The 66,560-nt window shown below is 62.4% G+C and overlaps 18 protein-coding genes across 18 annotated transcripts; all 18 read right to left on the minus strand.

The window, feature by feature from the left end:
* Positions 1–981: 981 nt before the first annotated feature.
* Positions 982–1,884, minus strand: LMJF_04_0560 (putative tyrosine phosphatase; the record flags this gene model as incomplete). Its single annotated transcript, XM_883446.1, has 1 exon — positions 982–1,884. One exon carries the CDS (start codon positions 1,882–1,884, stop codon positions 982–984), a length of 903 nt encoding a protein of 300 aa, XP_888539.1.
* Positions 1,885–2,449: 565 nt separating this feature from the next.
* On the minus strand, positions 2,450–7,147 carry LMJF_04_0570 (conserved hypothetical protein; the record flags this gene model as incomplete). The annotated part of the gene is made up of 1 exon (XM_883448.1): positions 2,450–7,147. One exon carries the CDS (start codon positions 7,145–7,147, stop codon positions 2,450–2,452), a length of 4,698 nt encoding a protein of 1,565 aa, XP_888541.1.
* Positions 7,148–9,226: 2,079 nt separating this feature from the next.
* On the minus strand, positions 9,227–10,129 carry LMJF_04_0580 (spermidine synthase; the record flags this gene model as incomplete). The annotated part of the gene is made up of 1 exon (XM_883450.1): positions 9,227–10,129. The coding sequence occupies one exon, from the start codon at positions 10,127–10,129 to the stop codon at positions 9,227–9,229; it is 903 nt and encodes a 300-aa protein (XP_888543.1).
* A 1,617-nt stretch (positions 10,130–11,746) lies between these two features.
* LMJF_04_0590 (hypothetical protein) lies at positions 11,747–12,550 on the minus strand (the record flags this gene model as incomplete). The annotated part of the gene is made up of 1 exon (XM_883453.1): positions 11,747–12,550. One exon carries the CDS (start codon positions 12,548–12,550, stop codon positions 11,747–11,749), a length of 804 nt encoding a protein of 267 aa, XP_888546.1.
* Positions 12,551–13,337: 787 nt separating this feature from the next.
* On the minus strand, positions 13,338–22,529 carry LMJF_04_0600 (hypothetical protein; the record flags this gene model as incomplete). The annotated part of the gene is made up of 1 exon (XM_883455.1): positions 13,338–22,529. One exon carries the CDS (start codon positions 22,527–22,529, stop codon positions 13,338–13,340), a length of 9,192 nt encoding a protein of 3,063 aa, XP_888548.1.
* Positions 22,530–24,266: 1,737 nt separating this feature from the next.
* Positions 24,267–24,773, minus strand: LMJF_04_0610 (conserved hypothetical protein; the record flags this gene model as incomplete). Its single annotated transcript, XM_883457.1, has 1 exon — positions 24,267–24,773. One exon carries the CDS (start codon positions 24,771–24,773, stop codon positions 24,267–24,269), a length of 507 nt encoding a protein of 168 aa, XP_888550.1.
* An 825-nt stretch (positions 24,774–25,598) lies between these two features.
* On the minus strand, positions 25,599–29,339 carry LMJF_04_0620 (hypothetical protein; the record flags this gene model as incomplete). The annotated part of the gene is made up of 1 exon (XM_883459.1): positions 25,599–29,339. One exon carries the CDS (start codon positions 29,337–29,339, stop codon positions 25,599–25,601), a length of 3,741 nt encoding a protein of 1,246 aa, XP_888552.1.
* Positions 29,340–32,555: 3,216 nt separating this feature from the next.
* On the minus strand, positions 32,556–33,572 carry LMJF_04_0625 (hypothetical protein; the record flags this gene model as incomplete). Its single annotated transcript, XM_003723204.1, has 1 exon — positions 32,556–33,572. One exon carries the CDS (start codon positions 33,570–33,572, stop codon positions 32,556–32,558), a length of 1,017 nt encoding a protein of 338 aa, XP_003723252.1.
* A 677-nt stretch (positions 33,573–34,249) lies between these two features.
* On the minus strand, positions 34,250–34,852 carry LMJF_04_0630 (conserved hypothetical protein; the record flags this gene model as incomplete). Its single annotated transcript, XM_883461.1, has 1 exon — positions 34,250–34,852. The coding sequence occupies one exon, from the start codon at positions 34,850–34,852 to the stop codon at positions 34,250–34,252; it is 603 nt and encodes a 200-aa protein (XP_888554.1).
* A 1,548-nt stretch (positions 34,853–36,400) lies between these two features.
* On the minus strand, positions 36,401–37,390 carry LMJF_04_0640 (hypothetical protein; the record flags this gene model as incomplete). Its single annotated transcript, XM_883463.1, has 1 exon — positions 36,401–37,390. The coding sequence occupies one exon, from the start codon at positions 37,388–37,390 to the stop codon at positions 36,401–36,403; it is 990 nt and encodes a 329-aa protein (XP_888556.1).
* A 1,895-nt stretch (positions 37,391–39,285) lies between these two features.
* On the minus strand, positions 39,286–42,996 carry LMJF_04_0650 (serine-threonine protein kinase-like protein; the record flags this gene model as incomplete). The annotated part of the gene is made up of 1 exon (XM_883465.1): positions 39,286–42,996. The coding sequence occupies one exon, from the start codon at positions 42,994–42,996 to the stop codon at positions 39,286–39,288; it is 3,711 nt and encodes a 1,236-aa protein (XP_888558.1).
* A 688-nt stretch (positions 42,997–43,684) lies between these two features.
* LMJF_04_0660 (conserved hypothetical protein) lies at positions 43,685–44,134 on the minus strand (the record flags this gene model as incomplete). Its single annotated transcript, XM_883467.1, has 1 exon — positions 43,685–44,134. One exon carries the CDS (start codon positions 44,132–44,134, stop codon positions 43,685–43,687), a length of 450 nt encoding a protein of 149 aa, XP_888560.1.
* Positions 44,135–45,831: 1,697 nt separating this feature from the next.
* LMJF_04_0670 (conserved hypothetical protein) lies at positions 45,832–46,290 on the minus strand (the record flags this gene model as incomplete). Its single annotated transcript, XM_883469.1, has 1 exon — positions 45,832–46,290. The coding sequence occupies one exon, from the start codon at positions 46,288–46,290 to the stop codon at positions 45,832–45,834; it is 459 nt and encodes a 152-aa protein (XP_888562.1).
* Positions 46,291–47,620: 1,330 nt separating this feature from the next.
* On the minus strand, positions 47,621–48,067 carry LMJF_04_0680 (putative ubiquitin-conjugating enzyme e2; the record flags this gene model as incomplete). Its single annotated transcript, XM_883471.1, has 1 exon — positions 47,621–48,067. One exon carries the CDS (start codon positions 48,065–48,067, stop codon positions 47,621–47,623), a length of 447 nt encoding a protein of 148 aa, XP_888564.1.
* Positions 48,068–50,000: 1,933 nt separating this feature from the next.
* Positions 50,001–52,265, minus strand: LMJF_04_0690 (hypothetical protein; the record flags this gene model as incomplete). Its single annotated transcript, XM_883473.1, has 1 exon — positions 50,001–52,265. One exon carries the CDS (start codon positions 52,263–52,265, stop codon positions 50,001–50,003), a length of 2,265 nt encoding a protein of 754 aa, XP_888566.1.
* A 1,224-nt stretch (positions 52,266–53,489) lies between these two features.
* Positions 53,490–56,834, minus strand: LMJF_04_0700 (conserved hypothetical protein; the record flags this gene model as incomplete). Its single annotated transcript, XM_883474.1, has 1 exon — positions 53,490–56,834. One exon carries the CDS (start codon positions 56,832–56,834, stop codon positions 53,490–53,492), a length of 3,345 nt encoding a protein of 1,114 aa, XP_888567.1.
* A 989-nt stretch (positions 56,835–57,823) lies between these two features.
* Positions 57,824–60,208, minus strand: LMJF_04_0710 (conserved hypothetical protein; the record flags this gene model as incomplete). The annotated part of the gene is made up of 1 exon (XM_883476.1): positions 57,824–60,208. The coding sequence occupies one exon, from the start codon at positions 60,206–60,208 to the stop codon at positions 57,824–57,826; it is 2,385 nt and encodes a 794-aa protein (XP_888569.1).
* Positions 60,209–63,826: 3,618 nt separating this feature from the next.
* Positions 63,827–65,977, minus strand: LMJF_04_0720 (hypothetical protein; the record flags this gene model as incomplete). The annotated part of the gene is made up of 1 exon (XM_883478.1): positions 63,827–65,977. The coding sequence occupies one exon, from the start codon at positions 65,975–65,977 to the stop codon at positions 63,827–63,829; it is 2,151 nt and encodes a 716-aa protein (XP_888571.1).
* Between the last annotated feature and the right edge of the window lie 583 nt (positions 65,978–66,560).

Raw genomic sequence — 66,560 nt, forward strand, 5'->3', positions numbered from 1 at the left:
AGGCGGGGGGGGGCGACGGGCCGAGAGAGTGCCGCGCCAGCCAAGGCTTGAACTTGAAACGGAACTGAAAGCAGTCGCTCATGTGAATGGGTCCGATTGAAGGGCTAACTTCACTCGAGTGCTAAGGGATGTGTCGCATCATGCGCGTGGCCACCGGGCGTGGGATGGGTGTTCCGTGGCCTCCTCCACAGGGCGGTAAAACAGACGGAGATGGAGAGGCGGAGATCGGAAAGGTGTGGTGGGTGGCATGTGTGTGTGTGCGCTGGCGTGCGCGCGTGTGTAGGTCAGTCAAGAAGGACAGAAGTGTAAGAGGCAGAGGCGAATACAATGGTGGGGGAGGACTCAGGTAAAACGTGGTGGTGCCGACAGTGGCGCACGTGCACTTGCATCACCTCTTCCGGCACCGCGCACTTTATTTTTATCCAGGGCGGAGGAGGGGCGAAGCGCGAGGCTGTGGAGGGAGTTGGGGGCGGGGGGCAGGGGAGAGAGAGAGAAAGAACTCGCGGAGAGAAAGGGTGGCCGCTCAGGCATTTGGGCCATCTCGAACCCGTGTCGCGGCATCAAGCTGCGTGCGCCGATGCGGATAGACGCTGCTCGGCATCTAGGAGAGACCCCCTTTTTCTGCTCATGGCAGCCTTCGGATTCGGCGGCACCCGTTACTCTTTCACCTCCGCCCTGCCCCCTCTCTCTCTGTGTGCGTTTGTGTGCTACCACTGCTGCAGCACGACGATGGTCGTCCAAGGGATGCGGTCCTCGACCAGGATCCTCGGCGTAGTTTTCACACACATGGGCAGACTCGTGTAGTGGTTAAGGGACCGGATGCCCAACAGGGAAGAGAAGGAGGACAAGGCGCAGAGAAGTGTACGCGCACGGAATAGAATACACAGAGGTAACTAGCACCAACAACGGAACAGCGAAGAAGAAACAGGACAGCATGCCTCTACTGAGGCGGAGGAGGGGGTACGGGGGCTTCGGCCGTGCCTATCGGTCAGCCGCCGCTGGTGTTGCTGCCGTAGCCATAAGGGAGGGCGCTAGGGAGTGGCCGCTGTTGCTGGCGCTCGCCGAGGCCGCAGACGTGACGGGCTGTGACGGCTGCTGCTGCTGCATGGCTCCCGCAGCTGAAGGACCGGATGTGGATACTGCGACCGTCGGACCGCTACCCGCGGTAGCGGCGGCCGCAGCCGCTGGTGCCGCCGTGACAGAGGCGGCGCCGGACGCCGCAGCCGCTGTCGGTGCCGTTGATTTGTTCGTGCTGCTGCCATTCTTCATGAGGTGCTTGTCCGGTGCGAGGAGGCTGTACCCGAGCTGCATCGCCTCCGCCTCCATGAGTTCACGGTCGGACGTCACGAGCGTCACACGCGGCGTCACGGTTACCCACAACGCCACAAACGGCGGGGTCAGCTTCACGATGGGGTGGTAGAGCTCGACGTACTGCTGATCCCCGACTCGAGCCTTGTCGCTGGCAAACCGCTTGTACTCCTCGAAGATGGACACCAACGACCAGCCTTGCAGGTGACGCAAGCAGGCCACGACGGTGCCGGTGCGGTGCTTGCCCTTGTTGCAGTGGATGAGCAGGGGGAGGTTGCGAGTGTCGCAGATGGCGCTGAGAATGCGGTGCATCAGGGGCTCCGAGACATCACAGAAGGGCTCCTTGTTGCCCTCCGTCGGGAAGCGCAGGACATGAATGCCGTTCTCCTCGCAGAACTTGAGATTGCTCTCAGCGTAGTCCTCCGGGCAGAGGTATAAGATGCTGCGCAGCCGCAGCGCACAGAGAAAGGAGTAGTTCTTCTTGGTTGGGTAGCCGCTTCGGTACACGCCAGGGCACACCATAGAGAAGTTGATCGACGGCACGAGGGGCTCTCGTGACGCAGAGGCGGTAGGCATCCGATGGAGTTGCCTTTCCCAACAACGCCGCCGTGCCCTCTCGTGCAAATGTGTGGTGGTGGTGATGGTGGTAGGGAGAGAAGGCTGCTTGCAGGATGCGTGCGTGCTGTTGAAGCGCGTTGGAAAGCTGCTACCACGCTGTCGCGCGCCCGTCGAGCGTCCATCGGTGGTGAGGTAGGCAGGGAGGAGGAGGGGGTGGGGTGGGAGAGGAGGCGTGTACGCTCCCCGGCGAGAATGGCATGCGGTAAAAGAAAGTGAAAGACGACGCCCGGCCTGTCACACGCCTTGTGCATCGCTTGGATGGCTTTGCCGGGCATCCCGCGCCCACCAGGCACCCGTGCGCAACGCATGAAGGAGGTTGGTGGGTGGAGGTGGGGCGGGTGGGTGAGTGTGTGTGTGTGTGGGGGGGGGAAGCGACACAGATACAGATGATACACCGTTGAAGGACAAGTTAGAGACGCTCGCGCGTGGCCATGCAGGCAACCAGCATACACGGCCTCCATACCACATGAACCCCCTTCCGCACAAGGGCTGCTCATGTAGGCATACCCTTCTCCTTTCTCCGTTAGAAGAAGTTGTCAAGGGTATGCGGTCGAGAAGGCACCGGCGGCTGCTGCTGGCTGACATTCCCCGCTGCCGCTGCTGCTGCGTACCCCATCGAGTGCGTCGGCGTGTCGGCGAAGAGGTTGTCCATTACGCCGCGAGGTGCCGACGCCACGGCGGCAGCGGGAGTCGGCGAGCATGCGACGCTGATGCATGGTTGTGTTGTTTCCATCCCACCTAGCATCATTGGAGGCCCAAGTGGTGCGCCGGTACTCCACACGCCGCCCTCATTGCCACTGCCGCCGCTGTCGGCGACCTGTGTCTGTGGTCTCTCAGCTGCCGTCCCTTGCACTGGGGTTAGCTGCACGCTCACCATCGCCGATGGTGCCTGGAAGCCCCACGAGTCCCACACGTCGCGGTGGCACGACGTCAAGGCTGCCGTAGAGGCGTACATGGGCGGCGCTTGGTGTTGCTGCGCATCTCCACCAAGGCTTCGATCCGGCAGGAGAGAGCTTACAGAGGGATAGTCCTGCGGGGCGCCGCTGGTGAAGGCGCTCCACACCGACAGCAGCGGGGCTGCTGCCTGCGCTGGCGCGGAAAACGAATACCGAGAGTCTTGTGGGACCGATGTCTCTGCAGGCGTCTCGGCTCTCGATGGTGGCAGCAGTCGCGACTGCGCAGACGAGGCGGAAGACGACGCAGCAGACGCGGGTGGATTTGCTACTTGCGAGAGCGACTGCTCCGACACGGCGCGCATCGCACGAGCCTCAACCTCATGCCACACGTTCAGGCACGACGGGAACAGGAGCCCCACTAGCAAGTAGGCCGCCGCGGACCCGGCGTCCAGAGCGTCCTGACCGGCGCTTGCTGGGGAGGTTTCGGCGCCGCCTGATGCGACAGGGCGCAGCAGCGGCTCGTACGCATCGAACCTGTGCACCATGTCGAGCGGCAGGGCATGGCAGATGTAGAGAGACGCTTCCGACATCGCTTGCAGATCTCGATCACGCTGCTGTGCATCGGCGCTGATGCTGGTCTTATCCCGCCTGCCATTCGAGTCGGCGCCAGCGCGGGCGACGGGGTCGAACATCTCCGACTCGATCCCCAGCCCCCTCCCATACGCTCTTTCTCCGCTGTAGAAGCCGGTCTCAGGGACGCTGTGGTCGCCACTGCCAAGACCTGCCACTCGCACGACGCTGACACAGTCATGCAGCGTGAAGTCCGTGTCGAGTGCGATGTGCTGCTGCAGCTCCTGTTGCCGGGCATACTTGATCCGCTGCGGTGGTGGCATACAGGTCTTGAGGAAGGCTTGTGCGTTGCGGTGACGGTGGTGATGGTGGCCGCGACAGTCAGCAGCAGCACCACCTGCTTCTCCGCTGCTGCTCTCCATCGAGGTTTTCTCCAAGTGTGATGTGACGGCAAATAACTGTCGGGCCACTCGCAGCTCCGAAAAGAGCGGAACGCTAAAGGTGTGCCGGCAGGCGATGGCGGCGGGGAGGTAAGCCGTGTGCAGTCCACGCGCGCGTCCGTTGCCGCCGTAGCCATGCTTCATCGCCTTCGCGACCTTCGAAAAGAATCCACGCAAGCCACTACCGCCACCACCACCACTGCCGCCGCCACTGCCATCGCCATCGTTGCTGCTGCTGCCGTACACCCCAGAACCACTCCCACTGTAGGCGGCATGCTTTGCGGCGGCAACCGCACCTTCCACGGCGCCGTTGCAGCCGCCCGCGAGAAGTCGGATGGCACGCGGCACCCCCATCGACGACGAGGGACCCGGTCGGTCCGCGAACCACCGCGTGACCAGAGAGGTGTACACGAGCCCAACCGCGTCCACGGAGGCCAGGTCGGTGTACAGCTCCGCGTAGTGTAGACGCGCACGACTACACTGGAGGGCAAAGAGCGCCAGGTAGCGGACGTTGGCCAGGAGGGGATGACCTTCCTCGCCTCTGCCGTGATGCTGAGGTGCCTGCGCCTTGCCCACGCGCGCTGGAGCAGCGCCGGAGAAGACGCGACGCAGCCCCACCTGCTCCGCGGCCAAGACCGCGCACTCGAACTGCTTAAAAATGTGCGTGTGGGCGACGCGCTCTGCCAGTGCTTGGTGCTGGTCCATACCGGGCACCAAGAACAGAGGCCATTCAATGGCCGGGGCGCGACGCTGTCCACCTCCGCCAGCGCCGCCGCTGCCGAGGGTCGTCGTGGACAACCCTCGGCGGTACGCCCCTGTGAAACGACTCACCATGTAGTCGAACACACCACCTTGCACCTGCCAAACCTCATCGAGGGATAGCGACGGGAACTGCGGGACGGGGGCAGCAGCGAAGGACATCGTTAACGACGCAGGTCCACCAGCGAAAGACTTGGAGAAGGATCGTGCGAGGGCCTCCGCGATGGAGCGCAGCGACGCGGTGTCGTCACCGTCGTCATCGCCGGTGCGCATCGCTGTGAGTTCACCGTTGCCATCTTCGGTGTCGCTGTCGAGGCTACGGTTTGCCAAGGTGTTGCTGAACGTGCTCTCGAAGGACATGTTGCTGCCGGCGCCGGCGGTCATGATTGCCTGTCGCAGTCCTCGTGCCAGGCGCGCCGCCAGCGACTCAAGATCCTTCAGTCGGGCCTGCGTGTGCTGCGCCACCGCCTCCAGGCTGTGCCGGAAGAGACGGCGCTTATGAGCGCTCACCACGCGGCGCAGCTGGTCTCGCAGGTTGTCGCTGAAGGCAGGCAAGAGGTCCAGCACGGCTGCGTCCATAACGTTCGACTTCGCCATGGCCCGCAGGCTGCTGCGAACGGCGCCGTAAAGATTAGTGGCGCTGCGGCACCCGTCTCCCTGGCCGCTGTGCGACGCGATTCGGCGAAGATCCACGTGCGCGCGAGCCGCCCAAGCATTCACGGCGCTGCTGCTTACCGCCGCCGTTGCCACCGACCCGTCGGGCGGGTCGGTCGATGCCGGAGAATCGGCCCGCGAGAACCGCGCTACTGGCTCCTGCGGGCACACGCCAACGCAGCCGGTTCGAGCGTCGGCAATCCAGACCCGCAACGCGCGCTTGCCACTGCCGCCGTAGCCAGTGACGCTCACGCCCGCCTTGCCCGGTGAGGCAGACGAGAGGAGGATAAGATAGGGCTGGATGGCGGCGGTGCTGCCGACGAGAAAACCGCTGCTCTCTGTCCGTTGCGAGGGTGGCACCGCGGTAGACGACTTACCCGACGAAACTTGCTGCTGCTGCTGCTGCGCGAAGGGGGGTTTCAGTAGGGTCTGCAGCAGCCCAGTCACCGCGGCCAGGTGCGGCGGGAGGTATGGGACGAGCGGGGACACCCACGTGAGCGGGCTCATCAGCGCCAGCAAGCTGACGACACACGCGGACGCGTGCTGCGGAGTGGCGCCGAGCACCACAACCCGCTCCTCTTGCATCAGCAGCGACAGCAACACGCGCAAGGCGTCTTCGTTGAAGCTCAGCAAGAGGAGCGACAGCGGGACGTCGGCGTAGGGGTAGAGCAAGTCGAGGGGGCGGCAGAACGTCAGCGGATGTGAGGCTATGGCGCCACCACTGCTGCTTCTGAGTGCTAGCTGCACGGTGAAGGTGTCTCCGGGAAGCGTGCGACTGCTGGCAGAGCCAAAGTGGAGCAGCTCCTTTACCAGAGGCAGCACAACCTCCTTCTGTATCGCATCATCGAGGAGCGCTGTGTAGATGTCGGGGGAGAGTGCGGCGCTTGCTGAAGCCGACTCCGCAGATGCGACGCGCTCACGGTATAGCCGCTGAGCGACGTTGCTCATGGCCGCCACCGCCTCGTGCGTGAGGGCACGCATGAAGTTGAACACCGGCGCATCGCTCAGCACACACCATACAAGCACACTAGCCTCCTCGTCGCTGTCGCCACGCAACGCGGCGTCCGGGCGCTGACTGTCCATAGCAGCTTTAGCTGCCGCGGCTGCTGCATCGACCACCACGCTGCTGCCGCTGAAGACGTCACCCTCCAGAATGAACGCGTAGCCGTGTACGTAGCCACCGTCCTCACCGGCGCCTGCGTAGTGCACAATGTCGTTGTACCGCATCGGGCCACCGCGAGCGTCGGGCTCGACTGACAACGCGGTGCCGTCCCCTGCACAGCAGCGCGCTGCCTGCTGCTTGCACCACTGCACGAACTGCGATGATGGCAATGTCAAGTAGCAGCCCTCCGCAGAGACAGGCAGGAGGCACCACGGGTTCAGCTGCGGGCAGTGCGGCGTGACCGTGCTGCACCATGCCACGTCCTCGACGAAGTTCGCCGCTGCAGCCGCGACAACACCTTGCAGCTGGCTGCTATCCATGCCTCTGCTGCGGGATGCGGGAGCGACCTCGGCCGAGGAGGCCCGCTCTACTGCCCGCGTAAGCTTCACAGATGTCCGCACGACGTCGGTCTGCAGCCGGCGCAGCTTTACCCGCTGTGCAAGGCGGCCAGCGGCAAGACAGCGGAGCACGCCATGTAGCGAGGGATGCACCCCCAGAAAATGTGCCGCTTCTTTCGGGGTGGCTGTGGCTGGCCTCGGCGATGACGTCGACGTCAGCGGCGGCCCTTGTGCGTAGTGCGAGATGATCGACAGCTCTGGCAGCGCTGGAGCCGTCTCACCTGCCGAGGGCGCCGACGGCGACAGTTCGAAGCGCGCCGTGGCGCGGAGCAGGAGAAGGCGCGTGATGAGCGGAACGCCGTCGCCAGCGTCGCCACCACCGCCGACGCTCTTGCCAAACATTCTCACGCCGCGACCGCCACCAAACAGCAGGTGCGGATGCGTCGAGGAGATCACCGCAAGCGAAGAGGAAGAGGGCGAGGCGGGTGTATTCAAATATTTCTGTGTATGCGTGAGCGCATCGCGCGCGCGTGCAAGCCGGACGCAATGTGCGCTGACACAAGCAAAGTACTGCTGCTCCGGCCGCTGCCGCTGCTGCTGCTGCTGCTGGAGGGTCTTTGCCCGTCGTGAGCGCGTGTCTCTAGGCGGTGCGTGCGCGCGAAGGGGCGGAGAGAGGGGCGAGAGGTGGGGGTGGGGTGGGGTGGATGGAGCAGCAGCCGCTCGCGCCGACGCTCGGCGCGGGCAGAGGAGAAGAGACGCAACAACAACAAAACCAAAGAACAGAAGCAGAAAAGAAATGACGGCAGTCGGGCTGCAAGGACAGCGGAGCGAGGGAGGGAGGCGAGGTGCACACGCCCACACAGGCAGCAGAGCAGGTCGCGTGTGTGGTGGTGTGATGGTGATGGTGTGCGTCCGTCAGCAGGCGTGAGGGCCAGAGGAAAAAGATAAGTCAAGCAGCACACAACAACAATAACAACGAGAAGAAAAAGAATGCAAGTGTGTACGGTCACAAGCAAGCACAATCACATGGACACCGTGCGTTGATGGACGTGATCCAGACAGGGTACTCCGTCTCCCTCTCTCTGCTTGCTTGCGTGTGTGTGTGTGTGTGTGTGTGCACGTCGAAGCAGCCGCGAGGCGAACAGTGGGGAGGAGAAGGAGGGACCAATATCGCACACCGGTGAAGCTCAGTGCGAGAAAACGGGGCGCGTCGCCTAGAAACAGCGAAGAAACGAGGTTGAGGGAGGCGACGATGGTGGCTGCGGAGGACGCGATGAAATACCTTGTCTGGGTACTGGATGGGAAAGCACACAGACACAGACACACAGACGCAGGGCGGCGCCAGCGTACCTATGTTCACGCCACCGTGTCTTCGACACTGCCGTGCTAGAGAAGGGCGGGAAGGCGTGCTGCGACGCTGAATTTCGCTGATGCGAACACTCGGATTGCCCGTTGCCAAACTATCGCCACTGTTTCAACAACTTGCATCACGAACACGCCACAGGAAGAGAGACCAGAAAGAATGGTGATCACGACGCTCATGAGTAGCTTCGGGGGTGGGGGAGGGGGCGGCAGCAGAGGAGGAGGACGGTAAGGGCGGGAGGTTGACTAGGTTGAGGGATGGAGAGAGCAGCAGCAGCGGCAGGGTGCGATAGGTGGGGCTCGCAGCGTTCTCAAACATCTTCTGTTCGCGCGCTCGAGGCCGCACGGGCAGGTGGGCAGGCGCGCGACTCTTCAGGGTTGGATGCGCGTACACAGTCATACATACCCTTTCACACACGTGCGCTGGCGGTGATACTTGTTTCGCTTGATTTTACGATGCGATCAACGTCGTACAGTTCCTCTGCTATGAAGGGGACCGGGGCGAGAGCGGCAGTGGTCAATGTGCACCCACGCACGCATCGCCGCCTCCATCAGCGCACAACACACCGCAGGCGACAGGGCGAGCGATGCCGTGCGGGGTGCGACTGAAGCGAAACAGTAGAAAACAGGAAGCAGTTCCCCTCTCCTCAAAGAAAGGGGCGGGGTGTGTGCAGTGTAGGTGCGGTGTCGGTGTGTGGCTTCCTCCTCCTCCTTCCGCCCTCGGTTTTTCGCAGCCATGCACTCCCCCCGCATCCCGTGCAAGCAACGCACCCCATGCACGCACGCACGCACGCACACACACACACACACACAGAGGCAGGCCGATGAATGAACCGATACACGAACAGGAACGATTAAAACGACGAAAACCTAGCTAACGCGCGGAAAAGAAGAGATGACGTGGGAAGTCAAGGGAGAGGCAGGAAAGGGTGAGCGCGCTGCAGCTGGTGGTCGGAGTGATGGTGCGCGCAACGGAGGTGCAGAGAGCGACCTACAACTGCCGCGGTCGGCGGGCTAGCGCGCAGCGGACCAATACTGAGCCTCTTACCGCTTCATGTACGCCCGCGCATCCCTCTCCGAGCCTGAGGCTCCTCCCTTCTGGTTCTCCCCCCTCCTTCTCTACTCGTTCAGGTGAGCCGCGAAGCGCGGCAGCACGAAGGCCGCCTTGTGCATGTCGCTGCTGTAATACTTGAGCTGGTCGGCGAACCCGAGCGACTCCACCGGCCTCATGGGCACTGTCACGTCCGTGTCTGCCGACTTGGCGCAGACCAGCGTGCCGATGCTGCCGCATGGGTAGGTCGGGATGTAGATCATTGCGTACTTGACGGTGGCAAAGCCGATATCCTTCTTCAGGAACCCCATCATCTTCTCTATCAACGGGCGATGCAGCCAGACAGACTCGCCCTGGTTGCACACAACGCCGCCCGGCCGCAGAATGCGGAGCACATTCGTGTAGAAGTCCGCGCCGAACAACTCCGACGCCGGCCCCTTCGGGTCTGTTGTGTCGATGATGATGACATCGTACACGCTATCCGGCACGTTCCTTACGAAGGCGGCACCGTCGCCAACGGTCGCCGTCACGCACGGGTTCGCGAAGCCGCAGGCGACCTGTGGGAAGTGCTTCTTGCTCTGCTGCATCACGGCGCCATCAATGTCGACGAGCTCGACGGACTGTACAACGCCGTCTTTCTCGCTCTTGTGGCGCAGCACCTCGCGCACGACACCGCCGTCACCGCCGCCAATGACGAGCACGCGTTCCGGCTTGTGGTGGCACGCCAGCGACAGGTTCGCAAGCATCTCATGGTACACAAACTCGTCGTAGTCCGTGAGCTGGATGGCGCCGTCGAGGGTCATGACGGTGCCCCACGGTCCGCTCGGGTCGGACTCGAACACCGTCAAGTGCTGGAACTCGGTGGGTTGGTCATATAGGACCTTCTCCACCTTGAGCCCCTGTGCCTGGCCGGGCCACATGGTGCTCTCTTCACGGAACCAGCCATCAGGCAGAAGACCAGGGCCTGGCATCTTCACTTTTCTGCACACTCGAAATCTGATCGACAAGTCGCTTGCGGCTGAGCGCTACACCTGAAGAAGTGAATGATCGCTGTTTGGGCTGGTGTGTGCCTGTGCGAGCTGCTCGTGCGTGAGCGTGAGCAGAGACGTAGACGTAGAGGGGGAGGGGCAACAGGTTCATGCGCCGGTTGTGCGGGAGCGAGTCCATGCAGCGTCGTGTCATCCAGTTCAGCATCACTCGCGCAAAACCAGCGAAAAGTAGGTAAGGAGAGAGAGGCCGACCATGTCAGCGGCGCTGCTTGCGGAGGTGCCTGCGCCGCTGACGAAGAGAGGAGAAATGGGAAGGGCGATGGTGGTGGTGCACGCTCGAGAGAGAGAGAGAGAGCGAGAGCGAGTGACGGTATCCATCGACGGATGTGCACCTGTTTCGTTGCTGAGGCGTTCTTGCCACTGTGCTCGTACACCTCCGTGTCGCCACCACCGCCTTCCGTCTCCGCACACACACGCAGATGGAGATTTATCGTTTCGAGTTGTTGTGGGCAGTGACAGTGGCGAGGGGAGGTTCGTGTGTGTAGACGGTAGTCGGGTCTTCATGGAGGGTGCTTAAGGTCCAGAGACACTGGATTGACGCACAGACACACAGAAACGCCCACGCGCTGGCGTGGGCGCGTCTGCCCGCTTACCCATCACCCCGTCAGCGTCTCATCATCAGAGGCTGACGCTGCTGTCCCGCCTCGGCTACGCGTGCAGGAGGTAGTGGTAGTCACGCGCCGTCTAGCGACTCGCTCGCGCTCTCTCTCCGGCGTACTCGCACACATACCATCCCATTCACTTATCGTTCAAAACACGTTTTCCCGTCTGTAGCACTGCGGCTTCGAGCTCCCTACCATCAATACCACCGTGGGTTCTCGCCCGAGGGCCGCGGCCTGGTACAGCTGTGTGTGAATGTGAGGGACCCCCCTGGGCCTGGCAACGAAGGATGACTCTTTCCATGTCTACACCTGAAAGGTTCTGGAGACGGTGCGTCAGCTGGGTGCACGCTCGCCGTGTGCATCACGCGCACATCACCAGGGTAACCAAGCTGACGAAGTCCCTGTTCATCTTCCCGCGTAGCAAGCTTCTACCCCTGTGAGCATTAACTCATTATCGCCTCGCTGTGCTAGCCATCACCGAGCCACCCGACGAGGAGGGGGGGGGAGAGGGCTGCCAGGATCTTTCCCTCTCTTCTGCCCTTCATCTCTCAAGCCGTGCAAGACGACGCCTGCAGTTGCCTGCTGCCGGACTCGGTGCACCCGACATGCTCGACGGTCGTGGTCTCTGTTGGGGTGATGACTGGTGAAGCGATGAGCCGAAACACTCGTTCTGCTGAGTTGGCGTGTCGTCTGCATTGCAGCTGCCACGCTGTCCGAGCAGAGGAGAGGATAGGCCCAAGAGGCCATGCAGGTAAGGAGGGGGTTGGTGGGTGAGCCACTGTTGCTAGCATCACGGCTGTGCGTGTCTGCGCACCAGATACGTCAGCGCATCCTTGCACACACACACACACACACACACGCGGGTTCTTCCCCCCTCCCTCCCCCTTTCCCAAGGCATCGCGACTGCAGAGATTATGCAAGTACACTACCCAGGTGCTCACTCTGCCACCACACTCGCGCGAGCGGTCAACACCAGCAGCGAGAAGATGCAGAGCAAATTTACATAGTTGCAGTAGTGGCGCATGCTGCTGATGTAGCGGTCAAGCCCGCACACGATGAGACCGCCAATGAGCACCACTAACATCCCGACCATGCCGAGACCGCGGACTTGGTTTGGCGGCTGCATGAGGATAGAGTAGGCAGCCCCGAGGCTCACAGCGACTGAGACGATGACGATAATGTTCGTCATCACTTCATCGGCCATGACGTCGAGCTTCTTGATGCGCTCGCGGCGCACCGTCTGGCCAGCCTTGCGGCGCTCGTCGTTCTCCTGCCAGAACTTCACCTTTTCAGCGAGCTCCTGCGCATCTTTCGCGAGCCGCTCATGGCGTGTTTCCGGGTTCGAGACAGCCGCCAGCCACTCCGCCTCCGCCGCGTCCTCGACGCGACGTTGCTCCCCCGCCAGGACCCGGCTGCACGCGGCAAGGACGCTATTCGAGGCAAAGACGCACAACACTACGATCAGCATGTCGAAGCTGATCGCCAGCGGGGGGTCCGGTTGCAGCACCGACTCGCGACTCTGCATGCGGGCACGACTCTTTCGGCCAAACGCCTGCCAGAGACCCCCGGGGCCGTCTAGCGGCGTGCTCCCGGTGACGATCATGAGAAAGTAGCAGCTGACGCCCAACAGCAGCGCGCTGAGTACGGGCTCCGGAGACGTGAGGACAAACACAATGGATGGGCGACGCGGGTCGGGAATGTAGAGGGGCGTCGTTGGACGCTTGCGGTTGAGCCAGCTCATCGAGGCGTGTATGCTGCTAAGGTTTCGTGAGGATGCTGGTGATTCGGTTCGACACCGTGGCGGCGCTGCAGCTGCGCTTGCGAGTGAGGGGGCGGCGGAGGTGGTCGCACGGACACGGTGTGTATGCGTGTGTACACAAACACACACACAGACACAGACACAGACACAGAAACGTCTCCCCACGCAGGCAGACCCACGGCGTTCACAACGCACAACAAAGAAATGAGAGGGAGAAAGTGGTCGGCGTCAGTGCGGAGGTGGTCGTAATGGCTGATCAATGACGGCTGAAGGGAAAATAGATTCATAGAGGGGCGCATACGGGCAAGTGAACAGCTCAACACTGCACCCCAGCCCCTACCCCTTACCATACTCCTTCGGGGGTGTCGCTGATGCTGCACATGGTGTGCCAGTGCGGCGTGAAGGCAGCAGAGACTGTCGCGTGAGAAGCTCATCCATGCGAGTTGGAATTCGCTGCTGCTGGACCGCTTCGTGTCTCGCCATCTTGGGGGTGGGGGAGGGGTGAGGGAGAGGTAGGGGAGACCGCATGCCTAACAGTCTCATCAAGGGATTCGCCGTTGAATGCCTCTTGCATGCTTTCCTCTCTCTCTCTCTCTCTCTTTCTCTGCGTATGTGAGGGGCTTGCGTGCGTCAGTGCAGCGCACGGCGACAACGAGAAGCATAGGGCGAGCATAACCAAAAGAAAGTTGACATCCATCGTCCTTCCCATACGAGAACCGACTTGCCGACACCGGTGAGCACAGCTGATGGCTCGTTTCCTCGCACCCCGCTACAGGCTGCCCCCCGAGACGACGGAGGCGAGAAACAAGTAGCGCAGCGCTGTCCCTTCCATGGCCGCACGCATGATAGTTTCCGCCTTGGCCGGGTTGCGTACAACGTGCGTGATGAACACATCGTGCGGCTCCAGCAGCGTGTACTCTACAGCCGCGGCGGCGGCATTGGAAGATGGGGAGGAGGGCGGCACGGCCGCGCCACGCGCACCCTGCGTAGGCTCCGTGACTCCTGTGGAGCTCGCAGCTTCAGCGCCCACAGAAGTCGCAGCCGCTGGTGTGCGCATCGCGGCTGAGGTTTTAGGCGCTGAGGACGACGACGCGTTGGGCTGCCGTGGTGTTTCTTGGCCGACGTCTTGCTTGAAAGGCCTTCCCACCATCAAGTTCGCTGCCGCCGTCGCCTCGTCCTCGGTTTCATCCAGGCTCACGTCCGCATTGGGGCTGGTTCGCAGGCGCTGAGGAGGCGGGCGCAAGCAGGCGGCAAGGTCTTCGCCGTTGACGCTGCCGCTATCGTTGCCTGCGATCATGGACTGCAGCGTTCTGATCTCCTGGTGGATAAGGTGTGTCTGCAGTTGTGCGCCCAGCGCATCCCCGCCACCACCGCCGTCCTTCACGCCGCCCGTCATCATGGAGGCCTTCGCAAGTGGTTCCTTAGCGCTCAGGAAAGCATCGGGTGGGGCTGCCGTAGCGCGTGTCGCAACATCGGCGTCGCTGATGCCCAGTGCCGCCGTCAAGGTGGCGGCCATCGTTGTGGGCTGCTGTGAGGCGGCCGTCAAGCACGAGACGGGCACCATCACGGGTGATGTCGAGCGCAGTTGGGCGGTTGCCGGCGAATCTTCTCTTTCGGCAACAGTGGCGCTCATGACAGTGGTGGTCGGGGCAGCGGGCGACAACACCGCGTGAGGCGCAAGCGGCGACACGGAGCGCTGGGGATTGGTGCGTGCCGCATCCCTCGCTTCAGACACAGGCAGCGGGGAGGGAAGCTTCCGTTGCTGCCGCTCTGCCTCGCGGTCCTCTTGGGTCGGCATCCGGAGAAGATACTCCGCACTGCCTGCCTTGGCGGCCCGCCGCAGCGCCTCCTGCGTTGACGGTGTCAGCTGCGCGTAGTAGATCTTTCCCAAGGACGAAAGGGTGTCCGTGGACACGTTGATGGACGGTGACGACAGCTGCGCACGCGCGTAGGTCCATGCAGTCGGCAATGACGACGCCTGCGACATGGAGTCGGTGGGGGCCGTGGTGCTCTGCAGCTCCTCCTGGCTTGCAGCAGGCTGGGTGTCGGATGCGACTACGGTCACCATGTCGCAGCCATCAGTGTGGTGCTCAACGGCGGCCGCGGCAGCGATCACCTCTGCCGAGCGCCCCATTAAATGCGCCTCCGTCTGCTCCGATGCGAAGGCGAACGTCGCACCGTAGGCGCAGAGCAGGTACACCATGCTCGCGTTCTGGTTGGCGATAGCGTAGTGCAGCGGGGTCAGCCCGCGTGTGTCGACAGCGTTGAGTTCCGCACTCAGTGCGCGCAGAAGCCGCAGCGCGCTCTGCTGCCTGTGCTGCTTACGTCGGCGGGGCTTCTCCTCGTCACTCGCGGAAACCGAGGCACGTGCATCTGGCGCAGCCGGGGAAGACCCGCGCATTGTCGTCGCGGTAGTGGTCATGATTGAATGAAAGGAGCTGTAGTAGGACATCGCAGAGGGCGAGTCCGGAGAAGGGCAGGACGAAGATGAGCAGCGGCGGTGGTGGTGGTGGGCTGCTTCCATGACCCTGTCCCGCTGCCTGCTTCGACTGAGGCTGCTGATGAGCGACTCGCTCTTACCGGCGCTGACGCTGTCCCCGTTGCCGCCGACATTGCCCGTTGACACCTCCACGGTGGCCAAAGTGGTCGTGATTCTTGTCGACTCGTCATCACTCTCGGCGCGAGACGCCTGTCCATCGTCCTGGGCGGCCGCAGCCTCCATCGCTGCCGTCGCGGCTGCTGCGACACAGCTGAGTCCCGTGACGAGCTGCGCACGGCGGTGCTGATTCTGCAGGCGCCGAGCCACGATCAACAGCGCCTGCTGCAGGGCGCGACGGGAGCTGGCGGAGACCATCTGTGCGCAGGCCCGATCCACCGCTGTCTCCACCGCCGCGAGGTGGGTGAAGTCGATCGGGACGCCGGTGATGCAGTGGCGCAGCTTCGCCACCGCCGAAACGAAGGCGCTGGCGCGCTGCCGGCGAGGTCGTTCCGCCCCCTTAGTAGCTCGTCGGTACAGCTCTCGGGGTGCACCGGGAGCCTCAACAATGCGGCACTTCACATTTTCGTGGTTGCTGCTGCTGCTGCTGCTGCGCGAACTGGAGTCGTCAGCGTCCTTCTCGCTACCACATTCACCTCTCTTGCGGCGGCGAGGGGGGTGGCCCATGTTTGCGTAGCAGACGGCCATGTCCATGTGCAGCGCCGCAGCTGCGGAGATGGAGCCAAAGCAGGTCTTCGCCATCACGGTGTTGTCGTTGCTGCCGTCCCCGTCCTCGTCATCTCCTCCGTCCATGCGGAGTCGCTGCGATGACTGACGACGCGAGTGGACACGCCGGGGTGACGTCGTCTTCCGAGAGGCACTGCGGCCGAACACCGTCTTGCGCATTCGACGCCGCACCGCATCGACGCGAATGTTGGTCTGCAGTAGCGTGACAAGAGCGCGCACAAAGCCCTGCTGCTTGGCTCGCGTGCGTCGCTCTCGCAGCGGGGTTGTCGGCGCCGCTGCCATGCTGGCGGCCTCATTGGATTCAGCAGACCACCTCGCACTGCTCCACGTGTGGTTGAAAATGTCCGAGCTGGAGCTGGATGCAATGACGTCAGTGTCGCTCTTGAACGCCATCTCGGTGGTGCCTGTTCTGCTTCGGTTCGTCGAGGACGGACTCAGCGACCGTTGCAGTGCCGCCTCGATTCCTGCGACAACTTCACTCGTCGCGGCGGCAACGGGCAGTGAGGAGGGCGACCTGGAGACGTCGTCTAGTTCAACAATCTTTTCCAGCAGAGGTGCTGCTTCCGCAGCAGCCGCACCTCCACCGCTCGCCATCATGTGGCCTACCCCAGGTGCGCTTGCGCTGCTGCTGCTGCTGCTGCCCCCATCTGCAGGGAGGACGTACTCCTCCGCATTGGGCGGGTTCGGCTCGGTAGTCGCCGCCACCACGGCCAAGGACTCGGCCACCCCAGCGAGGTTGCAAGCAGCTTGGCTACTTTGATAGGCGCGTAACCGCCTCTGCTGTCGACGACGCTGATACGCGCCCTGCGTCGCCGTCGCTGACTCTCGCCGGACACTTTCACCGCGCTGCTCATTCTCGAAGACGTCGTCCAGCGCACACGGAACGTAGTCTGGCGCGCCACGCCAGCGCAGCACGTACGCGAGGCACTCTGTCGAATTGCCCACGGCCGCAAGGTGGAATAGGTTCAGGCGCAGCGGCCGCACCCAGAAGACGGCAGGGACGAGGGAGAGGGTCGCGGTGGGCGCTGCTGCTGCTTCGCCACTCACACTCGTATACCGCGAACACCCGTCCGCCTCCTCAGAGAGGGGGGCTGCGACGTGCGCCAGCACTGGCTGCTGCTGTTGCTGCTCCGCCGCTAACCCTTCCACATGGAAACTGATGTTCGCACCACTGGCGAGGTCCAGTGAGGTGCTATCTGTAACGTCGGGTGCCGCCGTGGCCTGAGAGGACAGCAACGACGGCACGGTCGTCCTTGTCGTTGCCAGTGCACCTTCTGGTAGCGCCGGCGTCGCTGTAGTGATCGTCCGCAGTTTATTCAAGCTCGACCTGCGCGCTCTTCCGCCCAGCTTCTCTGCCTTTCTCACGCGCTTGTGCGGAGCCGCGGCAGCGTCACGGTCGTGCACGACATCCTCGGTGTAGCACCCTTGTAGAAGCAGAACCCGTGCCACCTGCGCGTTGCCAAGGACCAGAGCGATGTGCACAGGGTTGAAGCCGTGGAGGCAGCACCGCTCCCACCAAGTTCGCGTGGATGGCGAATCGGGTATGGCGGCCGCGGCTGCTGACATTGGCGACGGAAGCGCGGTGGCGGCGTCTCCCGCACCGTTGTCAGCCAGCGGATGCACCGCCGACGCCGTGAAGGCGCGGGATCGCGATGCGGGAGATGTGGGCAGACCACCAGAGGCGGCGGCGACAGGCAGCGACGCCAGGGAGTCATGCGGCATCGATACCATCGCGAGTAGAGACGCGGCTCCTGGAGGTGCCGCCAGCGCTGCTGGCGGCGGCCGTTCGGGCATACGTGGGGCAGCCACCATACTCTGCGAAAGTCCGGCCACCACCCGGGCCGTGGTCGCCTGCAAGGCAACGCGGTGCAGCATACTGGCCACTGCCAAATCCGCGTCCAGCTCCACGGCAAGCAGCAGCGGCGACTTGCAGTACCCGTTGGCGATGGGGTTACCGGCGTTGGTGATATGCATGTCCACCCACTCACAGTGTTGCGTGAAGGCCGCAAGAGGGACACTGGCGTTTCCCAGTGCCTTGTGCGAGTTGTCGTTCTCGCTCGACACGAGAGAGGTTGTGTCCCTTCCCTTGTTGCTGGTGCGCTGCGGCGTGTCTGACAACGCCTGCTGCTGCTGCTGCGTTGGATGTGTTGCGGCCTGGTCGTTGGCTTGCCCGCCAGAGCTGCACGGCGCAGCGGTCTTGCCGGCGCCTTTGACGAGGACTTCCGTGTTTTCCTTGTCGCTCTCCCAACACGAGGCTGCGTTGATCACGGAGGCGAGTGACAGTGTCTCTACCTCCAGCCCCAGCAGCGGGTTCGCGCCTTCGCGCAACAGGGTGTTGACGAGCCCAACGGACCCCTGCATCACGGCCAGGTGCAGCGCCGTCAGCCCTTTCGCGGTGGGGAGGTCGACTTGCGCGCCGAGACGCACCAGTGCCCCTACCATGCCGTACCAGTGCCCCTCCTCCGGCTCCACGACAGCCGCGGCGGCAGCGGCCGCCGCCGTCGTCGCCGGAACAGCCGTGGTTGTTGCTGGGATCGCCGTTGGGTTCGGCCCACGTACGGCGCTGCTTGTGCTTCCAGCGGCCACGTTACTGACGCTCATGGACGACAGCGGCCGCTGCGATGACGGCGTGAAGATTTGGAGCGGCGAGACAGCAAGCGGCTTGCCAGGCGTACTTGTGGTCACCGGGTCGGTCCTGGTGCGCAGGGAGGTCTCTCTTGCTGTCTTCGTGCACGCCGTCTTCTGTGGGCTCCTGCCACTGCTCTTGCGGTTTTCCATTCCACTGGATGCGTCGCTGCCAGCCGAGTAGGCGGCCTGCAACTGTGCTTGCACCCACTTTAGTCGCTGCTGCTGGTCGCGTCGCCGACGCCTTGTCGCCTGCGCGGCAGCTTGCACGGCAGTGGTTTCCACGATAGGTATGCCTACGAGATGTCGGGCCCCTTGCACGGCTGCGCTCGGTGACTCGGCCGTGATGTGCGGCGACGTGTGGACTTCGGTGCGGTAGAGCACCGCGTAGTGCAGCGGCGCGTAGCCAGCCTTGTCCAGCACGTTCGGCTCAGCGCCGATGCGGCTGAGAAAGATCGCTCCCTGCACAAACCCTCCCATGGCTGCGTAGTGCAAGGCGCTGCGTCCCTTGGCGTCCACCCGATGCCTATAAGTGTGGCCGTAAACCGCCAGTAAACTTTGCAGGGCGTACGTGTTGTCGCCGTTGCGGCTCACGCAATCCAGGAAGCGCGCGAAGCCTTCCTCTTCATCGGTCCACGCACGCGCTGTCGAGGAGCTGAGCGATACGCTCTCGCTGAAGGACACATTCAACATCGTCGAGGTGGAGTCCAGTTGTGTCGACGGTGACGATGGCGGCACCCCGTCGCCCTCACAGATGCAGCGTGTCGCAGCGAAGCTGGGCACCACAGTTGCCAGCGCCCGTGAAAGCCATCCATCTTGCGTGACCGACTGCTGCTGCTGGGCTTCTTTTGCATTCTCAGGAGCCCCACCACCGTCATCTTGATGGTCCGCGTGCTCACGAGCGCCTGGCACCGCCGAGTGCGCAGGAGGGTTACCGGCGTGCAACTTCGTTTCGTTCTCGTCAGAAAGCGTTGAGGCGGCTGCCATTGTGTCCGAGGCAGACAGTCGCCGTACCCGCATCGCCCTCTCCTCATGCCGGAGCTTCGCGCGCTCCATCGCGAGCAGCCGCTCTCGCATCTCCAGCTCCGCTGCCTCGGCCTTCCCGCCCACGCGTGCGACGGTCGGCAACGTCAACAGCATCGAGCCCTTTAGGTTCTCGCGTGTGAAGCGGGCAGGCGTGGAGCTCAAGTGCTCCATACCCGGCGTCGGTGAAAGCATCGTCAGAGGATTGACGGCCGGCATCGTGTGCAGCAAGGCGGTGGCGACAGTGGGGACGACACCGACGCCGTTCACATCTTCAGCACCTCCAAGAGCGCGTGAGCTGCTACTGCCAAGCTCCGCCGCTTCGCCCGTGGCTCTGCCAGATTGCTGCAGCACCTTCGCGGCTACACTGTGCCAGAACTGCATAGGCGAGACGGCCGTCACCACGGCCGCGCCGGCTCCATCTACGCCGTGTGAGCCTGGTGCGTCGCCGCCGAGGAGCCCATCGTCTTCCCGGCCTTCGCCCGCAACGACGCCGGTTGCGCCTTCTCCCAGCACCGTCGCTGCCGTTGCCGTCACAGCGGAGGGAGGGGGCAACGACGAGGCGGGGTCGACGGCTGCGCCGGTGAAGGAGGCCCCGAGACGGCGCACCGTCCACGGCGGGCTTGTGCCCCCGCCAGCCTTCATCAGGCGCGCACTTCGATGGGCGATGGAGTGGCGACGGAGACGACTGCCAAACGGCGGCATCACAGCGGCACTGACTGCCATGCCGATGCTGTTGCCCCGGCTCACCAGCAGTTCTCTGCCCACCGCCGCTGGCAAACCCGGACCACCGAGCGGCCCCGGCGTCGCTGCCGGCATGGAGCCTGCCACGTGCTGCCCCTGCGCGTTCACGGATTCGAGGGAGGGCGGTGTAAAGGAGAATGAGAAGAAGAGCTCCCACCACGTGCGACACAAAAGGCGGCGATACTCGGTGGACACCCAACGCAGCGGGTCCGCGACGGCGTCGACGAGGTTGGCTACTGCACTCCCCGTTGTGAGCAGCACCGCCGCCGCCCACGCCCATGCGGCGTCCGAAAAGAACTGTAGCATTAGCAGGAGTAGAGCGACCGTCAACACATGCCGAAAGTGGAACGGCACTGGCGTCATCGACACCACGGCTGCTGCTGCGGTTGCGCTCATCGCGGCAGATCCTGCCGTCTCCATACCGTGCAGTCGTCTAGTGGACGGAAGGTGCCAGAGATCAAGGCTGCCGCGAAATGTGCTGTTGCCTAGCCTCCGCCAGGTGCGACACGGCAGACGCGGCCGAAGTTGCTGCTGGCGTGCGGCGGGCGTTGCGACTGACGCAGCCGCTGCGGCCGCAGACGCCGCGGTGAGAAGTTGCCCGGGCAGTCTCATCCAGCGGCCCACAAGTACCCGCACCGCAGCGAGCAGTAGCAGCCCAGCTACGCCGACAAAGCCCTCTGTGGGGCATGGGACGGCTGCCGCGGCTGCGGTGGCTGTGAGCAGTCGCTGACCTCCACGTCTTCCGCGCTCCGGCCCAGAGCTCTCTTGCGTTGTCGACGCTTCTACAGCCGCCCAGGCGGACGCCGTCGCCGTGGCGGCGGCGACGCGAGCCACCGCTAGCAGAGCAAACATCAGGAATGTTAGAAGAACCACCACGACGTCGCTCAACCAGAAAGCAACGAGCAACCGCTGGCGCAAGTGCTGGAGATGGCGGTGCCGTTCACGAGACGAGCAGCCCCTATCACCATCACCAGCACGACCGGTGCGGCTGGTACGTTCCTGTCCCTCTTCGCACTCACAAGCACTGAAAGACCACAGGCGCCACCAGGAGCAGCGCAGCAGTCGACGCCACCGGCTGCTGCTGGTGCTTGATGGGTCCTCATAATCTCTGAAGGGGGACGAGGAGGTGACGTGGCTGGCCGAGCTGCCAGGTTCCACGATGTTCCACACCTTTTCGTCATCGTCGTCGATGTCATCGTAGTCGTCGTTGGTAGGAGATGGGGTTCGCTTCTGCTGTTGCTGCGGTCGTGCAGGACGCAAGCTGCGCCGCCAGGACTTGCGCCGGCTGCCTCTGAGCGTCGCATCCTTCACCAGAACGTCGTTCAGGCTCGGCGCCGCCGCGGCCGTTGCCTCGTGGCCGCCAGTAGCACGCTTCACCTGCTTGGCGCGGACGGTGGCGGTAAGGTCGCCGCCTCCGCACACGTCCTCCGCACCAGGGGTGGAGATGGAGATGCGCGTGCTGACGCCGCTGTCTGCGAGGTTGCCTTGGGTGCTGCCACCACGATCGCGAGCATGATTTACGTACGAGGACGCAAGGGCCGAACGCCGACGCTGCGCTGCGAGGGATTGCGGGACGAGAATTCGAGGTGCCACAACGGAGCCTCGGCGCATGGGAGGCGACAGAGAGGCTGCTGCGGCGGCGTAGGTGCCTGCTCCATCGAGGATGGAAGCGCCGTCCTTGTTCACCTCGTCAGTCGCCCCCACCAACGCTGCTGGTGTAGCTGTGGTAGTGGTGAAGCCCACAATGGCCCTCCAGAGGCCGGGATGCCGTTCAGCAGTGCCCATCACTGCGTAGCGCCATCGCGCGTTGCACAGCAGGGCGAAGCTGCTGAAGAACGCCGTGGCGGCGATGGCCTGCAGGAGAGGCTCGTAGATGTCGTAAAGACGCACTATCCTTGTTGCAGCCGCCGGTGAAGACGACGCTGGTACAACCTCTGTCCAAGGGCTCAAGAAAGCATCGAGCACCACCTGACCTAGCAGCACACCCACTTGCCACAACGTCGACACTGACGAGGATTGCGAAGCTGGCTGTGCCCAGTCGGGCTGTGGCGGCGACGCGCCAGCTGACGTCCTTGTCCATCGCGGCAACAGCTGCGAGGAGGCACCCCATAGGGAGGCCGTCCGTTTACCAATGTCCTGACTGCCGCGGCAACGTCGCATCGACCCGGCGCTCATGAAGTAGGCGATAAAACCTCCATAGCACACGTAGTGCACAATGCAGTACCACGGCTGCACCTGCCGAACGCAGTGCAGGCGGCGGAAGCGCACGAGGAAATAGGTGCCGACAAGACCAGCCAGGGCATAGCCAGCGAGTGCTACAAGACACACATGGGTCAGCTTCGTCATGCTGCACCCTCTGTGGTGTGTCGCTTCGTTGGACTTTGAGCTCGAAGGGAGGGGAGGGGAAGGAAGACGACAACACACACACACACACACACACACACACACACACACACACACACGCACACACACGCACGGAGTGCGAGTGCGAGTGGGCTGTCGACCGAAGCGAGATCGATCACTCGGATAAGAGGGAGCAGTATGCCGCTCCAATATACATACTCATCCGTACTCAGGCGCTCGCGCATGTAGACAAGCGTTGTCGACGGCAGCGAGACGGTGACTGCCCGCAGATGTGTCGACACCGCAGAGGGAATGCCTCTCGCACGTCGCAGCGATCGAAGCAGAGGAAAGAATGAAAGAAGAATGAGGATGAGGAAGGGAGAAGGTGTGATGGCGAACCACAGAACAAAAAGCGGATGGGAGAACGCAAGAACGGTTATGGAGGAGGAGGGGGGGGGAGGGAGGAGGAGGAGGAGGAGGAGGAGGAGGAGAGGGGGGTTGGTGACGACACACAGCAGCAGGACGGATGGGGTGAGTATAAGATAAACCAACCAAACCAGAAGCAGAAGCCCACTGTGGCACCGACGGTCTCGGCAACAAGGGAGAGGTAGCGTGTATGTGCGTGTGTGTGTATGTACGAGAGAGAAGGGGGAGGGGGAGGAAGGGCGCAGGGTGCGTGAGCGGAGAACACGCGTTACCGGGCCTACACGTACCTCTCTTTGCGCCGTGTATGGGTGCGTGCGTGCGTGGCTGTGCGTGGGAGTGTATGTCTAGACGTATATGTATATATGTAGAGAAGACTGCGCCACTGATTGCTGTCTGCGTGGTGAGGGTGGGGTAGGGAGGAGGACTGAGTGGGGAGAGGCACGCGCTGACTTTGTCCTTGTCGTGCCTTGTGCAAGTACCCTCACATGGACCCACCACCGCCGTTCCACAGACACACAAGTAAGCCCGCGCAGACCTGTTGGACACAAGAGAGGGGGTGAGTGGGTGGTGCAACGAGGATGAGGGCGTGCTGCCTGAGTTGCTGGAGGCACCAGCAACTGCGGCGTGAAGAGCGAGGACAGATGCGCGACGGGGAAACGATGGCTGTGAATGTGTGGGTGTGTGCGGTGGGCACACGTGTGCGTTTCCAGTCATGCACACTCCCCGCACACATAAACGAAAAACTTTACCAACACACAGAGGGTGAGTGGGAGGGAGGGAGTTGATGTGGTTGCGGAGAGCAAGAGAGAAAGGTGTGCGGTCACACCGTGAAGCTTAACAACACGCATGTGTGTGTCTGCCAGCCCGCGCCCAACGGGCGGCACTGCCGCAGGGCCTTGGAGAGAGGTGTGCATCGATGTGCGCGCGCGTGTTTGTGTGTGTGTGTGTGTATCTTCGAGTCTTGTCAGCTGTTGATGCAAACCCACCCACCCACCTACACACACACACACACACACACACGCACACACACGACAGAGCAAGGCTACGACATGGGAATCGTTTTCCAGTGTTGCATGGCTCCTTGAAGTGGTACCTGTGCACGAGACGCGTGCGGCGATGCACGGTCGCTCCTTTCCTTTCCTCGGCATCTCCACCTCTCAGCGCCAGGGCGGCGGGAGGGGAGGGGGAGGAGGGCAGCCCATGCACCGCCATAAACGCGCGCACTCGACCCGTTTCTCTGTAGTGTGTATGCGCATGTGTGCGTGCGTGTGTGTGTGTGTGTGTGTGTGCAGAAAAAAAAAATGTGTCGCACGTTTACGCATCCTCGCCATCGTCGTCCGAGTCGCGCGACGGCGATGCGGACGCTGACGATGATAAAGCAGAGCCGTCCGAGCTCGCGTCTGAGCCCGAGTCAAGCTTGCTGCGCAACATCTCTTCGAGTCGCTGCTGCTTCTTCGCCTTTTTGGCGGCGCGGCGGTTACGCTTCTTTGCCTGGACGCTCTCTAGTTTCGCGACTGTCTCCTGATGCACCTGACGACGTTGCAGCAGCGCCGCTGCTGCGGCGGCCGCGGCGCGGAGGTGCTGCTGGCGCACCTCCTCGCGCTCCTCTGCAATACGCGTGTTGGTGTTCGTCTTACCGCCAGCGCCGGCGATGGTGGACCGAAGCCGTGGCAGCGAGCGCATCGTTGCGATACCGCGGATGTACGACTCATGCTCGCGCTGCAGCCGCGCGTCACGGGCGGCCTTTTCCTCCGGCGTTAGCGGTGGCGGCGGCGGTGCGTTGCCGCCGTGGTTGTTGCCGCTGGAAGAAGAGATAGACATGCTTCACTGATGGGTGGTGAGGCGGAGAAGGGCGCCTGCCGTAGTACTGACACAGAAATGTGTGTGTGTGTGTGTGTGTGATGGCGTGTATGTGGTATGCGTGTGTTGATGTGGGCAGCGGGGAGAGAAGAGCGTAGGTGGGCAGTGGTGAGAAAGCTGGAGGGACATCACGCGGAAGGGGCTATCTAAACGAGCGGCAAGGCTCCTCCCGCTGTGCCTTCTCCGCGGCGTCTTTGGGTGGACGTGCTTGTTCTGCCGTCCACCAACCTGCACGCGGCGCGAGATCTGCGCACCGTGGAACTCACACTCACGCACACGCGTGCACAGCTCGAGAGCAAGCGATGGGAGGGCGACATGGGGAGGAGCCGCAGCAGCACGAAGAAGGAAAGAGCGAACGCGCACGTCGAGCACCCCCCTCTCCCCTTTCCGCAGAGAGACACGACTCCTCCCCCCTCCTCCTCCCCACTGCGTCCTCCCAAACAAGAAGGATACATGCGTATATGAGTACACAAACACACGCTTGTACACATGTGTGTACCTAGAGATGCACAGCGCTATGGAGTCTACGCGTTTGCGCTTACAGGTGTGTACACTTCTGGCGCACGTGGGCAGTGTGTCCACGCACCAGCCACACACACACACACCATACACCATACACGCTGAGAGAGAGCGAGGGGGAGAGGCAGCTGTTTGAGCAACGCAGCGCCATCAACCACGTACACACACACAGAGAGAGAGAGAGAGAGAGAGAGATGCGGCAGAGACCACAGCAACGAGTCAGCCATGCCGTTTGCTCCGCGTTGGCGAGCAGAGTTGCTGCAGCAATCACATATCTTGCACACACTCTCCCTCTCTGCGCACTACTGGTGCCGTTGTACTTTGTCTCGCCGCTTGTTTGTGGCCTCGAGGGAGGGCGTGCAGCGCGCCGCCCCTTGCGCAGTCTTGTGTGCTCTGCTGCTGCGCGCCTTCTCGCGTGACGGCGAGGCCGCAGCGGCGATGGGGGAGCGATGCAGCGCCGAGATGAGTCGACGTTCCTTTCGCACCTTTCGGTGCCGGCGCAGCTGATGGGGAGTCGCTCGCACAGTTCCCCGCACGCGGGCGCAGCAGCGACAGCGATGGGCCTGCGGGTGGGGCCGCCGTGGTGAGCGACGGGGCGGCCATGGATGCCCCGGGATCCACCGATATGTTACGTGGAAGCGCAAAGACAGTCGCTGGCGAGGCACACAACATCGACCTCGTTGCCGTTTTCGCAGCCATGTTTCCTCTCGAGTTCTGGCGTCGGCGAACACGGTCGTCAGTGCGGTGTCGGCGCTCCCTCGACGGAGCGCCGCCGCTGCCGTCACTCCTTTTCCGCTTCGTCACCGTCTGACTCGACACTGGCACAGATGACGGCGCCGGCGAGCGCCGAGCATGCGCTGCGTCGCTGCGGCCATCATCGCCGCCGTGATTCTCACGCAGTCGCTTAGTGCCAGCGTGGTGAGGCGCCGGCTGCTGCTGCTGTTGCAGTCGATCTGTGTGCGGCATGGACGCGTCATCTGCCGCTGCTGCTTCGGCTACGGACGCCAGTAGTGGCTGGCGGAGGGGAGCCGTCGGTGGCGTGGAGGAGGACGTCGAAGCAAGCGCGATGTCCGCACGTCCTTCACCACTGCGAGTGACGCTGAGACACGCCAACTCTTCGCTTCTGCCGGCGCGGTGCGATGAGGGCGCGACGTCCCCCTGCTCTGTCACGATGCCGCTGCCGTCGGTGTGTGACGCCACCGCTTCCACACCCATGCCTTCTCGCCTCATCATCGCCCTTTCGGAGTAGTGGTGCGTTCCGGGGTCCTGTGGCTGGGGCGAGACGCTGTACGATGCTTCTGAGCCGCCGTACGCCCGTGCCAGTCTTGTGCCGTCTCCGCTCTGGCTGCCTTGGGCAGTCTCGCCATCCTGAGAGAGCGGCGTATAGCGCCGAGGGCCACCGCCTGGGCTGCACCGACTCGTACTCGGACTGCAACGCGTATCACCACCAGCAAGCGTGGCAGTCCTCGCTGCCTGCAGTGAGTAAACCCGCTGCTGCTGCCGGCGCAGAATATCATCGGCCTCGTCAGCCCACCGGAAGTCCATGTTAGAGACTGAGCGCCGTGCTGCCCTGTTCTCGGGCAGAGGTCGGTGCGGATGGCGCTGCTGTGGCTCTTCCCCATGCGTTGATGGGTTGAAGGACTCGTGACTGGCATGGGGTGGTGGGGAGGTCGAGGGCGACGAGGGGGCGACCGAGACATCAGCCACCGGAGCAGGGACAGAGTTTGCCGTACGCACCGCCTTTTCCGCACTTGGAAAGTCACATTCCGTATGGCCTTCAGCATGGTCACTTCGCGGCGCGGCGGTAGCGCGCCGTTGCGCAGGACACTCGAGAGACGGCCGCTGGGGCGACAAGGACACCGTCGATGCCGGCTCCACGGCATCTCCTTCCGCGTCTTCTTCATCGCCGCCAACACGCTCGTCCTCGACGCCAATAGCAACAGGTGCGACCGAGCTGCCATCACGCCTGCCCTGGCCGTCGTCACCGGCTTCCGCAGAGCAAGATGCATCCACCGGCGAATCCAGCGCCACGGCGTCCCGCGGCTCAGCGTCGTCTTCGTTCGCTGTGGCAGCGGCACTCCTACGGCGTTCCTGGCCGATGTTTGAGACTGTCACCACAGCCTTCTCCTTCTTCAAGTGAATCACCCGCGATGGCGAAGCGCCCATCACGGCGGCGTCTGCGGCGTGGCTGCCAGCGCAGAGCTCATCCGTGGCGCCCGCACCGCGGTCTGCCATATCAGTCGGAGAGGGAGCCGGGGAGACCGGCGGCTGCGAGGCTGCAGAAAGTGGCGCCGGCGCTGGCGGAGTCTGAGCGTCACGTCGACACCGCTCCCGCAAGAGCGGTGTCGACCAGCACGATGGGGGCGGCCGCGGCGACTGCGATGGCGATCCAGGCACCGGAGTGTGGGGCGCATACTCCGCATCACTTCCTTCACTCGTTTGACGGGGACAACGGCGCTGCAGCCGCAACCGCATCTGCTGCCGGCACGACGGACTGAAGACGAGGCCGTTAGGGTCCACCACCGGGCTCATCGACGTCGACACCCTGGCGGTGTGCCTGTGACGCATCGGTGAATCGAGCCGAGAGCCGTCCTCTCCATTCCTCGTGAGGCCACACGGCAGCGCTGACACGGCGAGAGCGGTCATGGTGTCTTCCAACACCACAGTTGGCTTTGGCGATGGCGTCGAATGACCGACATCGGTGCCCACCACAGGGCACGGGCGCCATTGCTCAGGAGCAGCAGCTGATGGAGAGGTGGCGAGGGACAGAAACCCCACATCGTTGCTGTCCTCCTCACCTCTTCCGCCGTGCTCTGCGTCCTCTTCCTCATTGCCGTTGCCCCCTTCGGCAGACGGGTCCGTGTCGTGCGAGGTGCGGTAGCGGCAGTAGAGGCGATAAGGCCGAACGGGTGTGGTCGTGGCGGTGGCACTCTCCCACGCGCCGCACGACTCCGCCGCCTTTTCTTGTTGCGCAAGTGTGTGCGCCTGCTCATCATCAACAGCCCCGCAGCCCTCCCCATCACCACCCCTGGAAGCGGAATGCACCAACGGAGGACTGCAGCCTGTATCGCGTCCAGAACCATTGCGCCTGCCCTTCTCGTCTGTTCTCACGGCGGCTACTGACGTGGATGGCGTGTGCCTGTGCAACGCCGGGGCGGCCGATGCCGCTTCCACCGACCACGTGTCAACACAGGGTTCGGGCTCCTCGTTCTCGTCGATGCAATTCGCGCTGTCGTCCCGCTCAATACTCATGGGCGCCGCCGACGCGCACGACAACGAAACGTCCGACGCTATGACGGCGTCAGGGTGAGAAAGGGTCGTCGCGGCGCTCCGGGGCTCCGAGGCACGCCCGCTGTCCACAACACTGGCTGATTTGGCATTCGCACACGCCTGCGGCACGCGCAGCGGCGTCGAGACCGACGTCTGCTCCACATCCGCGGAGGTGCATTGCTCGGTGGGTGGGGCAGCGACGCTCGATGCGACGTCGGGCAAACTCCCTTTCCAGGCCCTCTGTGGCTCGTCTCTTCCCTTGTCGTCTCGGCTTTCCTGGAGAGACGCTGCCGTTGCCACTGCAGTAGCCGCATTCAACGGAGCACCGCGAGATTGCTCTCCTGGCGCAACCGCCGCCGCGGGTGCAGTCGACAGCGCCATCGACGCTGACGGAGCGGAGGCATCGAGCTGGGTGGTGACTTCTCCGAAGAGCGACCTCACCCACTTCAGATCATCGGCACAATACTGGTGGCCGCGAGCATCGTTGCTCTCGCCGTTGCCCTTCGCGGACAGGCGGAGGTACAAGAAGCGCTCCACGGTGAGGGGCACGCTAGCTGGCGCGTAGAGCTGCTCCCAAAGCGCGTACGTGCTCGCCCGTATCACATGCCCCTCGCCAGCGCTTGGTGCGCAGCCACCGTCGTTTTTCCCTTCTGCTTGTCCCGTCCGCGGAGGCGGCTTCGGCGCGGATACGGAGGAGAGCGGACAGACAGACCGCTGCTGCTGCGGCGGCGGCTGCATCGGCGCGGAGAAGAGAAGGGAGCAGGAAAAACAGCGGAGCAAGGACGCAACAACAAAGCAAGGCAAGTCAACGTATAGTGCGAGGCTTCTGATGTACGTCCGTGCCGCCCACGTGTGTGACGGGGCTTCTGCTGTTGCCGCTGCCAAGCGTGATCTAGTTAAAATGAAGGCACGCACACACGGCGTGCGCACCAAGAAGCGAGGGTGCGGAAATCTAAAGAGAAAGGAAGCGGCCGGAGAGATCGAGCTGGCGATAGAGGAAGCCGCGTCAGCAGATGGTGATGGTAAGCCGATAACAAGAACAACGCCCACACGCCATCACGTGCCTCGGTGTGCGTCTAAGAGGTGCGGGCCGAAACACAACGAGAGACGGCGAGAAGCGAAAACCAAGCCACCAAAGAAAATCTTCAACCGGCGTGGAGATGGGATAGAGGGGGCCGGCAGAGAGAAAGCGAGGTGTGTGTGCCGAGCCGCCCGTGAGTCTGTCCGTGGTGTAAACAACTGCTGCTCTGAAGAGATGGAAAGTAGGGGTGGGTGGGTGGGCCGAGATGAAGAAGGCGTAGACGAGGCCGTCGCGACAGTATGGCCCTACACACACACACACACACACACACACACACACACACACGCACACACCTACAGGAGTATGCACGCACGCGAGGAGAGGTGGTGGTGGGTGGGGAGGGGAGTGGAGCGGAGCGAACAGCTACGTATGCGTCACGCAGTTCTGATGCAAAGTAATTTGAAGAAGCGGCAGATGGCAGAGACAGCGGTGGCGGGTGCGATGTGGAGTCGATGCATACAGTCGCGGAGACAGACAAGGTGGAGCAGACATGAAGAAGGCACAGCGGGAGCAGTCGCAGCGATGGTGGTGCGCGTCACCAGACGACATGGAGGGAAGTGGAAGGGAGAAAGAAGGTTGAGAGAAAGGAGAAACGAGTCGGCGCTGCGGGGCGCGGTTCGCACACACGCCTCCAAGAAGTGAAGCACCCAAGTGAAGATGGGGGTCGCCCTGTACTCATGCGACTTTTTGTGCTACGCGTGCCGTTGCTGTTCACATACGATCAACCTGCTTTTCTGGCCCTTACACACCTCTCCCTCCCTCCCGAGCAGCGCCTTGCCCCTCCCAACACGTACATCGCACACTCACACACGCATTCGCACCGCCTTAGAGAAGAGCGTAGGCACAGGAGGAGGGAAGACGGCGCATTAATACACGCGGTGAGAGAGGGAGTAAGAAAGAGAGAAGGGCGAACACTACCACCACCACCCGCGAATGCACACAGCAGCAGCCGCAATACGCCCCTCTTACAAGCAGCCACGCGAGCGAGTCGAAGGACACTAACATCACTCTTTCTCTCTCTCTCACACACACACACACACACCAGATTGACCATGAGAAACCCCCCACCCCCACTCGCCTCACTCCCCCACACACACGGTGTGGAGAACATAACGCGTCAGGACAACAAAATGGTGTGTTGATGAACAAAAAAGAATCAGGACTCACCTGGCTGCTTGGCGGAGTAACGGGGATAGACAGGCGGTCCGAGAACGATGGGCTAACAGCCGCCGCTGGGAGATCCTTGCTGCCTCTGCTTCGATCGCATCATCGCAGTTGTGTGTGTGTGTGTGTGTGGTGTGTGAGCCCAGCATTCGGGTGGCTGCCTCGTCCGTTGCGGTGGTAGTGTTGCCAGCGTCATCACCGCCGCCAGAGGCTCGCTGCCCGAAGTGGAGGGCGAATCACACACACGCACAGAAGGAAAAACCCCACCTAGCGGTTGCCAGTGGGAGTGAGGGCTCCGTCCACCGGTGGATTCGTGATGTGCCCAGTCACATCCATGCGCCAGACCTTGTTCCTGTCGTCATTCTTTCGCGTCCATCACCTCGACGAACAACAGCGTGCCCGCTATACGTCATTGTGACCAGCGCAGGAGATCTCAATGGAATTGTGATCATCGAGGTTGCGGCCACTCTGTGTGCTATGGGCGCTGCACTCATTGCAGAGGCCCTGTCGGAGCTCTTCGATGGTTTGGACAAGGGCTTGCAAGCCATGAGAGGTGATTTTTTCTTGTTGCGTGCTCAACCCCAGCTTCCGTTCTCTCCTTCATTGCAGGCGAAGATACCTTATGCGCCGTCAGCTCCGGCGGCGTTGCCAAGTCACGTAGAAGCGCTGCGACGGCATCTGCTGTGTGCGTGCTGGCGAAGGCATTGATGAGAGTGAGATTGAAGTTGCTGCTCCACTGGCGCGACTCCAGCGCAGCAGCCCGGTAACCGAGAAAAGCGTTCATGACGCCGTTTACGCTGCTAGCGGTGGGAGTCTTGTGACCAGTCTCGTGACGGGATGCCGCCTGTCTGCTTCAGCGCACCTTGGCGTCCCTGGAGGTAATTTGCAAGGAGATACTCGTAGCCATTCCTATTGAAGCAGGACGTGTAGAGGGACTCCGATGTGAGTCCATCAAAGTAGTTGTCCAACTAGATTGCCAGCAGGTCCATTCCAAGGGAGCAGAGTCCGATGAACGCATCAAATTTCTGGCGACCATCGTCAACATGGACGATAGACTTCGACATACAGTAGCTCATTGTGTCAAAAGGCTGTGACCAGGAGGGCGCCCTCCGTCGTGGTGAGCACTGCGAGGCAAATGTACAGGAACAGAACCATCTACAATGTAGTAGAATGAATGCAACAGGCGGCCAAAAGAAATCTAAGCGCATCGAGGTGCATATGCCCTTGAGGAGGAGGATGCCCCACAAAAAAGGAAAGCCCCCGTCTTAGAGACCTTAAAAACCTCCCCGCCCGCCTGCCACCGAGACGACAAACAAAATCTTGCTGCAGAAAACGTCCTTTGGCTACGGCACCTACACGGGCAGCCTTTGCACACCTATTTCTATTACATAGGTTTTTTTTTCCAGGGGGCGGATGTGCGCTCGAAGCGATGAAGCTAGTCGGAAGAAACAAAAAATACGTGCACAAGTATTCGAAGATCCAAGACAACAAGAAAGAGAAGCACAAGCCAGTATACATTGCTTTGAAAACCAAGAAATTTTTTGTTATATATATATGTATATATATTGCTTGTCTGAGACCTCCTGCCTGTTCGTTGCTGTTGCGGCTTTCTTTGCAGGCGAGGGTAATGCCCACCGAGATGAGAAGAACAAAGAAGAACGATTCAGATAGAGTAACAGAATAAACGAGAAGAACGCCGTCTTCATCTGTCATATATGTGGTAGATGAGGCTTTCGACTTACTGGGATGTTTGATATGGCGGCCTGCTGCTTGCCGTTGAGTTGCTTCGCACGCGCTTTCAAACTCATTGTCCGCATAACGTACAGCTGTGATCCAGGCTGAGCATACTGAGGGGAATGCGTACCCACTTTAGGGTGACTCGGCGTCGGCACACTGGAGGCGGCTGCATTCAAAGGAGAAAGGATCAAGGGCTGCACATGATTTTCACCAGGTGAAAGAGCAAGAGACGGCGATGTCTTTCTTGCACTTATTTTGTTCTTTCCCCTGCTTGAAATCTTTCCGCTGCTCAACCTTGCATTATCCACCTGGCGAGGTGCATGTCTCGATGAGTTTTGGCTGTCCAACGCCATCAGGCTGTCATCGAGGCTAGGACGTCTCACTTCATGCTCGTCCTGGGTTATCCTCACGGGAGTGAGGCCAAGCTGCGAGGAGCACCACAGCTCTAGTTTCTCGCCTACAGTACTCAGCATTTTCGCAGTCCAGCCTGCCAGCCATTCCTTTACTGCCTCACAGACGAGCTTGCGCTGTTGCACGCTCGCGTTGCTGTCGAATGCAGCTGTATCTTCATCTGTACTGCAGACTTGCGAGCCGACTGAGACTCGCGCTGGAACGCACAAGGTCGATTGTGCAAGAGCGGTGTGGCACACCGACTTTCCCTCCTCAGCGCCTCCGCAAAGAGCAACCTTCTTCCACATGCCCGCCGCTTTTTCAGCTTCGGCAAGCTTCGACCGAAGCACTCGTGTATGCTCATCAAATACACGCTCGATAACAGCGTTAGCAAGTTGTTCACTGTTGACACGCAGTGGCTCAATGCTACTTGATTTGGGCTCACTATGCTCTGAGTTCAGAAGAGTGATTGCTTTTTCAAGAACTCCATCCTTGTACGCCATGTATGCGAGTGCTTCTCCGCTGTCGACAAACTTTGGAATTGCAGTTGTTCCAAGCTCTTGCAGCAGTGCTATTACTTGCTCTTTTCCATTGCTCATTATCAGCGCCGCTTCATGTGAATAGAAAGACGCTGATAGCTCACAAGGCAAAGCGCATTTTTGATAACATATATCGACGAGAATGAAATGGTGGCTTGGTAAGGAAATATTGAGGAGAACAGGGGGAAGGGATACGTTAGAATCATTATATGACGTTGGGCTTCAAGACGCGAAAGAGATCACTGCGACCCTGCGAAAAAGTTAAGGCGCACCCAGCAGAGGGCATGCTGCTTCTCTTTGCCGAGCTTCTGCTGCGGTAGGGGGCGACTTGCACCGCTAATTGCTTCGATGAACTCCAGAATGCATGGACACAAAACTGTGGTGGATGCTGCCCCAGTCACAGTTCACGGAGGTTTCACTCTTTCCGTAACGATTTCCCAACAACTCCGTTGTTTGCTTGACTACACTAATCTGAAGAGCTGACTAGAAAAATGAAAGGAAATCAGAAAAGAAGGCGTGCTTAGGGTTACAGAAAAAAGAATCACAAAGCGCTGAAACCCTGATTTAATATGACGCACCATTTTCCAACTTTGCCCAGCAACAGCGAAAGAAAAAGAGAAGCCGTTTGCAATATCCTAAGTGCTAATATTTCCCAATTGGAAGCGAACAACAAAAAAGATGGAAACACGTAAGTTAGTATTTTTGTTCTCCTTTCCTTTTCGTGAAAGTTGTGTCGATTACTTGAACTCAGCGTACTGCGGGGCCTGGCCGTAGCGGTACCACCAGATGCACAGGGTCACGACAAACGCCATCAACGTCGTGACGAAGGAGGAGTACCAAATGAGGGACATGAATTCCTCATCCGTGCCAGGGCGTGAGTTCTGGTGCATCGCGTTCTCAGTCACGCCGACCAGGTTCGTCGACTCGCACACAAACAGCACACGAGTCCACAGCTCCTGCATGTGCTTCTTATAGTCATTGCTCATCTTTTTGCTGGTCATATAGCTGGTCAGGCGCTTGACCTCGTACTCGTCCTTCGGGATAATGCTGCCCATGTGGTCCAGTTCTACAGTGTTAGTGATGGTTGCAGCGTAGCAGCCCCTCTTGAACGTCATCTTTTCCTTCATGTACCGCTTGACGATCTCGTTGAAGCGGATCTCTGCGGCGGTGCGAACTTTGGTGCGGAATACGTGACGGCGGAGTGGGTAGTATACCTTCCCGACCTCTTTGTACACGAACTTCTTCGCCAGCGGACTCGTGTAATTACACATGGGGTTGGACTGACCACCGAAGGTGGCCATGGCACCCCCAAGGGTCATATTGCCGAAATTCATCGTCATTTTGGCGAACAAAGGGCAGACTTGGTGTTCTAGTTGGCGTTACTCGCTTTTTCAGTGATGTTTGAGATTTTTTTTTTATTTCGAGGGCTGTCAAGGAAGCAGGAGGAGGGAAGAGAGAGAGAGATTAAAAAGAGGTCATATAGAGCGCACAGTAGACGTAGCGAGCAGTGCTATTTTGTGCGGTGCTAGTGGGAGAGTTGGAGCAAAGCAGAGGTGGCGTGCATCTTTTTTTTTTTTAATGGTTTTCGGGGAGCCGATAGTTCGGCGGCGGGGTGAAGTGACAGCGTTTACACACTGGAAATCTGTATCTTGCTCTTTTTTTCCACAAGCTCAACACCGAGACATGTGGAGTAGCGCTTTAATCAAAGTACAATTGCCCTGTGCTCAAAACCAATTCAATCATGATCACGGATAAGGCGAAGGGTAGGGAGACATGCACAGCTAGAACAGCGTTGGATGCGGAGACATCTCGCGGGCTCCACTTGAAAGTTCAAACTGGTCAGCCGGCATAGGTTTCTGAGGGCGCGCATCGGATGGGGGGCGTGGGAGTGCTGCCGGCTTGGTGCCCGCCATGCTGGGCGGCCTCGTGAGAGGAGGGGGGGGTCGCCATGGTGGGGCCGTGCGTGGCCCTGGCGGCATGCTCAGCGGCGGAGGAAAGGGGGTGGGGGTATTTCGACCGGCTGCCCCACCCCCGGGGCGGGGCCATGGGTCGCCGGCCCGGCGTCGCGGCCTCGGCGCCCGGGTAAGTGGGTGGCGCCGCACTCTGGAAGGGGGCGGTGAAGTGATGGTGGTGGCAAAGGGTTGGGGGGCCGGTGCCTCGGCTCTCCGCGGTGCAGCTTCGCATGGCCACGTCGTGCGTGCCGAAGGGGGCGCCGCGGCCGTTGGGCGCGCAATCGTCGTTGCAGATGCTCAGCCAAGGGGGGGGGGGAGGAGGGGATGTGCTTCCCCATTTCCATGTTTTCTTCGCAAGTCTCTGCGGGAGCTCGGTGAAGGGAACCGCGCCACGGGGAGGGCGAGCCAGGCGCGCGCACATGGTGCGCACCCGCAAAGCACACTATCATCGCCATGGCTCCGGAGAGGGGGGAGGAGAAGGGAACAGCCAAGACAAAAAAAAAACGACGACGACGAGTTTTTTTGTTTTTTTATTGGCGCAGAGGTGTGTACATTTCGGTGTTTTGGTCCACCAAGGAAAAGCACAGGGGGTGGGGGGTGGGGAACGACGTGAGGGACTTCCTCGGCCTCGGGCGGGGAAGGGGTCGGGTGCGGATCTGCTCGTGCGCACGTCTCCCACGCGGTGGGCACCGGAGGTTCCGCGGCCGCCTCCTCCTCCTCCTCCTCCTCCTCCGACGCCGTGGTTCGTGGCCGCGGCGGGTGGGGGCGACGGCTACGCGAAGCGAAAAGCGAGCGAGAAACGCATGTCGAGAGCAGCTATCGAACAGAGCTGGCGAGGCGAGGCGGGGCGGGGAGAGTGGGTGGGGGCTGGGCGTTAATGCTGATTATACGCGCACGCACGCGCGCAGCCTTCACCACCCTCTCCCGAGACGGCGGCTAGAGCTTGAGATCCTTGAACAGCGCGCTCTGCAGGAGGTGGCCTGTGAGAATGATACTGACGGCTACGAGAAAGAAGTCGTCCGCGTACCTCGCGGCGGTGTACACGACAACGGTGAAGACGCGCACGACGCTGGCGTACGCGGCGGCGAGGGCCGACGAGGGCACGTTGGGCTTGACGGCCTGCTGCTGCTGTACGGCGCCATCGACTACCTCCGTCAGGCTTGTCGGCATGAGCATGTAGGCAAACATGGTGGCGTGGAGAACGGCGATGCGGAGCCCGATAACGATAGGCAGCAGACGCGCATGTGTAATGACGCGCAGTCGCAGCACGCAGCAGTCTAACAGTGACACCTTCTTCGTGCCGCAGAAACCGCCGTTGTAGTTCTGCAAGAGCAGCACATCATCGACAGAGGGCTTCGAGTTGGCGACGATCACGGGGCACACAAGTTCTGCAGGTTGGCGGCACAGCGGACACCGAAGCCGCCGGTAAATCCCGGAGCACTGCCATATCTGCACGAGACAGCGGGCGCAGAACTGCTGATGACCACACGGCAGCAGCTCCACGGGGTGGTCAACGACGGTGGAGAAGCAGATGATGCAGTGCATTGCATCTCCAGCTTCAGCCGCTGCTGCAGGCGTGGTATCATCCTCTGCTGCCTCCTGCGACGAAGCTGGACGCGTTGGCCGCAGGGCGGCCGCCATGGCTTGCACCTCAGCGTAACTCGGCAGCGTTCTCCAATGGGTCGCTTGCTGCCGCATCCGCCGTGCCTCAAGGTGCATCACGACAAACCGCGCCATCCACAAAATGAGCATCACCAACGCCAACGCCGGCACTGCCACGCGCAGGAGGTTCAACGCCATCGAGCCGCTGCTCGACACGCTCGCGAAAATGTTGCAGGCGGCCGGGAACGTGGCCGTCGCTGGGTGGGACGTGTTGACATACCTCGCCTGCGCGAACGTCAGTTCCGGTCGCGGTCGGTGCTCCATCTTTCGCCCCCCACCCCCCACCCCCCTCTTCCTCTTCCTCTCCCCCCCGCCCCCTCGCCCGTGTTGCGCCCTCTCTCTCTGTGTGTGTGTGTGCGTGGGCGCTCCTACGTGTGTGAGAGGCCACGTAGGAGCAAGCACCAGAGAAGCGGGCGTGAGTGGAATGCAAGAGGAGAGGAGAGAGCCGGACGCCGCTGAAGCGGAGGAGGAGGGAATGCAAGGGCGTGCAGCGCAGCAGGACACACACACACACACACACACACACACACACACACACACAGCAACAAGCTCTTCAATCGCCTTCCCTTTCGGTATATTGCAGGAACGAAAGAGGAGGGGGGGGGGAAGCGAAAAGGGAAAACACAACGCTTGCTGTGTCTGACGTGTACGTATGTCGTCGTCGTCGTTGCCACGGTGCGTGCGCGTGTGGTTACCACGAGCAAGTGCGCTTCTCCTGGCTCTTGCGGCTGCGACAGCCTGTCAAACCACCGCACCACGCCAAGGGGTTCGCACGTATGCTGCCGGTTTCGCTACGAACACACCAGGGCACACGTCGAACAAGATACACGCGCTTCAGTATCGCCGAGACGTAGGACACGGGCGCGAGAGAGGGAGCGGGGGACGACGACGACGACGATGAACGGCGCAGGCGGCGGGAAGACAGTCAAGCGACAGCCCGATAAGCACAATAAAATACGCACACGCACACACAAGTATGTAGCAGACCAATGACACACGGAAATGATAGCGGAGGGCGTAACGGAGAGGAGAAAGGAGAGAGAGAGAGAGAGAGAGACTGTGAAGAGCACGCGTGCGTGCCCTTGCAGCCCCACGTATGCCAGTGTGGAACAGAGGCAGCGGACAAGACGACACCACACACACACACACACACACACACACACACACAGATGAGAGTGCGAAGAGCAAGGAAGAAGGAGGTGGGGTGAGGGAAGAGGAAAGCTACATTCACGAAACCACGTGAACGTGCGACGCAGAGAAACAAGTGGCCGTTGGTGATGATGACTCTGTCAGTGAGCCAGGGGATGGATGACGGCACAGGGGCGGGGGTTGTGGAGAGAGAGAGGGGTGGGTGGGTGGCAAGACTGCAACTGAGATGGCGCGGAGTTGCAATCCACCACCGCAACAACGTCGGCACACGGCAACAACAACAAAGTGGTAGACGAGGCCGACGGAAGCGGAAGTATCGCGAACGACGGAACGCAGCTGATATTGAAACCATGGCAGAACAATGTCATGTACACGTATGGCGTGCGGGTGGGTGGGTGGCAGGAGACGTGCCGGTGCAGCAACGGCAGCCACACAATGCGCGCGTGCAGCGGTGTTGATGCCCATGGCAACAAAAGGGAGAACAGGCGCACGGGGGGGGGAGTACGCCACACACACAGAGAAAGAGAGGGAGTATGGGAGGACACATGAGTCCAGTTGGTGAGCAGTGGCTCTGCGGGTGCGTCTGCGAGGCATTCCGCGAGAGCGCGTGCGGAGGGAAAGGCCCACGTGCACACAGGCATGCGAACGTACGCGCGCCAGACGGGCGCTACGGCGACCTTCTGTGCGCGGCGGCACCGTGCTCCACACAGCTCCATCATGGCTTGCCTTTTTTCTTTTCTTGGTGCGGTTTCGTTGTGGTGTGACGCTGTGGCGAAGCGTCAGGCACGGGCGCGGGACCTCGGCACGGCGGATCCTCACCATCCTTGCTCGAGCCTCAGCGGTGGTGGTGATGGTGGTGGAGGGAACAGCGCGACCGTGCGCTCCAACGCGTCATCAAGACAATCTTCCACGGGCGTAACAACACACACACACACACACACACACACACACTCAGAAATCAACCCGCCAGTGGGTGATGATAGGCTCGCCAGACCCATCGCCTCAGGGTATCACACGCACTCGCGCAACCACGGATGCTGCAGCGCCTCGTAAGCCGTCAGCCGCCGCGAAGGGTACTTCTCCAGAAGTCCGCGAAGGAAGGATGTGCCGAGCGCCGAGATGGGAGGTAGCAACACATCCGCGACGTGCCCATCAGGCGCCATCACGCGACCGACGGACGCGTTTGCCTGTGCACCGGTCGCGGCAGCGTCCGCGGAGACGTACACGAGGCGATCGAGGTCCACCTCCAGCCCACCCGACGCACACATGTCGGCGTATGCGGTGAGTGATGCGCAGAGCTGCTCCACGGTGGTGGCAAAGAGCGGGTCAGCCAGCGTTGCACTGCTGCCGCCATCGCTGCCCTCCGCATGGGCACCCTTCTGCTCCGCACACCGCACAGATGCCGCCACTGCCTCGGCGCGCCGGCGCCACTGCCGAGTCTGCTCCGAGGCGGTGGAAGACGCAGCTGACAGCTCGGCACGTTCTTTCGGCAGCACCACGCGCACGGACTCTGCCACCGACAGCGGAGGTAGACACGCGACCTCAGAAGGAGGGCGTGCCGCAGAGCTGGACGGCCGTGACGATGGGAGCGGCCCAGCACTGGCTGGGCGGCGACGGTGCCGCTGGACGCGCAGGGGGGCGTCATAGTTCACCACCGGTGGCCCGCCCGGCCGCCGCGGGTTTTTCGCTGACGGAAACGGTGCCCGCCCCGTCAGCAGCGCGTACGCGATGACGCCGACGGAGTACATGTCGACTGCTGCACCGTACCCCATCTTGTCCGGGCGCAAGGCCGGGTTGGTGACCTCAGGGGCTGCGTAGATAGGGGTGCCGCAGCTCGTCGTTGCGTCGTTGCGGGAGTAGATTAGCTTCACCCGCTCCGGCACCGCCTCCCTGGCTGCTGCTGCTGCCGCTGCAGCAGAGCTGCCTTCGACGCCCTGTGACATCTGCGAGAGCGTCCCGATGAAGCCGTGCGGCGCCCCGGCGGCGTCGAACGGATGTGTCTGCAGCTGGTCGAGCACATGCGAGAGACCGAAATCCATGACCTTGACGACCGGCCACATGTGCCGCGGTACGTGCACCGTGTACAGAACCGACAGCGGATTTGTGAACTCCACCGCCTCACTGTCCTCCTCACACGTCGTCGCGGCGGATGTGGACGCATCGCTTGCATGGTGCGGGCGAGAGTAGGCGCGGAGCTGATGAACCAACGTCTGCAGCTGCAGCGCGTTGAGCGCGTAGCGGTCGCAGGGGCGCTGCAGCATCAAATTCTCGAGCTTCAAGTCACGGTGGATGATGCCCATCGTGTGCAGGTACAACACTGCCTCAATCACTTGAACGATAATGATCTTCACCATGAACTCCGGCAGCGGGCCGCCGACCGAGACGAGTTCAACGTCGTCGTCGTCGTCGCACGTAGCTGCAGTCGCCGCTGCCGTTGTCGAGTCGCTCTTGCCGTCGCCGAGCCGTTGCGCACCGGTGTCACGATGGTTGTTCGCGCCACGCTCGCTCTTACGAGCACCTGTTTGCCCCCTGCGCTCACGTCGCTTGTAGATCTGCAGCAGGTCCCACACTTCCCCTCCGGTCGCCTGCTCCATCACCAATGCCAGGTGGTCTGGCTGGTCAAACACCTCGTACAATGCGGTGATGTTGCGGTGACGCACGGCGAGGAGAATGTTGATCTCGCACTGCTGACGGCGGCGGTGCTGCAGCTCTTTCTCATATGTGCGGCGGAGTGCCTTGGGGAGGCAGCGGATCAGCTCTCGACGGCGTTGCTCACGATCTTGCTGCGGCAGTGGCTGTGCGTCCCCGTCATCACTCGAGTCGTCGTCGTCGTCTCGCGGCTTGTGCTGCGACTTCCGCAATGCGCTGAGCGAGGAGGACGGCGCCAGGGCAGCGGGCGTTGAGTCGGCAAGCTGAAGACTGGCAAGCACACCTGCTGTCCACTCCTTCCGTCTCTGCGCGGCCAGATCGTCCGGCTGCGTCTCCATGAGCAGCAGCTGCTCAATCACGGCGGCATCTGCGGTCGATATCGTCCCTGGCACTGCCTCCGCAGTATCAGGGGTGGCGACGGTGGTGGCGTTGTGGATGCACGACACAGGTGCTCGATCCGTACCGCCTTCGCCTTCCTCGAGATGCTGCTGCTGCTGCTGCTGCTGCCGAAGAGCTTCCACCAACATGCGCTGCTTGCGGATGATCTTGACGGCGAACACCTGTGGCGCAGCATCATCTGTAGTGGTTGCGTCCGCCTCCGCTGCTGTTGTCGAGGCCGCCGACGCGGACACATGCAGCACCGCGGCCGGGGCCCGTTGCTCCTTCCCCCGTATGTAGGCTTCCCGTAGCTCAGTCACCTCTGCCGGGTTCGCCATCCACTCAACGACGCCGTCGCCGCTGAAGACGTACTCCCAGCTTGAGGGCACGCCAGCCGCGACACCAACACCAGCGTCGAGGAGGGACGGTGACTGCGATGAGGCTGACGCCTCTGCGCGCAAGGCAGCACGGTACACGGTGCCGAACGTTCCCTGCCCCAGCGGATGTGCCCGATCAAGGGAGTAGTACTCGTCAACGCTGTGACCGTACATGCGCCGCACCTGCGCCTCGACGTTCCACTGCGCTCTGCACAGCAGCGCATGCCGTCGCGCAGCTGTCGGCAGTGCTTGACGTTGCTGATGCTCCTTCTTCGCAGCCTTCTCCGCCGAGGCGATGTCCTCCTCATCGGCACCTTGCGTCGTGCTCGCCTGATGCGGCTGCTGTGCCACCCAACGCACAAACACCTCCGCCGTGAGGAAGAGAAACGCGAGGTTGTAGTCCGTTGTGTGCCGCGTGCCGGCGTTGATGAGCTCCACAACGTCGCCGTCGCGCAGGCGCACCGAGCGGCCTTTGCCCACCTTCTGGCCGTTGACGATGCACCCGTTTGTGCTGGAGTCCGAGAGCACAACGTGAGCGGCGGCGGCGGAGTTGCGGCCGGTTGCATCGCCGCGTGGATGCGGCACAGCTGGCGCCTCCGTTGCGGGTCGAGGACTGTGATGAAGCGGATCCACGACCTTGGCCACGGCGCCGGTCGCCTCGAAGGCGGCCCTCTGTGCCTCCTTGTCTTGCGCCGCCGCCGCGTCACCGCGACGAGGATCACTTTCCGGCTGGTAGGCGATGGTGCAGTGCACATTGCTGACACACGGATTCGTGGCGAAGACGATATCGTTGCTGGCGAGGCGACCGAGGCGGACAGCGCCGTTGTTGCTGCGAGTGCTGCACAGGGGCAGGAGAAGGCGAGGTGGTGAGGGGTGAGACTTGTCTCCCTCCTGCTGCAGCGAGGCCGTCCAACACTTCTCAGAACACTCCGCGGACGCAGATGCGCAGGGGTACGTGCTGGCGCTGTGGGAGCACGCCGGAAAGTAGAGCTGCCGTAGAGCTGGTGGAACGTGCCGCCACAACCAGTCTTCTCCAGGGTTGCACAGGGACGATGAGGCTATCAGCTTCGTCACTGACTCTTTCCGCGGCACGTCTGCCCCTTCCACAGGGCAGCGGCAACGCGATGCGTGTGCCAGCAGCCCGTTTTCTCTCGACGGCAGGTTCTGCGCAACGAGGACACCCCAGACAGACACACTATCCGCGTCACGGTCGTGAAGGACCTTGCCACTACACCCACCTTCATAGCGCTGCTTCTTGTGCGCAGGTGGCACGCTGTTGCTGCTGGTGCCACTGCGTTCATGCACCGGTGCGTTCATCGAGAGCTGCTTGAAGGAGGAAAGAGGGAGGGTGCAAAGACGAGTGGTGAGGCGCCACGTGGAGTGGTCGAGGGAGGAGGGCGATGAAGCATCTGGCGAGGCTGTTTGCGTGGGGTTGCGTTCTGGCAGTCATGTATGAGGTGCTTGCGCACGTGCGTGCAACCTCATGGCCACGCAGCGCTGCGCCGAGTAAAATCGAAAGCGTCGGAGGTAACAATGACAAGAGGTGGCGGTGGCAGCGGGAGAGGAGTGCGGTCGCGCTGTGTGTGTGTGTTTAGAGCAAGAGAAGCATAGGACCATAATAAGATTAGGGATGTGTCGTCACGTGAAGGTGGACAGTGACACGCGGGGGGCGGGAGGGAGACTGCCGAAGGTGCGGCAGCGTGCAGCGCATCGGCGCGGACACACACGCGCACACACGAGAGTATAGTAGCAGTGGGGATCTTGACAAGCAGCGGGCACAGATGTGGAAAGAAACTTGCGGGGACCGAGGCGGTTCATGAGACTGAGGAGAGAGGAGTGGCGGATACAACTACGGCCACACATGCCGCGTTGACGACGGCTGGTGGCGACTGCGTGCAGCAACGCAAGAAGGAGGAGGAGGAGGGGGGGGGGCGGCGGGGCTGGTGTGTGCCTGTTGTTTTCGCACCGTTTCTCTGGTATCGCTGTACATGATGTCCCGTCAATACTATTGTGGAGGCTGCATCGGGTGCTCTCTCTGGCACTGCGTGAAGTAGTCCCACGCCCACTTGCAGCTGTCGGCGGACTCGGGGTTCGCCTCAAGGCACTTGGAGTAGCCCACAAGTTGCGGCGTGCAGACGTGCCCCTCCTGCTGCGCGGCCTGCGCCAACTGCTGCGCCTCTGCCGGCTGCGTCGGCGCCTGGTTGCTGTGGCCGTAGAGGTAGTTGCTGATGCCGTGGCCCAGCACGCTGCCGCCGGCGACGGCCGCCATCGTGCCGAGGATGCCGCTACCGCCACCGCCGGCCATCGGACGCTGAACGTAGATGTTTGTGACGCCGTTTGGCTGCGGCGGGTGCGACGTGGTACCGGGGCGGCGCTCGGCCCGAAATCCACTGAAGGAGCCTTGGCGGCCACCACCACGAAGACCACCACCACCGCCACCACGACTACGGGGCATTCTCCAAGGCACACAGGTGAGCTCCGTTTTCCTCTCTCTCTCTCTCTGCAGCCGCGTGTCTGTGTGATGGGGGGTGGGGTGGATGACGGATGTGTGCAAGGGAAGAGGGATCTAGAATAACCCGCAGGCGCCCCCTCCCCTCCCCCCGCGACAGCGTGTGTTCGTCGTGCGCGGAGGAGGAGGAGACGCAGAACTGGCAGAGGGGCGGAGACCGTGAGAGAGAGAGAGAGAGCGGGGAGGCGCCAAGATGCTTCGCTGCACGACAGCGTACACGGGTGGGATGGGCTACGCGCAGATAAACGCTCACCCACCTCCGTGAATCACCACGCACGCACGCACGCAGAGAGGGCGAGACAAACAACAAACACAAGGGCAGGAGCGGGGAAGAGTGTGAAAGGGTGTGTGAAGGACCTGATATCCGGCCCCAACATACGCCGAGGGTGGTGGCCGTGGTGATACGTACGCCTGTGCGAGCGGTCCAACCTCTTCTATCGCTTTCTGATCAGCTGTATGCCTTGATCTCGAGGAGGAGGAGGAGGAGGAGGAGGAGGGGGGGGAGGAGGGTCTGTGTATGTGCCACACGGGAAGAGGTGAGAGAGAGAGAGAGGATACAACAACCCATGCGAGGCTGTAGGGATGCGTGAGGGGAGTTTCTGAGCCGATAGCCGGAAAGGGCGGGTAGCGTCGGAGAAGCAGGCGAGCGGGAGGACACGTGGTGCTGCCAGAGGCTCTCAGAACTGGAACAGAGGCAAAACAGCGGGCGAGGCGTCGACGAGGATGTACCCTCGCATGCAAGTCGCCGGTTGCCCGCCAAACACACACACGCACACACACTTACACACACGGCGGGCGTTGGGTTGTTTCTAGGTAGACACGAATGAAAACGCATGGGAGGCTGCTGCCGCTACCGCCCTTCCTCCGTCCTAAACGGTGCGGGAACATGCGCAAAGATACATATATATATATATATAGTTAGAGAGGTAAGACACGCACACATACACAGCGAACAAGAGAAGCCCTCTAGCCTCACCCCCTCCCCCCGGGCAAGCACATGGGCAGCAACAACGAGGGCAACGGTTACAGGCACGCAGGATGGGGCGGAGCGAGTGGGCGAGGGGGCGATACAGCCACAAAACACGTTTTCACACACACACACACACACACACACACACCAGTAAAGGAGGGATGTCCAGTGAATATTCTCGCCGCCCTTCTCTCCGTCCCGTCACTGTGTCTACTTTGGCTGACAGTAATGCCGTACCGGGGATGGGGGACGAGTGATAGAGAGAGGGTGGTGGTGGTGGTGGTGGCGGTGGTGCACCGTTGATACATACGTACGTGTCCACGTTATGTGTATGGCTCGTGCGTGGGTGTGTGCCTCCCCCCCTCCTCTCTTTTTCTGCTGTAGATATGCTCTGCTTCTGTGGGTGTCTTCTCGTTAGGGGGCGGTGGCGGTGGCGCGTGTGCATGCTTGGGCCGTTTGTACCGAGGGAGAAGAGGAGGGGAGGGGGGGGGGCGGCGGCGGCGCTCGGATTTCCCCTTCTTCAACTGGGTCAACATGACGAGCCTAACCCCCACACAAACATACACAGACACGGAATCCCATGTGCGGGTGCCGCCCTCCTTTACCCCCATACCTACCCGCCACCATCACCACAAGGTTTCATCAAAGTCGCCTACATGATGTCCCGTCAATACTATTGTGGAGGCTGCATCGGGTGCTCTCTCTGGCACTGCGTGAAGTAGTCCCACGCCCACTTGCAGCTGTCGGCGGACTCGGGGTTCGCCTCAAGGCACTTGGAGTAGCCCACAAGTTGCGGCGTGCAGACGTGCCCCTCCTGCTGCGCGGCCTGTGCCAACTGCTGCGCCTCTGCCGGCTGCGTCGGCGCCTGGTTGCTGTGGCCGTAGAGGTAGTTGCTGATGCCGTGGCCCAGCACGCTGCCGCCGGCGACGGCCGCCATCGTGCCGAGGATGCCGCTACCGCCACCGCCGGCCATCGGACGCTGAACGTAGATGTTTGTGACGCCGTTCGGCTGCGGCGGGTGCGCGTGGGGGGTCGACTGATGCAGCGGCTCCGCCTTCTTCGGCGGCGGTGGGGCGGCGGCGTGGTGGCTGCTGCCACCGCTGGCACGAGGCGCTGCGCGGGAGCGAGCCATTGGGTTAGCTGTCACGTGGGCGGAGGAGGTGTAATTACGAAGGAGCGAAAAAACAACGAAGCGCCGCGCTGCTGCGTGGGTTCGGTCGAGCACGATGGAAGGCGTGGGTGGGCAGATCTGGCTGTTCCGACGCGGCGAGGCCGCCCGTGAACGAGAACGCAGGAGGGGATGGCCCGTCACGCGTGGGGAGCAGCGCAGGAGGTAAGGACGATAAGGAGGGGAAGGGGGTGGGGAGAAAAGTGTGCTGGGGAGTCACGGAGGTGAGGGGAGGAGCACACAGGCACGCGTGTCGCACCCCCTTCTGTACGCGGCAATGGAAGGACGGGTGGTGTTGGTGGCGAACGCCGGTGCGTGCACACGCACGCCGAGGCCGACGCGTCCCGCATAGCTCATCAGACGGCGAAATACTCGGGGCGGGGAGGGGACGAGAGATACTTTGCGCCAATCGTGCTTGCGTCTGTTCGTGAGGGCGACGTGCACAGGGGACGTTGGGACGGGCTTCTGGGAGCCCTTGAAGGCACCCAGCAGCTTGTCCCAGTCCCCTTATCCCTTCATCATCTGCACAGCCACACCTCCTCCTCGGCGCGCACCGTCGGCCTCTTGCCTCTTGTCGGTCGCATGGCTATGTGCCGCGCGCTCCCCCTCCGTCGCTCACACAGATGTACCTACATGGTTGCATGTTTGCTTGTTTTGTGTCTTTCCTATAACTGACCCTATTCAGCGCCGCCACTGTCCACGTCGCGACACACCCATGAGGAAGGGAGGGAGGGAGTGCCGGTGTGTGTGCCCCCCCCCCCCCTCTCCCCCGTCAGACTCGAGCGTGCCCGCTCACGGTACACAGGACACGCCACACGGCGCAACCCCCTCTCTCCCCCCATCCCCACATCTTTCCATCCCCCCTCCCCCTTCCCTCACGTGCTCGCACGCACAAAACTCGAAAGGCACACAAATGGAACACGAAAACGGGTGTTGGGAGGAAAAGGGGGCGACGGGGAGGGGGGAGCGGGGCAGGGGTGTGGTGTGTACGTGTGTGTGTGTGTGTGGAGGGGGGGGGTCGTGGGCGATGTTGCGGTTCATCTCCAGGACCACCTTCGGGACGACACACTCACACACTCACACACACACACACACACACACACACACGCACGTACACACACCGGTGACAACATCCAAAAGAACAACCGTCAGAAGCAACAGAAAGGAACTCCGCCATCCACGTGTGTGTATAAAGCACAGGTCGGGAGAAGATGTACTCGGTCGGGTGTCTGCTCTCCCTCCTCTTCCCCTCCCACATACGCACACAAATACACGGGGTCATGTTGCGGTCACTTCACGGCTTGGCGTACTTGCGCGTCCACTCGCGGGCCGTCTGCAGCGCGCTGGCCTCGTCTTCCTTCCAGTGCTCCGCGACGTCGTTCGCCAGAGGATCATCTGGGTTTGGGCTCGACATGAGGATCTGGATAGATAGCAGCACCTTGTTGATGAGCAGCGCCGGCGACCACTTATCCTTGATGATGTCGAGACAGATGCGACCCACCTTGTCTACGTTGGGGTGATAGATACGCGTGAGGAAGCGAACCTTCGGCGGCTTCATCGGGTACTCCTCGGGCAGGAACAGCTCCAGGCGGAAGAGGCCGCCCTCGTAGCACGACTGCGGCGGCCCCTGGATGGTCACCATAAAGTAGCGCGGGTTCTCCTTGGTGGGTGTGGCCGTGATGCCCGGCGGACACTCCTTCTGGAGTTTCTCCGTCTCCTTAATAATACGTGTTGTGAGCATGACGCGCAGTGGCTGTCGAGAGAGCGGGTGTGTGTGTGTGTGTGGGTGTGTGGGTGGATAAGGAAGGAAGGAAGAAGGGAGGGGAGGCGTACAACGACGAATCGCTGCGGTCTGCTGCTGCTCACTGCTGTGGCGGGTGTCTCCGGGCACGAGTGTGTGGATGATGTATGTAAACGCCTTGGTCGACGAAGACAGAAGAAAGGGAGAGAAACAGATTAGAAGGGCAAGCAGGGTGGTGGTGGTGGTGGCACAGCCTGTCGATGTATGGCGCAGTGGTTGTGTTAGGGTGAGGCGGGTAACTGACAGACGGAGCTGGTGAGAGGGAAGACGAGCGCGTGCGTTCGTGTGCGATGGATACGATGCAATGCGTGTGTGTGTGTGTGTGTGTGGAGGGTGGAGCGGATTCGTGGTGACGAGGCGTTGGAGGCGGCCGCACACAGACTCTAGGCGCACTAATAATGAAGCACAAAGTAAAGGTAAAATGGGCCACCGGTTCACGGACGCGGAGGGGAGGAGGAGGAGGAGGGGGGAGGGGAGGCTGTCGAAGGAAGAAGAACGGGGAGATCTGAAAAGTGGGAAACACTTCTGCAAGGCACGTGTGCGTGCGTGTGTGCGTGTGATCGGCGTGCCGAGCAGGGAGTGGAGGGATGGGAGGGGGGAGGGACAAAGTAGGAAAGCGAAGGGGGAATGTGCAGCGGGGTGTCGATGCGGGGTGACGAGGACATCGGAAGAGGCATGGCGGGGGCTTGCCGGCGGTAGCACGCTCGCAAAAGTGTTTTGCGTAGGCAACGACATCGACAGAAGGCGGGAAGGGGAGGAGGAGGAGGAGGAGGAGGAGGAGGGGGGGAGGTGAGAGGAAGGGACGCCTCCCAAAGGTGGATGCGTGTGCCGGTGTGCACGCAGCCGCGGAGGAAGCGACACGCATGTACACCATCACCATCGGAGGCTGGACACCTTTTCCCGCACCGCGCAACTCCACCCTCCTCTACCCCCGGGGGTTCCTCAAGGGTATCCAACCGGCCTCGCTGCTTCCGCCTGTGCTGCTCACCTCTTCCATCACCGGGAGAGCACTTTGAGGCGAGGGAAGCGAGTAAAGAACGCCGGTAAAGCACAGAGAGGGACAGCGTAGGGTGGGCGTGAGGGGAGGTGGCGCGCGAGGTGGTCACATCAGGCCGAGAGGGAGAGTTTACGACCCCTTAACCACCCGGCGCAAGGCACCCGCCCACCCACCCACCCCCCCACACACAGACGCGGAAGCGTGTGTGGTCGCGTGTGAGGTCTTGTTGGGTACGTTTCGACATGGCGGAGTCCACACAGAAAATGGCAACGACGACCACAAAGTAAGCCACCCAGGATCGCGGCTGCGTGAGCAAGAGGAAGGTAAAGAGGAGGGACGTACGCGTGCGTTTGAAAGTCTATACATAAAGGCGCATGCGTGTGTGTGTGTGTGTGTGTGTGTGTGTGTGGCGGCGATAGATCTGGGAAAGTATGAAGAGAAGCGCGTGCCATGGCTCCCGCGTTCTCGCCACCGCCACCGCCAACGCGACGCGAGACACCCAAACACACACATACGTATACACATACGCATACACATCGACACCTACCCACATGCATGCACGCGCGCAGGGAAGAGGATGCTGTGCTGACACTCGCACACACGGACTGGATGGCTGGGTGAGAGAGCGGCGGCGCCTCGAGCGTTGAGTGGTGTACATCGACGGAAGACTAGAAGTCACAACCGTAACAGCGACCAAAGGAGAGGGAGAAGAGTGGATGGTGGGGTGCGTGTGGTGGTGGTGGTGGGGAAACGAACCGAGCGCGCAACTTCGACGGACTTGTGCGCACTTGCAGCACGACGATCCACACGCCGTATCATGGCAGCTGCGCTTCGTGTATATCCCTGCTCCCTCTCTTCTCCGCCCTTTCACGTGGATCACCCTGGCAAGGAGCTACGACGCTCGGCATCCTGCGCCGCCTTCACCCGCTCCGTGTGCGCCACCAACCGCTCGCGCAGGTTGCGTTCAAAGTGCGCTCGCTCGCGACTCGCCGTCAGCTCCTGCGCCTTCTGCTCCTCCACCCACGCTCCCAGCGCTGCCTTGCGCGCGGTCACGTACGCCAGCCGCGACCGTAGCTCCGCTACCTCGCTCTCGAGGACTTTGCACTGTGCCGCCGTCGCTTCTCGCGCGTCTTGGCCGTCCAGCAAGTGCTCTTGCGTGGCCTTGCAGCGTTCGCGGGCGAGGATGGCGCGGGCGTCGATGGAGAGCTGCGCCTCGTCGAGGAGGCGTCGGAGAAGGATGCCGCGCTCGGGAAGATCGACGGTCACCTGCCGGAGCAGCTCCTCACCGAGCAGGCTGAGCTGCACCAGCGTCCGCTCCTTGTTCAGCTCCAGCACATTCAGCGTAGCGGCGACGGTAGCCGAGCCGCCACCGCTAACGGACGTGGCTACCGGTTGCGCTGGCAGCGGCTTCAGTGTGTGTGTGCACACCCACTTGTCTGGCGTAGCGAGGATAGTCACGGCTGCGGGTGCTTCTCGCCCCTTCGCGGAGGCCGCCTTCACACTGCTGCTGGCGTTCTTCTGTTTGAGCTGCGTGTCGGGGGGCGGCGAGGGGTCGAACGACGACGGCGACCCGCTGGAGGCAGCCGAGGCCGATGCGGTGTGCTGCGGTCGTGAGCATGACGGACGAGCGGTGTTGGTGCGGATGAGCTGCAGCGGGCGACCGCAGCATCGCGCCTGCACTTTCTGCAATACCTCGTCCAGCGTCTGCTCCAGCTTTACGAGATAGTCGCGCGGCGCCTGCACATCGCTTGTCCGCTCGAGGGTGACCAAGACAGCACCGACCGGCACCTCCGCATACTCGCTAGCGAGCGCCTCACGGAGGGTTTCAATCTCTTCCAGCACGCTCACGTCGTCCGGGTGCGTCTCCAGGTGACGACGAAGGCGCGCTTGGCGCTGCTGGGCGGCCTGGCGCTGCTGCTGCACTGCCACGGCCGTCTCTTGGTGGATGAGGTAGTAGAGGAAGAGCCGCGGCGGCAGCACTGCATCCAAGGTGGAGCGCAACGTCGTCGTCACCACCGGCAGCCGCTCGACGGCAGACGCCGTGTTAGCAGCATCAGCAGCCGGTGCGTTTTCCGGCGGTAACACTCCCACCAGCACATCGCGCACGTACGCTGGCAAATCTACGTCCGCGTCGTCCACGGCATCATTCGGCTCAGCACCACGCCGCGAGTCCGCCAGAGCGAGCATGCGACGCAGCAGGTCGACGTACTCGACCGTGCCGGCAGGAACTTCGCGCATGCCGCTCAGACACGCGGCGACGGTGAAGCTGCGCCGTGCCTCGTCGCGGTCAACGCTGCCAGCGCCGTCTGCCGACGTAGGGGAGGTGAAGAGGTAGTCTAGGATCTGCTCCGCTGCCCATTTGCGGTACAGCTCGTCTTCCAGTACGGGCACCCGCGCTGGCGCGCATAGCACAGCATCCGCTGCCTCGCGACCCGCCCTCGCCTTCGCTGACGCTGCAAGCTGCTGCTGATGGAGGTGCTTATCGGTGTTCTCCGGCCCGTGTGCTGCGGCCGCGGCCACGGTGGTGGCGGCGGCGGCGGGGTCTTCGTCGCTGTCACTTGGGTGCATCATGGCTGTCTTGCAGCTGCGCCCCTGGCCCACAGCGATGGGCAGCAGCCGCATGACCATGTCCGACAAGTGCGCGTGCTGGTACGGCGGCTGTGCGTATGAGGTGGCGTCGGCCGTCGGCGGTACGGGGGACGAGAGTGGGTTGCTCTTGGTGCTGTAGCTGTCCGCATCGACAGAGGTCTGATGCGTGGCCTGCCGCTGCCGGAACTGAAGTTGGTGGCAGACAGTAGGGAGCACGTCTTTGAAGCGAAGTGGCAGCCGGGCAACGACTCTCGGGTTATCGCGGGCGGTGAACGTCAGCGGTGCGTCCAGCGCGAACGCGACGGCGAGGGGGTCTTCGGGGAACTTGTCCTCCTCGCCAGTAGCACCTACGCTCACCTCCAGCATAGCGTCGTCCGGCACGCCTTTTTCCCTATGCGTGTCGGAGCCATCGCTGCGATGCACCGCCACCGTCAACGATGCCGCCGCTGCCGCCCTTTTCGCGTGGACCGGCGCCGCGGCGGCATCGCGGTTGCTGTCGACGTCTCTAACCGAGCGAAGCCCCCCTGCATTGCGCGACTTGACTGCCCTCATGCTCGCAGTTTTGCGGTCTGTGCTGCCTTCGCGCGTTCCGTTGCACCCTCCCTCTGAGGTGTCCCGGGCCTCGAGTGGAACCGGAGAGGTGAACGTTGTAGCCCTAAACACACACACACACAGGCACACACACAGGCACACACACAGGCACACACACAGGCACACAGGCACACAGACGTGTTCCACACGGCCGACAAGCGCCGAGGAGGGGAGGCGCCTCTCTTCTTCGGTGCACTTCTTCGCCCCGTCGACGCTCTCCGCTGCTGCTGTGCCACGCGCACAGTTTTCTCTAATGACGCTCACTTGGTCAGTGTACCTCCGCGCTGTGTTGTGTGCATCCCCGCCATGCACGTTGCGCGCGTACGCCCAGGTGCCGGACAGGCAGACACAAGAGGAGGCGCATCGTTGATAGTGTGGGAGACCGTTAAAGAGGGAAGGGGCAGCGAGAGAGAGAGAGAGAGAGAGAGGGACAGAGTAAGGGAGTGAGTGCGTGTGCGTGCCCGGAGTAGGCGAGAAAATGAACACGCCCGTGCGGGAGTGTGCACCGTGCTCAACGAACAGGACAGTGATGGCGGTAGCGGCGGCGGTGGTGGTGGCAGTGGGGGAAACGCGGGACAGCACATCCGCAGGCAACCCATCCGTACGCTACACACGCACACATGGCGGTGATGGTGCTGGTGCTGCTGCTCTCGCTTGATAGTCCACGCCCACCCTACCCCCAAGGGGAGGCCATACAGAGAGAGAGAGAGAGAGCTGGAGAGAGTTGGGGGTGGGTGGGCGGCGGGGAGGGCAGGGCGTGGGGCATACCGCTCGCTTCTTGGATTCCCGGTGCTGCGGTCTTGGCCTTGCTGCAGTGGCTTGTTGATGGTTTCAAGGAATAGATGAGGCGAGGAGAGAGGAGGGCCGAAGCGCAGCAGCTGAGCTGTAGCAGAAGGTTGTGTACACACGATAGATGAAGAGTTGGGGCGAGAAAGGATACGCACACATCACGCACGAAGATCTGCTTCGTGTTGGTATGGGCATGCGCGTGGAGGAGAGGAGAGGGGAGGGGAGGGGTGGATAGGCGAGCAGCACCAGCAGCAGCAGCGGTGCTGGTGCTGGTGCTGGTGCTGGTGGTGTTGTTGGGGCACTGCCCACCCCTTCCCTCACGTCGCTCCAGGCGCATGATATCGAAAAGGTGATGAGAGAGAGAGAGAGAGAAGAAAAAAAAAACCGACAGGGCAGTCATGCACGCCTTTCCGCCTCTCGCAGCCACTTGTGGAGAAGTTGCACCAGTCGACGCAACGCTGTCTGTGCCTCAGCGTCTGCTGCCGCCATGGCGGCGACACGAGTCCGACACGCATCTACCCCGTCGCCACTGCGGCTGTTCACCTGTGCTGGCAGAGGCGGCGGTGGCACTGTTGCGAGAGAGTGGACATTCATTGCGCGCGGTGCCACACACGCCTCGGCCCAGTGCAGTGGTACGCCACCACCGACCACCGCCACAGCAACGCCGAAGAGCGGATGCCGGGCCATCACCGCCGAGAGCTGCGTCACGGTCGCCGCCGAGACTGGCACAGCCACTTTTGCACCTACAGGCGAAGCGGGTGTTGCTGCGGCGGCCTGGAAGTCATGCGAGGCGTGCTGCGAGTCGTCACATTCACGGGCGGCCCTCGCAGCGTGATTTGCCAGCGAGGTTCGGTGCCATCTGCACGTCCGACACGGTGGCGGCGGCGGTGTTTCGGCTCGGGCCGCTGCCAAGGCAGGAGTGGAGGCGCCGTTGGCGAACATGCAGGGAAGGGTCATGATGCGTGTGGCGAGTAGCACGACTTGCTGCACACGGCTGGAGTGCACAAAGTCCCATGCCGCGTGATCGTTGCGGCCCGCAGCGCCCGGAACAGTAGCGCCGTCGCTCTCCTCCTGCGCCCTTCGCTCCCGCAACGCGCGATCGTGGCGAGACTGCTCAATGTAGAGCTGCAGCACCTCCACCGCCACGGCGCACCACAGCGGCAGGTGGGCAATCCGACCCTTCAACTCACTGTACAGGAAGCTCTCCATCATGAGCAGCGAGGATGCGACGTCGCCACTCAGGTTTGCCTCTGCCGTGTCTCGGGGCCTCGGGGAAAGGGAGAGAAGACGGACGCGCAGGCGAGCGAGCGCGGCGCGCTCAAAGGCGGCATGCAGCAGCATGCCTTCAACAGTGGTTTGGTGCAGCCGCATCGACGCGGCGGCGCGCGCGAGCGGAGACAGGTCCGACGATCTCGAGACATGCAAAGATGGTGACTGCGGCGCGAACTGCCGCGCGTGCAATGAGGATGAGGGAAGCACCTCCAGCCGCGGCACGAGCACAGTCAAGGAGACGCACTGCTCGAGCTGCTTCCAAGCGAGCAAGACGCTCGCCATCACAGCCCACAACCGCTCCGTCTCATCGCAGAAGTGAGCGTAGTTGCTAACTGGATCCGCCTCCGCCTCGTCGTCCTTACCCTTCGCCGTTTGCGCCGGTTGCATCGTGGATGGTCTCGAGATCGCCTGCTTGTCCAGCGCCGCCGCGCTCGCCGAATCCGCCGCCAGCAGAGGTGGTGAGGCAGTGGCAGTGGACCCTGGAGGGGCGGCGGAAGAGCGCTGACAACTTCGCCGCGTCTCGCGTAGTCCCCAGCGCCGTCGCTGACGAGACATCGCCGAACTCCGACGCGCGTTGGAGACCCCCACAAATCTGGAGAGCGTCTGCACGGCAAGGAGTGGCAGCAGCACCGTCGGCGAGGTGCCTTGAACACGCGCGAAGTGGGGAGGGGGAGGGGTGGCAGTGGGCACGGGTGCCCGCTCGGCCGCTGTGCCGGGAACCTGCCGCCCATAATGGGGAGGAAGCGGGGCGTGCTGTGGGTGTCGAGGCAGCTGCCCCTGAACGTGCGGGTGGCCAAAAACCGCTGCCCTCGCCTCCTCAAGCGCGTTGCGCTCGCCACCGTTGTGCGCATCGCGCATCACCGACTCGCCAGCTTGACCTTCGCCGCCGTCGCCCCGCGGCAACGGCGCATAGCGATGGTGGTGGCGGTAGTACAGGAGATGAAACCTATACAGAGCGGGGTCGAGCAGCTGCCCCGCGGCCAAACAACCACACGTGCACGTAGCGTGGTCGACGCTCCTGGCGAGCGGCGGTGGAGCTGCCGTTGACTCGGGTGATGCGTTGTCTGGCGTCTGCCACGCCTCCTCGCAGGCGTGGACGAAAAAGCAGACCTCTGTCGCCGTCGTCGCCGCGATGTCCTGCAGCACCGCCACGGGCAGCACTGGTGGTGGTGCTGCCCGCATGGCATCCAGCGCCGCGCAGACGCTGAGGCCCAGCGCGAGACAGGCACTCGCGTCACGCGGGTAGTGCGTGAGAAGGTTCCACAGGTGCTCCTGCTGTTGCGGCTGCTGCGACCGATGCGGAACGTGACAACTCGTGGCGCTGCAACCGGAGCTGCTGCCACGTTTCTCCTTGTCGGCGTCGTGCTTGTTAATGACGTGGGTGGCCGACAACCGCGGTGGTGGTGAAGGGGACGACGCTGCACGAAGTGGTGGACGAGGAGGGGGGCGCGCGGAAGGGGAAGAAGACGCCGCGGTCCACGAGCACCCCTCCACGGGAGGCCGTCGATGCGGACTGGACTGGGACTGCGGCGCCGTGATCTCCACGCAGCCCCAGCGTACTGAGAGAAAGCGAGTGCACGCGGTGCCATCTTCGGGCAGAGGGACCCCTGCTGCAGCCTCTACCGGTGATAACGGCGGTGTCCGGGAGAGGTAGCGGCAGAGAAGGCCTGCTAGTGTCGCAGGAATATCATACGTATACGGGCGAGCGCTCGGGAGGGACGTCCGCAGCGGCGGCTGCTGCGGTGAGTCAGGCGGCGGCCGTCCGTCGCTTGCCGACCACGGTCGGTGGCCGAGGCATCGCTTCCGCTTGGCGCTGCTGCCGTGATGGGTGACACCATGTAGAGGGTGAGCTCGTGAGCGCGGATTCCAAGACAGCACGGAGGCGTGCTCGGCTCTGTGCTCCTCGTCATCAGCACTCGTAACCCCGGAGATGCCTGGCGCTGCCGTTGTCACTAGCGGGGGGCTGAGGCGCATGCCATCCAGCATGCTCGAGCTGCGACTGCGACTACCCACGGCCGTGACACTGCTGAGGCTGACCCCTGTCGACCGTGCATCTTCGTTCGCATGTTCGCGACTGGCGCGCGCACGCGTGAAGAGATGCTGTGGCGGCGGCGTCGGTAAGGACAACTCAGGGGCTGATGCCGAGCGCGATCGCCAGCGACGCCGAGGCGCCCGCTGCAGACGCCCTGGACGCTGCTGTGGTGGGGCGACGTGGCGCGGCTGTTCAAGAACCGCTTCTGGAGATGAAGCGCAAGTCGTGGCGCTCACAACGTCGACCTCCTCGCTCGCGTTGGCATCGTATGTGTGTGTGTTGTCCGATCGACCCGGCACTTGTGCGAGCGGTGATGCGGGTGACCGCGCAGAAAGTCCGTCATGTTGTTGGACATTCGGGTGCATCTCAGCGCTTGTGCGTCGCTGTGCGAGCGTCTCGCTCGCCTCGACAAAAACACACGATGAAACAGGAGCCATCACGCCGTCCACAGAGGAGTGGCGCGGGGTGATGTGCACAGAGCGAGGGAAAGGGAGGGAGAGAAAGATGATCAGGTCGACAGGATGGGTTGGTGGGCGGATGCACAGAGTAGGGCGTGTGCCTGTGCTCGACGTGCAGCTGAGCCCGAGCACACACACACACACACAGACACAGACACGCGACTACTCAAACACATGAGCTGTGTGCAGTTCCACCGCGCGCAGCGAGGCGGGCGCGTGTGGATGCATAGGCGCTGGAGGGCAGAGGCGCAGTCGCAGGAAAGAGGCGTGGCAGCGAAACCGCCGTTCCGCCTCCTCGAAAACGCACGCGCACCGCCGCAGAGACTCTCCCCCTCTCCACCACCTCCCCTGACAACACAACTTCTCACACAGAAGAGCGCGCCTCTGCAGCGCGACATGGGCGGCGCCGGTGGCAATCAAGCTGTTGTCATCGGCGACCGCGTTGACCGTGCGGCCCCCGGCTTGTGTCAGCCCCCTCCCCTCTCGCCTTCTCCCGACGTGAGCGTCGCGTGCGTGTGCGTGTTTCGCAGTTATGCAGCTGCCGCGGCAGCTGGCAGCGCCATCCGCCAAAGCAGCGCCCCTTTCTGTACCGATGTTCTATGTCTTGAAGTCAACGTGTGTATGTGTGTGTGTGTGTGTGTGCGTGCGTGTGTGTGTGCGTGCGTGTGCCCAAGAGCCACGGCAACGACGCGGCTGTGGAGGCGGCGGTGGTGGTGGTATGCCATGGGCGAGACTTGCACATGCGGTGATGATGGCTGCGGTGCGCATTTGTGGCGGCTGGAAACGAACGACGATGCCGTGACGCATCATAGAGAACATGGCTGCTGCTGTGGTGGTGTCCACCCCCATCATGTACCGACTCACGCCACCTCCTCACCACTTTTCGCTGCTTTCCTGTCTGCCTCTCTCTGTCGTGCGCATGCCACGCACGCGCTTCGGAAACCCGAGCAGTGCGTTGCACAGCTGTGCTACAGCGATCGGCCTGCCTCTACGCGCACCGTCACCACCATCGCCACCCCACCACGGTTGATGCGCACCGGCACAATCATGCCTGGCGTCAGCTCCTCCTCGATGACACGACGGAAGTCGCCGACGTTGCGGACGCGCGTCCCGTTCAGCGCCTCGATGAGGTCGTTCGGCTGCACCCCCGCGAGCACCGACGGACCCGCCGCGTTCACGACGAGGACGCCGTCCTGGTAGTGTGTCGGCACCCCATTGACCAGCACGGTGCCGGTCACCTCGAGCCCCAGGACTGGAATAACACGCTTGGCACTGCCGTTGAACGACGAGGTGTGCGGCGCCGCCAGTGGTGTCACCGCTACCGCCGCTGAGTTGGAGGCCTGCAACGGAGATGGGGAGGCCGCGGAACTTTTCGGGTGAGGGCTAGCGATGCTGGTGGCCGCTGAGCCGGCGTGCGGGGCGCTGCGGGCCATGGAGGGCGATAGGGAGGATGCGGCGGAAGTGTACACATGGTGCTGTGGCGATTGCCGTGCTGCCGCTGGCGGGGTTGCAGGCACAGCACCAGTACCACCGCCCTGACCGCAGCCCTCCTGAGCCTCAAGGGTCTGCAAGAACTCCGTAAGCTTCGTGCGCCAGTGCCGGAGACAGTGCAGGAACTGCGGCGCCAGGGTGCGCAGCGACCACGGTTGGCTCGTCGGCATGTACAGGCTGGCGGACATGAGGACAAAGTCGTTCCGCAACGAGGCACCGACACCGCCGCCGCACATCTCGCGCCCCAGCAGCGACGCCTCCAGCAGGAACTCGTACAGCTTCAGCTGACCCTCGGCCGTGGCCTGCACTACCGGCGGCAGCGACGCCAGTAAGGTTGAGTACAGGTAGAGTCGCTCCGTCGCGGCGTCGTACATCACGAGAAGCGTGTACTCGCCGTCGATGCTGATGACGCAGGTGTTACTGTCGTCAAACTGCAGCCCGTCGCCGAGGCCGAGATCGTCGCCGAGGCGCCGCAGGTTCTCCTCGGCGTTCTCGCGCGCATCGTAGAAGCCGCCATCTGGCACCGTTGCCACCCCAGCCACGCGTTGGTCGGCGTGCGACAGCGGGGACGACGATGGCCCGCGGCTACGCACGAGGTCATTGTTGTTCGTGTCTAGAGTACGTGCGACCGACTGGCGGGTGTGACCATTGAGCCCCGTGACGCTCATCTTGGAGTCGGGGCCATGACGCTGCGCGCTAGGCCAGTGGCTGCTGCCGTTGCCCGCCGGCTCCTCATCCTCCGCATCGTCATCGGTCTTCCCCTCTTCGGTCAGCAACAGCGCCGCCGCCTCGCGCTGCAGCGCCCGCGGTGCCTCGACGCCAAGTTGGGCGTAGTAGTGCAGTCGCTGCTTCACGGCCAGGCGGCGGTCCATGTCCAGTGCTCGCGCTTCACGGATGCGAGCGAGCCGCAGATGCTCTATATCGATTTCACGCGCCCGCAGCTCAAGCTCCCGAGCCTTGGTGGTGGCCTCGAAGTTCTCTTGCTCCAGTTGCGCCCGCTCTCGCTCGGCGTCGAAGAAGGCCTGTTGCTGCGCCAGCAGTGCCTTCTTCTTCTCATTCTCGAGCTTCAGCATCGCCACGGCGCGGGCGGCCTCCTGCTCGGCACGGAGTTGCTCACGACGTTCCACCAGCTGCGCCGCGCGCTCTGTCGCACGTGCCGCCTCCTGCGCCCGCAGCACGGCAAGCCGCTCCCGCTCGCGTGCCGCCTCGGCCTCCTTTTCCTTCATGCGGTGCAGCTCTTCTTCCGCGCTCTCGCGTTGCCGCTGGAGCTGGCGACAGTGCAGGTTCGCATGGTCCATTTCTTCTTCGACGTGGTGCATCGTGTGCCGCAACACGTCATCCCGCACAGCGTCGTCTTTGCGCAGCATCTCATCCGCCTGCTGGAGCGTCTGCAGCTCCAGCAGGCGGCGCTGGCGCGACATCGGAAACGGTGGCGACAACGAAGACGACGCGGGGGAGCCGGCGGCTGCAGCGCCGACAGGCGATGGCGTCCCCCTCGCCCCTCGCATTCGCGGGCTGTGGCGCTGCCACGCACCTCCGTCGCCATCACCTTCGCCGCCGTTGCACCGGCGCGGTGGATGCCGAGGCTCCACGGAGAGGGTGGCTCCATTGCCGATGCCGAGGCTGGCGCACAGGTCCTTGTCGTTGCTCAGCGGCACTCCGTTGAGGTGCAGCACCATGTCATGCAGCGGGATGGGGCACGAGCTGGCGGCGGCGAGGCACTGCTTCACCTTGCCAATCGTGAGGCGGCCAATGGGGGTGCGCAAGCTGAGCTTGTACCGCTTGCCCTCATCGGCATAGATAATGTTCAGATGCTCACGGGGCTGCGACGGAGCGGCAGCAAGGGCGTCGACGGCGCTCATGAAGCACGGTGCCCGTGTAGCTTGTATTGTGCGCTGGCTTGTAACGGAGGGCTCCTCTGTAGGCGCCCGACGCGTGCTTCGCGTCTGTGTGGAGGAATGCAGTGGCGCGTCCAAGCTCTTGCTCGGCCACTCTTGTCACCGTGGCGTGCGGGGCGGCGGCGGCGGCAAGGCTTCCCACACAACCTCACCGAAGGATAGATGCACTCCCCTCCACAAACAAAACAGTATGATGGAAAGGAGCGGATGATGAGGTGGCGCGCGGCTCAGTGCTGTGCGTTGTGTGTCTACGGGGGATGTCTCCCACAGTAAGCCGTCAACAACAGGAGACGCAACAGAACACACACCCCACCCCGTGCGAGGGCGTGTGGACAGGGGGGAGAGGGGGAGGGGGGGGGTAGAAGAATGGGCCCTGCGGTGCACGACGTTGTAGACGCTGCTGCCGCGGCAGCAGAGGCCGTAACCCTTCTTGTCCTTCTTCCCGATAGTGGTAGTCGTCGTGCCTAGTGGTGGACGGTATGAGCCGTCCTACGTCGTGGTATCCGGGCGAGATGAGAGAGAGAGAAAGGTGATGGCACCAGAGGCAGCGACGCCCGTGCCGACGCTGGCGTAGGCACACGTGTGTGTGTGTGTGTGTGTGATAAGGAGAGGGGAGGAAACAAGGGCAGCGTGCACGTGCAGAGGAATAACATGGCCTAGGAGAGCCACAGTCGCGGCAGCATCACGGAAAACGGTGTAGCGCCCGCTGCCCTTCCATCCTTCTCTACTCGCCTCTCCCAATGACGCGTGTCGGATGCAGAGCACCCCACTGCCGGCTGCACGCATCGCTGTTTCACTTCTTCAGCGCGCGTCCATGTCTCTGCCATACAGCGTGAGGTTGCATGCATCACCCCATCACGGGCTTTTGGACAGGGCCCCAACTTCGCGTGGCGGGAAGCGGCCGTAGACACACACACACACACGCCGGTACAGCAGTACGCCGACTCGGTCATCGGAGCACGGCCTCCTCTCACCAGGAGGCATTGTGAGGGCCGGCGGCGGGATACGCTCGAGACACTTTGGCACGTTGTCCGTGATATGAATGGCGCAGGCGTGTGCTGACTGTCGAAGGTCACCTCGAAGAAAACACTGTTCATGACCTGACCGCCGACAGCAGCAGCGATGCGTTGCCCTCACCTCCCTACTGCGTTGGGGTGCTGGACCCTGTATACCACGCACGCAGGTGCGCTCTCCCCACCCTTCCCGCCCTGTTCTCCTGTCGGTTACATAAAACACTCGGAGATGCGCGCACCCGTTCGATTCGGACACGCGCGCAGACGTGTGTCCGCGTGTGGAAACAGCAGGGAAGTACGCAGAACGAGGTTGCGAAGGAGGGGGAGAAGGGGGACGGGGACGGCTGCTCTCCTTCCCATCCACCCATCTGCGTGGCTACACAAGACAAGAGCGGGAGCGAGGGCGAGAGGGTGTGAGTGAGTATCTACGTAGGCACGGAGTACTGGCCCCTCCCTAACGCGTGCATTCTTCTGTGGGCGCTTCGGTCGTTCGCCTCTTTCCCGTAACCTCCCGATATTTACCGGGGGTGCTCTTCCAGGCGATGTGTGTGTAAGTGTGTGTGTGTGTGTGTGAGGAGGAGGAGGAGGAGGAGGCCGCCTTCCGCGCGGCGTGAGGGCTTCGCCACTGTCGGCGTGGCTGCATGCAAGCACGGAACTCCGCCTCTACCGTCTCCCTAAACACACTTACATACACACACACACACACACACTTACACACACACACTTACACTTACACGCATGCGTGCGTGCGCACAACAGCAAAACAAGAGCTCTATGTAGCCACGGACACAACGAGATCCCTCACGACACAAGTCACGGAGGAAAGGCACTGCATCGAGTAGAGAGCGAGAGGAAAAGAAAATGAAAAGATACCGCTTAGGGAAGCCGTTCGGCACGACTGCACTCGTCTACACACACGCACACTTACATACACACACACACACACATATGCACATAACCCTGTACATCGAGTGGGGACGTGGTGCTATACCCCGCACACACCTTGAGGGGACGTTGATGGGTGCATCTCTCCCCCCTCTCCCCCTCTCGCATAAACACACGTACACATACACACACATGCAGGGTGGAGAACGAGACATCCAACAAGCCGATCCGCCCACTGGCCGTGCGCGTGGGCAGCAGAACGCCGCCTCCCCTCATCCACCACCATCACCACCATCTCCTCGTTCTCCATGATGAAGACGAGAGGGCGACGAGATGGAGATGGAGGAGGAGGAGGAGGGAGGGACCGGGTGAAACCATGAAAGAACCGTTGAAAGCAGAAGCAGCAGCCGCAGCAACACAAGAACACGTGCGTATACACATGCACACGCGCAAACCCTCCCACCCCCCTTCCCCCCACATACACGCGCGCATAGGCGGTGTCGCTCAGCCTCCTTTTCGCTTCGTCTGTACGGTGTCCTTGTATAGTGTGTGTGTGTGTATGTGTGCACGACACGAATAGGGCGGGAGCACGGAGCGGGAGCGGGAGCGGGAGGGGAGGAGAGGAGGAGAGGAGGAGAGGCGCGGAGGGGAGTGAGGAGGAGAGGGAGGGGAGTGAGGAAGACGAAACATCGAGGATACACATACACACGCATGCGTGCGTGCGTGCGCGCATCGACCGAATAAAATAGCAACACACACATACACACACACATGCACACACACACACATATGCACGCGCACATGTACGCCGAATATACAGATATACATGGAAACACGCTCATGGCGAAAGGAGCGGGTGGGTGGGTGAGAGGACCGCAAGAGCAGAACCGACACACGTCCACACACACACACAATCGATAATACGGAGATGACATCGCGTGCGTGGCTAGCGATGCGGGAGAAAGTGGATGGGGTGGTGGTGGCGTCGGGCACTTGGTACACACACGATGGGGTGTGGGTGTGCCCAGTGCTTCTCGGTGCATGCACCCCCACATACACACACACACACACACACACACCACGTTGAGTCACCGAGAAAGAACGAGAGCGAGGGGCTCGCCTTGTCCCTCGATCTGCTCCGTCAGTTCTGCCGTCATCAGTGGGCATCGTCGCTCATCCCCATCCACACCTACATACCCGGCGCTGGAAGACTCGGCACAATCATGCGCTGACGACCGACGCGGCTGCGCTGGAGAGGTGCGTGGGTGCTGTCGCCGCAAGCGGCGGTGGTGGTGTGGCAGGCTCGAGCCTACCGCTGCTGTTGGAACCAGCAATGCCGACCGCGTGCCGTCTCTCTGGCGTGTACAGGGGTGGGTGTCGCGATGCCGGTGCCGGTGCCACTCCAAAGACTTCCCGCAAAGGTGCTCGTGCTGCGGCTGCGATGGTACTGCGGCAGGTGCCTGTGACTTCGCCGGCGGTGATGCCGACAACAGAGGACACTGCCGCTCGCTCATCCGATGCGCGAATAGCAGCAGCGCGGTGGAGCGCACTGTTCATCTCTCACCCTTGGTTCGACACAGGCGCTGTGTTGGAGGCGATGATGACTGTCAGGGGGACGTTGACAGCGTGACGAGAGCGACTGCGAGAGGGATCGGTACTCCTCTCCCCCTTTTTTTCGCGTCACTCAAACCGTCATGGAGTTACTCGCGCCACTGCAGCAGTAGTTGGTGGTGCTGGTGAACGTGCCTGTGGTGGGCGAGGTGACCGACGCGGCGTACGAGGAGATTTGGCCGATCCACGTCACGCCGGCCGTCAGCGACGGCTCCATCTCCCCATACGAAGATATTCGACCCGATGCGTTCCCAGCGGTGATGACGTCAATGAGGCTGACAGCCGCCGCTGCCGCCGCCGCCGCCTCAGCCCCCGTCGGCTTGAAGACACTGCTGCTATGATTGCTCGCGCCTCCGGTTCGAACTCGGCGGAAGCGCGGCTGGTGGTGGTGGTGGTGGTGGTGGTGGTGGTGATGGTACTGCTGCACGCTCGACATCCCAAGGCTGCCGAACGACCCCCAGTCTGCACTGGATGGGGTCGGCGCCAACATGCTGCACGTAGCAGCCACAGAAGATGGCAGGTTCGCGTAGGAGACGTCGGTGGTGCTGGCGTTGCTGAGGTTTGTGGTGTTTGCCGTCGCGGCACCGCTGAAGAGGCGCGCCGACACCGACAGTCGCGAGGACGCGCGAGGCGCGGCCAACGAGAGCTGAGGCAGCGGCGATGGCGGCACGCAGGAGCGGCTCCTCCAATCCTCGCCATTTACCACGTGTGGCGGTTGCCGCGCGCCGGAGACGGTGAACCGCGCGCTCGCTGAGGTGGTGATGCCTCGCAGAACTGAGGGTATCAGCGAGGGAGGGGAGGGGATGAGGGAGGCGGACGATGTTGGCTGATACGTAGCTTCTGTGTCACCACCACCGGCACCGGCGCTATCAGCGCCACGATTTCGTGCGCTGTGCCGAGGCTGCTGCGGCTCCCACGGCTGCACCCCAGCCGCCTCGTGAATGGAAACAGCAAGCGTTGTGCCAGTGTCGCTTCTTGTCCGTCGGAGCAGAGAGCTATCGGACACCCGCAGCACACGCGGCACGCCCTCCGGCTGTGAACATGGTCGGCTGCCGAGAAAGTCAACGAAGGCCGGGGAGTGGGAGCTGCTAACGGTAGCGGTGCTAGACAGCGGTTGGTACGCGCGTTGCAGTCTCACAAGAGAGGCGGCCGAGTCGAAGCAGGCAGTGGTGCCATCGCCGCGGCCATCCCCGTCGCGGACGCCCTGACAGAAGTCTGCGATGGTGCTGTAGCGACGCTGCAGAGCCGATGCGGAAAGGTGACAGCGTTCCATCGCGTCTTGAGGGTTTCCCGGCGGTGCGGCCATCGCATGGCTGCTGTAGTGACCCTGCTGAAAAATGTCCTCCTCCGGCTGCTTCACTGTAGTCGTTGCCGTCGTTGGCCTTGGCCGCGCATGCGCGCTGCTGTTGCCACCTTCACCGGTGGCGCTGAGAGCCTTGCCCGTTTCTTCGTCTTCCCCCGCTACGCTGCTCGGACTCCCTGGGGCGACGGCCTCGGTGAGCCAGCAGAACTGTCTGCCAACGGTGCAGCTGCTGCTGTAGTCATGGAAGAGGACGTCGTGGTCGTTACTGTTCGTTGCCATTGGCGCTGTTGCCGCCTTGCGGGACGTGGCAGAGTCGAGTCCGTGCAAGGGCACTGCCCACGACTGCAGAGGCGGTGTTCTCCGGGCGCCATTTCGTACGGCGTTCACGGAGGGGGTCGGCACCGACGGAGAGTGCGTTCGTGGGTGCAGCTGGCTGTGCTGCTGGGCCTGCTGCTGCTGCTGCAGCTGGTGGTTTCGCTGTATTTGTAGAAATCGTAGGAGGCCCGGCGGCACATCTGCGTCGTACGTCGCCTTCTGCAGAAACTCCTCGACGACGCTGTCCAAGTTGTGCCGCGACGACGTGGAAGAGCGACGGCGGTGATGCTCAGGACAGCTGAGCGGTGAGAGGGCGCGTTGCTGCGAGGATGCCCCAGCAGCGGCTGCGGCTGTTGCAGAAGCAGGCCGACTTGCGCCATCGACGGCGCTGCTCGCAGCTGTCGTCTCTGTGGCGCCTTCATTATTCAGGGACAACGACGACACCCGGCGTTGGGTGCCGCGGTACGCGTGATGGCTGACGGGACCACCTGCGTCGGGCCACGCACAGCTGCTGGGGAACGGGGTGTTGCTTGAAGACCGTTGCTGCTCGTCAACGGCCGTGTGGAAGGCCATCACAAGGGAGGTCAGTGACGCGTGCGAGTCCATGGGCACACGTAACTTGGCGGTGACTTCCCACTGCTCACACGTTGACTACACTGCAACCTCCGCCTGCCGTTGCCGCGGCTGTGGCGGTGCCGAGGGGAGTTGCGGGATTGACCGCAAACTTGCCGCTGAAGGACAAGAGAGTCCTGTCCGTTGTGCGCGGTGTGGGCTTGCGCCGGCGACGGTTGTGGGAGAGGTGCTGACGCTGCTGCAGCGGCGGCGGTGACGGGGGTTCCTCCCAAGGGAGGGGAACCGCGGGGCGAGGGACAGCGTTGGCGAGCAGCTGCGCTCCTTCATAGACTACATGAACGCCGCTCATTCACCAAGAAGCCGACGGAAAGATGAGGGCAGCCTGCCAGCGGCACCACACTCAGACACGCGCTGTCGACGCTTGGGGATGCGGATGAAGGGGGGGGGGCGGTGTGCAGGGGCGAATCGATGACGTGGCTGGCATGTCATCAGCAGCAGAGGGGAGAGAGCAAAGACAGGGGAGGGGAGAGATGCGTGTGTGGGCGACAACTCAGAACGACACTCTCACGCACGCCCACGGACACACGAGATGAAGAGAGGGAGCGACAGCGCTTCG

The sequence above is a fragment of the Leishmania major genome, chromosome 4 (assembly GCF_000002725.2).
Source record: "Leishmania major strain Friedlin complete genome, chromosome 4".
Lineage (NCBI taxonomy): Eukaryota > Euglenozoa > Kinetoplastea > Trypanosomatida > Trypanosomatidae > Leishmania > Leishmania major.